Genomic DNA, 72,089 nt, shown 5'->3' on the forward strand with positions numbered 1-72,089 from the left:
GCGTCCTCCTCTTCTCTTCTACAGGGCCGCACCTGCGGGTTCCCACCGCAGGTGCGAAACACTAGAATACCAAAAAAAAACCAGCAATGCATAAGTCCAAATTTCCTTCCGATGGGCATCCGAAACGCCCCCGAGGCCCCCGGGGACCTCAACCAAACATACCAACAAGTCATATCACCCCATGCGAACTTAGCCAAACCTTCGAATCACTCAAAACAACATCAAAACACCAATTACACCCGAATTCAAGCCTAAAGAACTTCTAAACTTTCAAATTCCACAAACGACGCCGAAACCTACCAAACCGCGTCTGATTGGCCTCAAATTTTGCACACAAGTCATTTTCAACATTATGGACCTATTCCAACTTTCAGGTTCGGAATCCGACCCCGATATCAAAAAGTCAACACCCGGTCAAACTTCCCAAAATTCGACTTTTGCCATTTTAAGCCTAAATTAGCTACACAGTCCGGACACGCTTTTAAGTCCAAAATCACTCAACGGAGCTAACGGAATCGACGGAACTCTATTTCGGAGTCGTCTTCACACAATTTAGACTACGGTCAAAAATCCTGAGACTTAGCTTCCGTTTTAGGGACTAAGGGTCCCAAAACACTCTGAAACCAAAAATAAGACCTCCCGGCAAGTCACATAAGCAGAAACAGATACGGAAAACATAGTAAATAGGGGTTCGGGGCTAATACACTCAAAACGACCGGCCGAGTAGTTACACCCCTATTGCTAGAGGCCTAGACAGAGGCCGATGGAGGGCTCCAGCTTGTGGTAGAGGACGGGGACATCCCAGAGTTGCCCTAGTTGCGCCGCCAGTGGATCTAGTGGAGGATTCTATTATTGAGGAGTAGGGCGAGGTGCCTGTATCAGAGCCAACCCCAGTGGATTTCATGTCCGCACCAGGATTCCAGGAGGTCATGGGCCGTATGCTGCGGTTCATGGATTCTATGACTCAGGCTGGTTTATTTCCAACAGACCCAGCTACATCTCAGGCGGGAGGGGTAGCGCACACCCCTACCTTTTAGTCTCCAGGGTATGCAACTGTCGTATATCAGACCCCGGGCACACTACCAGTGGGCAGAGCTCAGCCAGTTGCAGTAGCTATACCTGAGCCCAGACCAGCTATGGCCGGTGAGCCGCAAAAGCTATTGGACAGATGGAGGACCAGGCTACATCCTCCTATTTTTGGAGGTGAGCGACATGAGGACCCAATGACTTTATTGATTGGTGCAGGGACAGACTGCACAACATAAGGATATTGGAGTCCCATGGGGTGGACTTTACCACCTTTCAACTGTAGGGAAGGGCTCGTAGATGGTGGCAGTCCTACCTTCTCGGCAGACCAGCAGGTTCTCCTCCCTTGACTTATGACCAGTTCACACATATTTTTCTAGATAGATATATTCCACCCTCTCAGAGGGAAGACTGGCGGTTTCAGTTTGAGAAGCTCTGGTAGGGTTAGATGTCCGTGACCGACTATGAGGCAAGATTCTCTGAGTTGTCTCGCCATGCACTTATGATACTTCCTACCGATGCAGAGAGAGTGTGAAGGTTTGTTTCAGGGTTGCACTCTGGTATCCAAGCCACCATGGCCCGGGAGGTTAAGATGAGGACTTCTTACGAGCTAGTTGTGGAGATAGCTCGGAGGATCGAGGGTGTTTGTCAGTGGAGCCAAGAGCAGATGCTGCGGGACAAGCGGTTTCATTATTCCGGAGGGTTCAGTGGTGCCCCATCTGGGGGCAGAGGTCAGTTTGGGAGAGGTCATCCTAGAAGGCCCGCATATCCAGCACCGCCGCCTCCTTGGGGTGCTCCAGTGTGACCCTATTCAGTGCCATGCCAGAGAGTTCCTACTGCCCACAAGCTATTCAGAGTTCCTCCAGTGGGTATTCAGGCCATCAGGGTCAGATTTTAGGTCAGCAGTCCACCGTTTTGAGGGGTTGTTACGAGTGCGGGGATCCTGACCACATAAAAGGGTTTTTTCCTAGACTTCGGGGCAAGGTAGTACAACATAGTCATCAACCTATGGTTATAGCACCAGCTACCGCACCAGCCTTTCGGCCGCTCAGAGGCGGATGACATGTGGGTAGGGGTCGTCCTAGAGGTAGAGGCCAAGCAGGTGGTGCTCCAGCTAGGTTTTATTCTTTTCCGGCTAGACCAGATGTAGTAGCCGCAGATACCGTGATCACATGTATTATTCTATCTACAGTAGGGATGCTTCGATACTATTTGATCCAAGGTCTACATATTCATATGTTTCATCTCTTTTTGCTCATTTCCTGGGTGTTCCTTGTGAGTCCTCGGGTGCTCCTATTTATGTGTCCACTCTAGTGGGCGATTCTCTTATTGTCTATCGGATCTACCAGTCCTGTGTTGTTACTTTCTCTTGTTATAAGACCAGAGTGGATTTTTTGTTGTTTGATATAACCGACTTTGAGGTCATCCTAGGCATGGATTGGTTGTCTCCATATCAAGCCATCCTTGATTTCCATGCCAAGACTGTTACCTTGACGATGCCGGAGTTGCCTAGATTGGAGTGGAAGGGTTCGTCTGTCAGTGCATCTAGTCGGGTTATCTCTTTTCTGAAGGCTTGGCACATGGACGAGAAGGGTTGTTTGGCTTATCTAGCTTATGTTCGGGATACTACCGCAGAGACTTTAGCGATTGATTCAGTGCCCATAGTTCGGGAGTTCTCCAATGTGTTTTCATCTGATCTTCCAGGCATGCCGCTAGACCGTGATATTGATTTCTGTATTGATTTGGCTCCAGGTACCCAGCCCATCTCTATTTCTCTGTACCGCAGGGCTCCGAAGGAGTTTAAGGAGCTGAAAGAAGAACTTGAGGAGTTTCTAGCAAAGGGGTTCGTCAGACCGAGTGTGTCGCCTTGGGGTGCACCGATGTTATTTGTGAAGAACAAAGATGGGACTATGAGGATGTCCATTGATTACCGCCACTTGAACAAATTTATCATTAAGAACAAGTACCCGTTGCCGCGTATTGATGATTTATTTGACCAGTTGCAGGGTGTTGGGGTGTTCTCTAAGATTGACTTGAGATTGGGGTACCATTAGTTGAAGATTCGTGATTCGTATGTTCCGACGACAGTTTTCAGGACTAGATATGGACATTATGAGTTTCTAGTGATGTCCTTCGGTTTGACTAATGCCCCAACGACGTATATGGATATGATGAATCGAGTGTTCAGGCCATATATAGATTCATTTGTCATTGTCTTCATTTTTGACATTTTGATCTACTCGCAGAGCATGGGGGAGCACGAGCAGCATTTGAGAGTGGTGCTTCAGACCTTACAGGAACTGAAGCTATATGATAAGTTCTCTAAGTGTGAGTTTTGGTTAGATTCTGTGGCATTCTTGGGGCATATTGTATCAGGCGAGGGTATTAAGGTAGATCCCAAGAAGATCGAGACAGTTCAGAGTTGGCCTCGTCCTACCACAGCGATCGAGATCAGGAGCTTCTTGGGGTTAGTAGGTTTTTATAGTCGATTTGTGGAGGGCTTCTCATCTATTGAAGCACCTTTGACTAGATTGACCTAGAAGTGTGCTCCGTTCCGATGGTCCAACGATTGTGAGGCGAGCTTTTAGATGCTCAAGACTGCCTTGACTTCAGCACCGATGTTAGTGTTGCCTTCCGGTTCAGGGATGTATATTGTGTATTGCGACGCTTCACGCATTGAACTGGGTTGTGTATTGATGCAGGATGGGCGAGTTATTGTATTTACTTCACGTCAGCTAAAGCTCCACAAGAAGAATTACCCAGTGCATAATTTGGAGTTGGCCGCGATAATTCATTCTCTGAAGATTTGGAGGCATTATCTTTATGGGGTGTCGTGTGAGGATTACACCAATCATCGTAGTTTGCAGCATTTGTGTAAGAAGAGGGATGTCAATTTGAGGCAGAGTAGGTGGCTTGAGTTACTAATATATTATGATATAACCATCATTTATCATCCGGGCAAGGCGAATGTGGTTGCGGATGCCTTGAGTAGAAAGGCGGAGAGTATGGGTAGTTTGGCATTCATTTCAGCAGAGGAGAGGCCATTAGCTTTGGACATTTAGTCCTTGGCTAAAAGACTTGTGAGGTTGGATATTTCAGAGTCCATTCGAGCAGATCAAGGCTCGCCAGTATGACGATCCGCACTTATTGGTTCTCAGAGAGATGGTACTACAGGGTGGTGCTAAGGAGGTTACTATCGGTGAGGATGGTGTTCTGCCACTCCAGGGTCATCTATGTGTCCTTAATGTTGATGGATTGAGGGACAAGATTCTAAAGGAGGCACACAGTTCTCGGTATTCTATTCATCCAGGTGCTACGAAGATGTATCGCGGCTTGAGGTAGCATTATTGGTGGTGGCGGATGAATAAGGGCATAGTCGAGTATGTAGCGAGGTGCCTAAATTACCAGCAGGTTAAGTATGAGCACTAGAGGCCAGGTGGCCTATTCCAGCAGATGGTTATACCTAAGTGGAAATGGGAGCACATCACTATGGACTTCGTAGTTGGGTTGCTGTGGACCTTGAGGAAGTTTGATGCAGTTTGGGTCATTGTTGACAGGCTGACTAAGTCGGCACACTTCATTCCAGTCGTGACCATGTATTCTTCAGAGAGATTGGCTCAGATTTATATTCAGGAGATTGTTCGGTTGCATGATGTTCCTGTTTCCATCATATCAGATAGAGGCCCACAATTTGCTTAGCATTTTCGGAGGGTAGTTTAGAATGAGTTGGGGACCCGGGTAGACCTCAGCACAACCTTTCATCCGCAGACCGACGGGCAGTTGGAGCGGACGGTTCAGATCTTGGAGGATATGCTCAGAGCATGTGTGATTGACTTCGAAGGGCAATGGGATCGATTCTTGCCTTTGGCCGAGTTTTCTTATAACAACAGTTATCAGTATAACATCGAGATGGCTACATTTGAGGATTTATATGGTCGGCGATGTTGTTCGCCCATCGGATGGTTTGAGCCCGGTGAGGCTAAGTTATATGGTACTGATTTGGTGAAGAATGCCTTAGAAAAGGTAAAGTTGATTGAAGAGCGACTTTGCACAGCACAGTCCAGACAGAAGAGTTACGCGGAACAGAAGGCGCGTGATTTATCATTTATGGTGGGCGAGAAGGTTCTCTTGAAAGTCTCGCCGATGATGGGGATCATGAGGTTCGGGAAGAAGGTCAAGTTGAGCCCAAGGTTTATAGGTCCATTTGAGGTGTTGAGACGAGTTGGGGAGGTTGCTTATGAGCTTGCTTTGCCTCCTAGTCTATCGGAAGTTCATCCAGTCTTCCACGTGTCTATGCTCCGGAAGTATCATGCCGATAGTTCGCATGTGTTAGACTACAACACGATTCAGCTAGATGAGAGTATCATTTATGAGAAGGAGCCAATTTCCATTGTTGACACGCAGGTGCCCCAGTTGAGGTCCAAGAATATTTCTGTGGTAAAGGTTCAGTGGAGGGCAACCAGTCGAGGAGGTGACTTGGGAGATCGGGAAGGACATGCGGAGAAGATATCCACACTTATTCGGCACTCCAGGTGGAGAATATAAAGACCCGACCGATCGTTTTGCTTTCTAGATCCCCTGTAACGACCAATCGGTCATTTTACTTTCTAGATCCCCGTTCCCCTAAATACGACTCCCCGTATGTGCTTTTATTGTTTTATGACCTCCGGGGGCGGTTAGTTCGGAATTTGGAAGGGTTCGAGTTGAAATAGGAACACTTGGTTCCTTAGTTTGGCTTTAAAGGCTAAGTTTGACTTTGGTCAACATTTTTAGTAAACGACCTTGGAATCGGGATTTGACGGTTCCAATAGGTTTGTATGATGATTTTTGACTTAGGCGTATGTTCGGATCGGATTTTGGATGACCCGGGAGCGTTTCGGTGCTTAATGGTGAAAGTTGGCTTATTGAAGGTTTAAAAAGTTCTTTAAATTTGGTTTGGAGTAGGCTTGGTGTTATCGAGGTCCGTTTGGGATTCTGAGTCCGGGAATAGTTCCGTATGGTATTTTTGCACGCAAAAATTTGTGTCATTCCGAGTAGTTAAGGTATGATTCGGCGCGTTCAGAGCAAGTTGGAAGAACTTGAAGTTCATAAGTTGATTCGATTTGATTTGGGGTGCAATTCTTAGTTTTGGTGTTGTTTTCCGCATTCCGGGGGTTCGAGCAAGTTTGTCTCGTGTTTACAAACTTGTTGGTATATTTGGACGAGGCATCGGGGGCCTCGGGTGCAATCTGGATGATGCACAGATTGATTTAGAGCTCAAAAGGGCTGCTGGTGCACCAGTTCTAGTGTGCCCGCACCTGCAAGCTTTTGGCCGCAGGTGTGACCCCGCAGATGTGAGCTCTTAGCCGTAGAAGTGACTTTGGGCAATTGGCTAGTGGTCCTCAGAAGCGGAGAAACCCCCGCAGATGCTCTTTACCATCCGCAGAAGCGAAGCCAGCCAGCCAGCCTAGGCATTTCCGTAGAAGCCGATCTTGTTCCGTAGAAGCTGTTCCATAGATGCGGTCCTATGACAGCACATGCGGAAGTCCTAGAGGTAGAAGGCTTCATTTAATACGGGACTTAAGCCATTTCTAACATATTGCTCTCACTTTTTGGGCGATTTTGGAGCTTCTTGAGACGTGTTTTTCACCTAGAAATTTGGAGGTAAGTAATTTCTATCAAATGTGAGGTAAATACATAGATCATGGGTAGATTTTAACATGTAAATTTGTGAAAATTATGGGTTTAGATGAAAAACCTAGCTTTTGATAAAAATGGAATTTAACCACGAAAATAATTATGGAATGGGATGAAAATTATATATTTGAGTTCGTAAGGTTATGGGTACCGATTTTCTTCGAAAATTTCCGAAATCCGGGCACGTGGGCTCGGGGTGAAATTTAGGAATCTTCCAATTGGGATTGGGTAATTACTCTAATAGTTAAATTATGAACTTTTGAACATGTATTGACTAGATTAGTTTCGAGTCGTTTGGCACCGAGTTGAGGCTTTAGAACGAATTTGAGGATCGGAAGTGAGCTTGAGAACGGGGTAAGTCTCTTGCCTAACCTTGTAAGAGGAAACTCATCCCCTTAGGTGTATTTTGTTGTGAATTACTTATGTGGGGAGCTACGTATGCACTAGGTGACGAGAGCCCGTGCGTAGCTATATTCCATGGGATGTGGGTAGTCTTAGATTTACTTCATGTTTTGTTTGCACTGTTATGTTGATTATGCATAGTAATTGTTTTGAATAGAGCTGAGATTAAGGATTTTTAGATTTAAAGTCTCTAGTTTGGATTTCTTATGTTTGCGAAGAATTGGAGAATTTTGTAATAACTCTGATAAATCTATGTTCACTCGCGTCACAAGTATTTCCGAGAGCGAGATAAACTTTCTCTACTCTCATAGGAGCGGGCCGTTTGCCTCGGCAGGTTAATAGATGAATCTATGGTTCTTGCCGTTCGACCCTCGGCAGTGCACACAATATATTTCTGGGTCGGGCCATGCGACCTCGACATAAATCGTGCGTGATAATACTCGGAGCCTAATTATACTTGATATTAATTTATGGCTTGAGCGGTTATAATTATTTAAATTACAGAAATTGACTTTGAATTTATTATTAGTGAAAGAATTATTATTCACTGCTTGTTACTGAGTTGTATTAATTATTTACATAATCAATGCTTATTTATAATTCTTGCATTTTATTGTTAGCCCATAGTAAGTGTCGATGTCGACCCCTTGTCACTACTTCTTCAAGTTTAGACTAGATACTTACTGGGTACATATTGTTTATGTACTCACACTACACTTCTACACTAACCGTGTAGGTCCTTAGGCAAGTGCATCTGGTGGTTATCCTGGCGCGCACTCCAGATACTCGAAGTCTTAGCAGTGAGCTGCTTCTCGAGCCCGTTCTGCAGCACCCGAAGTCTTTCTTTTGTATTTACTTTCTGTCTACTTTATTTCAGACAGTAGCTTAGTGTTTTGTATATTCTACAAGTAGCTCATACACTTGTGACACCAGGTCTTGGAATTTTGCTAGTAGACACTTGATAATTTTGAGTATTTATTTCACCTCACCTGATCTTATAATTGGTTACACTTTATGTTATTAAATTTTCTCATCTCTCGTTATTTAATAATTAAAAATCAACTATTTCAAAAATGTTAAAAGAAGAGTTACATAGCTAGTCTATCGTTGGCTTGCCTGGCGGTGACGTCGGGCGCCATCACGGCCTATAGGGAAATTGGGTCGTGACAACATGGTATTAGAGCACTAGGTTCACGTTGGTCTCACAAGTTATTAGCAGGCCTAATAGAGTCTTGCAGATCGGTGCGGATACGTCCGTACTTATCTTCGAGAGGCTATAGGTTGTTAGGAAACTACTTTTTTCTTCATCTCCTATTGTGCAGTTGATGCTGTGCTAAGTATCATTCTTTTATTCTCTTAAAAATGGTGAGAATGCGCATGACAGATGTATCCGATCATGGAGGAGCTGCTCCCCTTGTTGCTAGAGGCCGAGGGAGGGCTCCAGCTCGTGGTAGAGGATGAGGGCGTTCTAGAGTTGTTCCAGTCATGCCACCAGTGGATCCAACAGAGGATCCTATTATTGAGGAGCAGGGCGAGGTGCCTGCAGCAGAGCTAGCCCCGGTGGATTTCATGTCCGCACTGGGATTCCAAAAGGTCATGAGCCGTATGATGCGATTCATGGATTTTATAACTCAGGCTGGTTTATTTCCAGCAGACCCAGCCATATCTCAGGTGGGAGGGGGAGCACATACCCCTATCGCTCAGGCTCCAGGGCATGAAACTGCCGTATATCGGGTGCACTACCCGTGGATGAAGCTCAGCGGGTTGTAGCAGCTATACCTGAGCCTAGAACAATTGCGGCCGGCGATCCGCATAAGCTATTTGACAGATGGACCAGGCTTCATCCTCCTGTCTTTGAAGGAGAGCGACATGAGGAACCCCAGGACTTTATTGATCGGTGCAGGGACAAACTGCATAACATGAGGATATTGGAGTCCCACGGGGTGGACTTTATCACCTTTCAGCTGGATGGCAGGGCCCGTAGATGGTGGCAGTCTTATCTTCTCGGCAGACCAACATGTTCTCCTCCCATGACCTGGGATCAGTTCACACGCTTCTTCTTGGATGGATATATTCCACACTCTGAGAGATAAGAGTTGCGATTTTAGTTCGAGCAGCTCCAACAGGGTCTTATGTCGGTGACCGACTATGAGGCAAGATTCTCTGAGTTATCTCGCCATGCACTTATGATACTTCCGACTGATGTAGAGAAAGTGCGGAGGTTTGTTGCAAGTTTGCACTCTGGTAGCCAGGCTACTATGGCCCGAGAGGTTGAGATGGGGACTTCTTACGAGCTAGTTATAGAAATAGCTCGAAGGATTGAGGGTGTTCGTCAGTGGAGTCAAGAGCAGGCGATGAGAGATAAGCGGTTTCGATATTCTTGAGAGCTTAGTGGTGCCCCAGCTGGGGGCAGGGGTCATTTCATGAGGGTTCAGTCCAGCAGGCCCATATATCTAGCACCGCCACCTCCTCGTGGTGCAATAGTGCACCCCTATTTCAGCGCTATTCCAGAGAGTTCCTAGCGACCACCAGCTATTCAGGGTTCCTCCAGTGGGTATTCAGGCCATCAGGGTAAGACTTTCAGTCAACACTCCGCCATTCCAAGGGATTGTTATGAGTGCGGGGATCCTGCCCACATGAAGAGGTTTTGTCCCAGACATCGGGGCAAGGCGGTACAGCAGGGTCATCAGCCTATGATTTCAGCACCAACTGCCGCACCAGCCGTCCGGCTGCCCAGAGACGGAGAGCAGGTGGGTAAGTACCTTTCTAGAGGCTGAGGCCAGCCAGGTGGAGGCCAGTCAGGTGGCGCTCCAGCTAGGTACTATGCTTTTTCGGCCAGACCAGATGTAGTAGCCTCAGATGCCGGGATCACAAGTATTATTTCTATCTGTGGTAGGGATGCTTCGGTACTATTTGATCCAGGGTCTACATATTCATATGTTTCATCTCTGTTTGCTCATTTCTTGGGTGGTTCTGGTGAGTCCTTAGGTATTCCTATTTATGTGTCCACACCGGTAGGCAATTCTATTATTGTGGATCAGATCTATCGGTCCTACATTATTACATTCTGTGGTTATGAGGCCAGAGCGGATCTTCTATTGCTCGATATGACCGATTTTGAGGTCATCCCGGGCATGGACTGGTTTTCTCCATATCACGCCATCCTTAATTGCCATGCCAAGACTGTTACATTTGCAATGCCAGAGTTGCCTAGATTGGGGTGGAAGGGTTCGTTTGTCAGCGCATCTAGCTAGGTTATTTCTTTTCTAAAGGCTTGACACATGGTCAAGAAGGGTTGTTTGGCTTATCTAGATTATGTTCGGGATACTACTACAGAGACTCCGGCGATTGAATCAGTGCCCGTGGTCCGGGAGTTATCCGATGTGTTTCCTTTTGATCTTCTAAGCATGCCACCAGACCGTGATATTGATTTCTGTATTGGTTTAGTTCCAGGCACCCATCCTATCTCTATTACACCGTACCGCATGGCTCCGAGAGAGTTAAAGGAATTAAAGGAACAACTCGAGGAGTTGCTAACAAAGAGGTTTGTTAGACCAAATGTGTCGCCTTGGGGTGCAACAGTGTTATTTTTGAAGAAGAAAGATGGGACTATGCGGATGTGCATTGATTACCGCTAGTTGAACAAAGTTACCATTAAGAACAAGTACTCATTGCCGCGTATTGATGATTTATTTTACCAGTTGCAGGGTGCTAGGGTGTTCTCCAAGATCAACTTGAGATCAGGGTACCATCAGTTGAAGATTCGGGATTCGGATGTTCCGAATACGGCTTTCCAGACTAGATATGGCCATTATGAGTTTCTAGCGATGTCCTTCGATTTGACCAACGCCCCGACAACATTTATGGATTTGATGAACCGGGTGTTCAGGCCATATATTGATTTGTTTGTCATTGTCTTCATTGATGACATTTTGATCTACTCATGTAGCATGGAGTAGCACGGGCAACATTTGAGAGTGGTGCTTCAGACCTTGCGGGAAAAGAATCTATATGCTAAGTTCTCCAAGTGTGAGTTTTGGTTAGATTCTGTGGCATTCTTAAGACATGATGTATCAGGAAAGGGTATTAAGGTAGATCCTAAGAAGATCGAGGCAGTTAAGAGTTGGCCTCGCCCTACTACAGCGACTGAAATCAGGAGCTTTTTGGGATTAGCAGACTATTATCGCTGGTTTGTGGAGGGCTTCTCATCTATTGCAACACCTTTGACTAGATTGACCCAGAAGGGTGCTCCGTTCTGATGGTCCAATGATTGCGAGGCGAGCTTTCATAAGCTCAAGACCGCATTAACTTCAACACAAGTATTAGTGTTGCCTTCCGGTTCAGGGATGTATACTGTGTATTGCGATGCCCCATGCATTGGTTTGGGTTGTGTATCAATGTAGGAGGGGCGAGTTATTTCCTATGCCCCATGTCAGCTGAATCACCACGAGAAGAATTACCTTGTACATGATTTGGAGTTGGCCACGATTGTTCATGCTCTCAAAATCTGGAGGCATTATCTTTGTGGGGTGTCCTGTGAGGTTTACACCAATCATCACAGCTTGCAACATTTGTTCAAGCAGAGGGATCTCAATTTGAGGAAGCACAGATGGCTTGAGTTACTAAAGGATTATGATATTATCATCCTATATCATCCGGGCAAGGAGAATGTAGTTGCGGATGCCTTGAGCAGAAGGCAGAGAGTATGGTAGTTTGGCATTTATTTCAGTAGAGGAGAGGCCACTAGCTTTGGACATTTAGTCCTTGGCTAACAGACTTGTGAGGTTGGATATTTCAGAGCCCAGCAGAGTTCTTGCATGTGTTGTTGCCCAGTCTTCACTATTCGAGCAGATCAAGGCTCGCTAGTTTGATGATCCGCACTTGTTAGTTCTCAGAGAGACGGTATTGCAGGGTGGTTCCAAGGTGGTTACTATCGGTAAGGATGGTGTTCTGTGACTCCAGGGTCGCCTATGTGTTCCTAATGTTGATGGCATGAGGGAGAAGATCCTAGAGGAGGCACACAGTTCTCAGTATTCTATTCATCTAGGTGCTACGAAGATGTATCGCGATCTGAGGCAACATTATTGGTGGCGGCGAATGAAGAAGGACATAGTTGCGTATGTAGCGAGGTGCCTAAATTGCCAGCAGGTTAAGTATGAGCATCAGAGGCCAGGTGGCCTTCTTCAGCAGATGACTATACCTGAGTGAAAATGGGAGCGCATTACTATGGATTTCGTAATTGGGTTGCCGCGGACCTTGTGGAAGTTTGATGCAGTTTGGGTCATTGTCGACAGGTTGACCAAGTCAGCACACTTCATTCCGATTGTGACCATGTATTTTTCAAAGAGGTTGGCCCAGATTTATATTCAGGAGATTGTTCGGTTGCATGGGGTGCCTGTTTCCAGCATATAAGATAGAGGCCCTCAGTTTACTTCGCATTTCTGAAGGGTAGTACAGAGTGAGTTGGGGACTGATGGTAGGATATATTCTTGTGTTTTAGTCACTTATTGCACTCTAATTTGCTACACTTTAATTGAGTTGGAGCTTTAATCGCTAGGTTTTTGCAATAATTGTGTGTTTTATGCTTTGTAGGAGTGATTCCGATCTATGTAGATGTTGTGGAATGAATTCATGCTATTTTGGAGCTTTAAAAATTGAGTAAAAGCCCAAGGATTAAGTTGGGATCGTGTTCGGGGATCAACGGATGATAGTGCACTTTAAGAACGCAACGAAGAATCGAGTAGGGATACTACGCATTGTCCAGTAAAATGAACATAACCTTTAGCTCAGAAATCCATTTGGGCTCCACAGTATATCATTGAAAATCTATTTAAAAGGGATACAACTTTCATGTTTTACACTTTCCCCAATTCCCAACTGATACAACCCAGGTGCGCGACCAAGTGCGTGATCGCGCACTGGGCACACACTTGGGGTAGAACGGTGTGCAAAATGTGTGAACAAGTCCCCAAGTGCGGGATTGCGCATGTCCTATCCGGGAAGAGTCCTATTTCACTAATAAAAAGGTAGTTTCGTTCGTTTTTGTTTTGGGGGCGGATTACCCGGAAACACCATTTTGAAGGACTTTTGACATACCTTAGACCTAAGGAAGCTAAGGAGAAGAGGGATAAGCAAGAGCACAAGGATTCCATCCTTCCTTCCACACTCAAGATTCGGGTTTGGATTGTATTTATGTTTTCCTATATTTTTGTTTCATTTGTGAAGAACTTCTCCATGTCTATGGAGTAGAACCTTTTGGGTTTTGATGGATTTGGTGTATTGATGGTTGCTTGTGGATTATAACTCTATTTTTAGGTATTTGAATCGATTTTGGAAGATTTAATTATTGCATCTAGTTCACTTGTTCTTGTAATCGAGAGAGGTAAAACTTGTGATATATTTGCACTATATTGTTGGTTGAGTTCATAGATTCTTCTAAGTAATCGAAAGATGCTAGTTGAATACTTGATTAAACCTAGTTAGGAGGATAATCTAAAGAGGTTCTCCTAAAGACCAATCCATTACGAATTCTTGCATATCTTCACCGAGCTTGAATTGGTTCATATTGTGAGGTTGAGACTTAATCGAGAGAGAAGTTGCTACTAGACAATTGTGCTGATAATTAAGTGAATTCGAGAGACTCACTTGAACATTAGAAGTGAATTATCTAGAGTTAGATCCCGGACAATTATCTTGCACCTATCCTATCAACCCATATTTTCTTCCATTGATAACTTCCATGCTTACCTTTGTTGCGATTGGCATTAGTCAATAATTTTAGATTCTTAGTTAATTTTAATTCTTAATTGTATAAATCTCAATTATTGATTCTCATGGATAGCAGCCGAGCTACTAACTGCGATAATACTGTTTAACTCCCATCCCAGTGGACACGATATTATACTATACTATCTTTGACTAGCGAGCACAATTTAAGTGTGTGTTTTGCGCTCGTCAAATTTTGGCATCGTTGCCGGGGATTGGCAATCAATAGTGTTGGAAATAGTTTGTAGTGCTAATTCAAGAATTTATTTTTATTTTTACTTTTATTTTTGTTCTTCACGGGTTTCTCCTCCGTGTGCAAGCAACATGTTAAGTCTCTGGTGTATGACATGATCTCCTTGTAGAGAAGTAATACCCTACAAACCGGTATTGGAAAAACACCTGCGGTAACTGAGGAAGGAGAAAGAGTTTATCGTAAGGTTCTTGGGGCAACCTTCAACCCAAGAACACATGGCTAATAACGATGACAATGAGGTAGAAGCACCAGCAAGGATAGATGCTGAGGCAGCCCATAGAGCTGCTGAGGAAACTGTCGAAGACAATAGGGGTCGAAGATTCAATTGAAATCGACCCTTGATTGAAGACCAGTTTAAGAATGCGCTACCAAGGCCTGGTCGAGCATTGGGTGACTATGCCAGACCAGTATACAATCAAGGATTGTCAAGTGTTAGACCACCTCCAATTGTAGCCAATAATTTTGAGTTGAAGCAAGTTTTGCTTCAAACCATTCAAAGCAACTGCGTTTTCAGAGGGAAGATTAACGAAGATCCAAACACACATCTGATGGACTTTGAGGATATTATGAACACTTTTCAATATAATGGGGTGTCACAAGATGCGGTGTATTTAAGGGCATTCCCCTTTTCACTTAAAGATGATGCGAAGCAGTAGCTTCGAAGCTTGCCAAATGGATCAATTAGAACATGTGAGGAAATGACCATATAATTTCTTGATAAATATTTCTCCTCAGCCAAGGCGGGCAAGTTTAGAAGAGAAATCCATAACTTCTGCCAGAAAGAGAATGAAACTGTTTTTGAAGCATGGGAGAGGCTTAAGGAGATAGTAAGAAGGTGTCAACATAGCGGAATTGAACTCTAGATGCAACTCCACGATTTTTGGTATGGATTGACACCGGCCTCGCGTAGAACTTTGAGCTATACTATTGGAGGACGTTTTATGAAGAAGACTCCAAAGGAGATAGTTATAACTCTTGATGAATTATCCGAAGATGCTAATCAGTGTCCCTCTGAGAGTATGGAAAGAAGAAAATCAACTGATGTTCACCAAGTTCATGCTATTACATCTGCGCAAGTACAACTTGATGCTATGGCTAAAGAAATACGGAAGCTAACTGTAGCTTCGATGCAAAATGTACACCATGCAACTTGAAATATATGTGGAAGAGGACACCCCACCCATGAGTGTCAAGCCTCAAATGAGGAAGTGAATGTTGTAGGAAACTATAATGCAATGGGTCAGAGGCACCCCGGCTTTTCATGGAGTTCCCCTGGGGGTAATGAAAATGCATGGCAACAAAACAACCCTAGATTCCAAGAACAAGGAGCTACAGGTTTCCAAAATCAGCAGAGGCAGCAGTATCACTCTCCACAGTCGAATCAATCCACCATGGAAGATCTTATGAAGACCTTCTTTATCAAGATAGATGAGAGGCTTGATGCCCATGATGCAACTATCAAATAATTGAGTACATCTTTTCGAAGACTAGAAAAACAAGTTGGGCACTTAGCTACTCTAATGTCGGAGAGAGCCCCAGGAACACTTCCCGCTGATACTGAGAGAAATCCAAAGGAAATAGTGATGGCTATAACTCTGAGAAGTGGGAAAGTGTTGAAAGATCCCACCCCGATCCAATATGAGGTGAACTTTGAAAAAGAAAGTGGGAAGCAGTTGTAGGGTGATGTTGATAAAAAGAATAAAGGCCCGATGAAAACTGAGAAAAAAAGGAAGAAAAATCAAGAAGGGCGAAACATGATGAGCATATGTTTGCGCTGCCTATTCCCCAAAAGCTGAGTCGAGAAAAGCTGGACAAGAAGTTTGAGAGATTTCTTGATGTGCTAAAACATGTTAATGTAAACCTACCATTCATAGAAGTGCTCTCACAAATGCCGGCTTATGCCAAGTTCTTGAAGAAGATTCTGACAAAGAAGAGAAAAATAGAAGAGACCTCGGTGGTCAAGATCACAGAGCATTGTAGTGCAATATTGCAAAACAAACTCCCACAAAAGTGTAGAGATCCAGGGAGTTTTACCATACATTTCTCTTTAGGCACTAATAATTTTGATAAGTCTATATGTGATTCTGGTGCCTCAATTAATTCAATGCCTCTATCTATTTACAGGAAACTGGAGAAGGAGATCGGAAAGATAAGGTCTGCCCCAATATCTTGCAGCTGGCAGGCCAAACGACTCTAATACCCGAGGGAATAGTTGAAGATGTCTTAGTTTGTGTAGATACGTTTGCATTTCCTGTGGATTTCATAGTGGTTAATATGTAAGAGAACAAGGAGGTTCCCCATTCCTAGAAACTGGTAGAGCAATATTAGATATACATGAGAGAAAACTCATGCTTAGAGTGGGCGAGGAGACTGTGATTTTTGAGATGGATGTAGAAACGGGGGGTAAAAGGGAGAAGCTAGCTGCTAGTGTTGTATGGAAAGTGAAGGGCGAGAAAGAGAAGACTGCGGCAAGCGAAAATGATAAGTGTGGGGTGTATCCAAAGAAGGCCGATAAGAAGTTGTCTGCATGGATGTGTATATTAGTTCGGGAGCAAGAGATGGAGCCCAACTTCGATTCAAACCCCGACTAGATGTTCAGGGAAGTTGTCTTTACCTCTTTCTTTTTATTTGTGGGTCATAGGGACATCACACAATTTAAAGTGTAGGGTAGGGATATATATATATATATATATATATATATATATATATATATATATATATATATATATATATATATGTATAGAATGTATAAATGTTTATGTGTGTTTTTGTAATTCATTTGATTGAAAATTTTAAATTTGTTTTGATTTTTCCCGATGATGGATGTCATTCGACAGGTTTCTTGAGGGATTAAGTCGAAGAAAAAAATAATAATAATATATATATATATATATATATATATATATATATATATATATATATATATATTATTTTCTTTAGGTAGTATAATAATTCCCCCTTGGTTTTTCTTTGTGCCGCGGTTCTTTTCCAAGGGTTTTGTTTGAAACGGGTGTAGTTAGTTTTTTTTAGGAGTAGGAGATCTTGTGTTGTGATTTAAATGAAAGCAATATCTCTTGACTTTATTATGCCTTGGGAATAGTAAGTGCTTTAGTTGTGACGCTTATGCTCAGTTTTTTGACTCTTGTATAAGTACCTTAATTTGTATGATCTTAACTTTGCTTAACTACTTTGATTAGAGTGTCTTGATGAGTCCGACCCTGAGTGAGTTATGTGCCATGTGTGTGTGAGGCTTTGTGTATTCTGTGCAGTGCAATTGATCTCTAGAACTTTCCCCGTGTGTTTGCAAGACAAAATAGTAGATTTGTTCAGTCTTGGAAGTGATATAGGCATTTCTTTGTTGAGCCAGCTATATATGTTACCCACTAAATGGTTATGTATCGTAGTTAAACTCGTTGAGCCTGTAATCCCGTTTCTTTGGTAACCACATTACAAGCCTTACCCTTTTTTTTGAATTGACCATCTATTTGAACCAATTACCTCTCGTGAGCACTTGAAATTAGTATGAACTTTGTAAAAGTTGAAGTGTGGGGTGGTTGGTTTGGCTTTTGAGTGGAACTATTGAAATAAGGAGAAAGGTGCACTGTTGTGAAAAAGTATGAGCCACTTGAATCGAAAAAGAAAATGAAGAAAAAAAAGTAGTTTATATTTATTGATAGTGGTAACTCTTAATGTATTTGTGTTTAAAGAAGTTGGGAGTCGACATATACATATGTGAAGGTGGAGTTATGGTTTGACATAAGTGTGGGGTTTAAAGGTTAAGTATATGTATTAAAAGTGCTTAGGGAGGTGTAGTTACTCTTATATCTAAATGTATCCTACCCGTCCCGCAGCCTACATTACAACCAATTAAAGTCCTACTTGATCCTTGACTGAATGAGCTTGATTAGTTGAGTAATACACTATGGGCAAGCCTATGGTTCATCTTTTGTGGCATATGAATGTTTTTCCGAGAGTGAGTGAATTTTTTCTATATTGAGTTCCTAGTTGTTCTTGATGTCTATTATGTGTGAAACTACTCTCGATTGTTGTGTTAGGGCACTTGATTCATGAAGGAAAGGTAATATCATGAACCTCTATGTTAGAGTAAGTGAGTAAGTTGTGAATAATGCATGATACTTGTGAGTCAATTCTTGAGGTGAAAATGTTACAGTATTGTGCTTAGTCTATTTTAAATATTCTTGGTGTAATGAGTTAGGGGAGTTGTTTAAAAAGGTCGTGTCTATAAAGTGTGGTTTGATTGCTCGAGGACGAGCAATGGTTTAAGTGTTGGATGTTGATGGTAGGTTATAATCTTGTATTTTAGTCGCTTATTGCACTCTAATTTACTGCACTTTAATTGAGTTGGAGCTTTAATCGCTAGTGTTTTGCACTAATTGTGTGTTTTATGCCTTGTAGGAGTGATTCCGATCTATGTAGATGTTTTGGAATGAATTCATGCTATTTTGGAGCTTTGAAGTCTGAGTAAAAGCCCAAGGATTAAGTTGGGATTGTGTTCGGGGATCAACGGATGATAGTGCACTTTAAGAACGCAACGAAGAATCGAGCAGGCATACTGTGCATTGTCCAATAAAATGCACCTAACCTTTAGCTCAGAAATCATTTTGGGCTCCACAATACATCGTTGGAAAGCTATTTAAAAGAGCTGCAACTTTCATGTTTTAAACTTTCCCAAATTCTCAACTGATACAACCAGGTGCACGACCAAGTGCGCGGTCGCGCACTGGGCGCGCACTTGGGGAAGAACGGTGTGCAAAATGCGCGACCAAGTCCCCAGGTGCGCGACCGCGCATGTCCTATCCAGGAAGAGTCCTATTTCGCTAGACCTAAGGAAGCTAAGGAGAAGAGGGAGAACCAAGAGCACAAGGATTTCATCCTTCTTACCTCACTCAAGATCCGGGTTTGGATTGTATTTATGTTTTCCAATATTTTTGTTTCATTTGTGAAGAACTTCTCCATGTCTATGGAGTAGAACCTTTTGGGTTTTGATGGATTTGGTGTATTGATGGTTGTTTGTGGATTATAGCTCTATTTTTATGTGTTTGAATCATTTTTGGAAGATTTAATTGTTTCATCTATGTTCACTTGTTCTTGTAATCGAGAGAGGCATAACTTGTGATATATTTGCACTATATTGTTGGTTGAGTTCATAGATTCTTCTAAGTAATCGAAAGATGCTAGTTGAATCCTGATTAAACCTAGTTAGGAGGATAATCGAAAGAGGTTCTCCTAAAGACCAATCCATTATGAATTCTTGCATATCTTTATCGAGCTTGAATTGGTTCATATTGTGAGGTTGAGACTTAATTGAGAGATGAGTTTCTACTAAACAATTGTGCTGATAATTAAATGAATGTGAAATACTCATTTGAACATTAGAAGTGAATTATCTAGAGTTAGATCCCGAACAATTATCTTACACCTATCTTATCAACCCATATTTTCTCCCATTGATAACTTCCCTGCTTACCTTTGTTGCGATTGTCATTAGTCAATAGTTTTATATTCTTAGTTAATTTCAATTCTTAATTATATAAATCTCAATTGATGATTCTCCTGGATAGCAATCAAGCTACAAACTGTGATAATATTGTTTAACTCCAATCTCTGTGGACCAAAATTTGACGATTACAAAACACACACTTAAATTGTGCTCGCTAGTCAAATATAGTATAGTATAATATCGTGTCCGCAGGAATTTGATTTAAACAGTATTATTGTAGTTTGTAGCTAGATTGATATTCAGAAGGATCAACAATTGAGGTTTATATAATTAATAATCTAAAATCTACAGCTATTGACTAATGACAATCACAACAAAGGTAAGAAAGGGAGTTATCAATGGGAGAAAATATGGGTTGATAGGATAGGTGCAAGATAATTGTTCGGGATCTAACTCTAGACAATTCACTTCTAGTGTTCAAGTGAGTCTCTCGAATTCACTTAATTATCAATATAAATGTTTAGTAGAAACTCCTCTCTCGATTAAGTCTCTACCTTACAATATGAACTAATTGAAGCCCGGTGAAGATATGCAAGAATTCGTAATGGATTGGTCTTTAGGAGCACCTCTTTCGATTATCCTCCTAACTAGGTTTAATCAAGGATTTAACTAGCCTCTTTCGATTACTTAGAAGAATCTATGAACTCAACCAACAATATAGTGCAAATATATCACAAGTTATGCCTCTTTTGATTACAAGAACAAGTGAACATAGATGCAAAAATTAAATCTTCCAAAAACAATTCAAATACATAAAAATAGAGTTATAATCCACAAACAACCATCAATACACCAAATCCATCAAAACCCAAAAGGTTCTACTCCATAGACATGGAGAAGTTCTTAACAAATGAAATAAAAGTAGAGGAAAACATAAATACAATCCAAACCCAGATCTTGAGTGAGGAAGGAGTGATGAAATCCTTGTGCTTGTATTTTTCAAACTCCTCCTTAGCCTCCTTGGCCTTCCTAGGTCAAAATATGTCCTAAAGTGCTGTTATAATGGTGTTTTGGGGTATTTAATCCGCCCTCAAAACCAAAATGGACGAAACTACCCTTTTCTTAGCAAAATAGGACTCTTCCCGAACAGGACATGCGTGGGTGCGCACTTGGAGACCTGCTCGCGCACTTGGATCCGAGTAGAGCTCAGCACAACCTTTCATCCGCAGACCGACGAGCAGTCGGAGTGGATAATTCAGATCTTGAAGATATGCTTAGAGCATCTGTGATTGACTTGGGAGGGTAGGGGAATCGATTCTTGCCTTTGGTCGAGTTTTCTTACAACAACAGTTATCAGTACAACATCGAGATGGCTCCATTTGAGGCTTTATATGGTCGGCGATGTCGTTCGCCCATCGGATGGTTTGAGCCCGGCGAGGCTAAGTTATACGGTACTGATTTAGTGAAGGATGCCTTGGAAAAGGTAAAGTTGATTTAGGAGCGGCTTCGTACAGCACAATCTAGGCAGAAGAGTTACCGAATCAGAAGGCATGTGATTTATCATTTATGGTGGGCGAGAATGTTCTCTTGAAAGTCTCGCCGATGAAGGGAATCATGAGGTTCGGGAAGAAGGGCAAGTTTAGCCCAAGGTTTATAGGTCCATTTGAGGTGTTGAGACGAGTTGGAGAGGTTGCTTATGAGCTTGCTTTGCCTCCCAGTCTATCAGGAGTTCATTCGGTTTTCCACGTGTCTATGCTCCGGAAGTATCATGCCGACAGGTCACATGTGTTAGACTTCAGAACGGTTCAGTAAGATGAGAGCCTGGGTTGTGAGCAGAAGCCAATCGCCATTGTTGACAGACAGGTTTGCCAGTTGAGGTCCAAGAAGATTTCGGCGGTAAACGTTCAATGGAGGGACCAACCAGTCAAGGAGGTGACTTGGGATGCCGAGGAGGACATGCAGAGCAGATATCCACACCTATTCAGCACTCCAGGTATGATGAACGTTTGTTTAAGAGGAAGAGAATGTAACGATCCAACCGGTTGTTTTGATTTCTAGATCCCCGCTCCCCTAAATAAACTCTCCATATGTGCTTTTACTGTTTTATGACTTGCGGTGACGGTTAGTTCGGGATTTGGAAGGGTTCGGGTTGCAATCGGAACACTTGGTTCCTTAGTTTGGCTTTAAAAGGCTAAGTTTGACTTTGGTAAATATTTTCAAGAAACGACCTCGGAACTCGGATTTTGACTGTTCCAATAGGTTCGTATGATGATTTTGGACTTGGGCGTGTGTTCGGATCGGGTTTTGGATGAGCCGAGAGCATTTCGGAGCTTAATGTTGAAAGTTATCTTATTAAAGGTTTAAAAAGTTTATTAAATTTGGTTTGGATTAGGCTTTGGTTTTATCGAGATCCGTTTGGGATTTTGAGCTTGGTAATAGTTTTGTATGGTGAAGCGGGATCCCGTCCGCAGAAGCGAAGCCAGCTGTAACACCCCAAAAAAATTTCTAAGTGTTTTAAGACCATTAAGAAGATTGGCGGGTGTTAATTATATCAACTCGGGTATGAACAAGACTGGTAATTTGAATAATATCAATTGATCATGATAATATATGTATGAGGTGCATTAAAAATGGTTTAGGGTCAAAGAAGAGCCCTAAGACTAAGTCAAGTTGAAAATTATATAATGGGATAAAGTTTCAAGTGAGTTTGCACAAGATCTAACTTCAAACGAGAATAACTCTCATGATATGAAGAGGTATATGGTGTATAACCTATCAAATTAAAGCTCTTTATGTCTAGTTTCCAACGCATCAAACCGTTCGTTATCTGGAGATTTCTACAAGGAGTTATGTCCTTTTTACTAAAGGGTGACAGAACAGCTACGCGAGTTTTGCGTAGCATACACACCATTGCATAGGCAAAATCAGCATGGAAGTGAAGGGGAGGATTAAACTGCGTAGCCAATCTGCGTAGGCTACGCAGCCAGCCTACGCAGCTCATTTTTTATAAAACAGGGGAGGTTCAGGGAGAGAGAAAAAGATAACATTTTTGGCTAAGTTTTGGGTTCTAGAGAGATGGTGGAGCATCCTCAACCCAAATACACATCAAAGGTGAGTTTTATGATATTTTTATAATAGATTAAGACTAGTTAATGGTAGTATTAACATATACATGGATTGAAATTCATAGGAATTTCTCTAATCTTTAAGAATCATTCAAAAGGGTTCAAGTTAGGGTTTGAGCTACAAGAGGTAAATTCTCCACCCTACACTTAAATACAACTATGGATTAAGTATTTGGAATGTATTGTGAAGTAGAAAGTACCAATTGGTTGAGGAATTATGCTAGTCCTTGAAATGAGTATTGTGAGTTAGGGTTCTTGAATGGAGAAGAAGATGAATAGTGAAGTTTTGAATCTTGTTAGGATGGTTGGTGATTCTAGTGCTTCAATAGCTTAATAATGATTAAATATTGAATCATATAACCTAGATTGGGGCTTAAAGGCCAAGGATGAAATCTATTAAGGATAAAAGGGATATGTATGGGTGAATTGGGCTTGTTGAAGACTTTAATTGAAGATTTGAGGGTCGAGTTGATGTCGGAATTTGGTGAAATTTGTATGGTTGGACTCGTAGTTGGATGGGCATTCATATGTTGTAACTTTTGTCGGGTTCCGAGAAGTGGACCCCACAGACGATTTTTGGACGAAATTTCGGATTTTTATGGAAAAATTATATTTTCATATGGAATTAATTCCTACAATTTTTATTGACTGAATCGAATTATTTGTGGCTAGATTCGAGTCGTTTGGAGGCCAATTCACGAGGCAAAGGCATAGCGGAATTAGAAATTACGCAGTTTGAGGTAAGTAACAGTTTTAAATTTGGTCCCGAGGGTATGAAACCCCGGATCATGTGTTATGTGATTGGTTTTGAGGTGACGCACATGCTAGGTGACGGGCGTGTGGGCGTGCACCGTAAAAATTGTGACTTGGTCAAATTCCATGAAACTGTGTAATTGAATTATCTGTTAATATACGTACATTCTCTACGTGTTAGAGAAAATTGAGCTGAAACTCGTATTAAAAATCATGCTTAGACATATGTTGTTATTATTGGTACCCACTAGGGTCATTTCTGTGGTTGAATTATATGTTCAAATTGTAATTTCACACTCAGTCATGTTTATTCATTTCATATCATATCCCAGTACCTGTTGCTATTTATTAAGACATTATATTATCAATTTTGGGCTGATTATCATGATTTCTGAGAACCCGAGAGACTGGCCGAGGGCCTAATTGTGAGGATATTTATGGATCGGGTTGCACGCCGCAGCATGTTTTATTGATTTATGCCATGATTGGCTTGATATAGCGCTTGGGCTGAAGGAGCCCCTCTGGAGTCTGTACACACCCCCAGTGAGCGCAAGCGAGTGCCGAGTGCAAGTACCGAGTGATGAGTGACTGTGAGGAAAGAGTGACTGTGAGGTTGGAGTGAATGGGAAGACTGAGTGACTGTTACTCTGAGAGGATGCATTGATTTCATTATTTGCTGCATTTCAGCTGTCATATATCATTATTTGGAATATTTCGGAAAAATATTATTTTCTGTTTCGGTCAAACTTGTTATGAAATTTTAGTGAAATCTTAAATGTTGAACTTGAGAGCATGCTTACCCTTTTATGTTGGAAAGTACTGTATTTGGACTTAGCTGAGAAGCTCGTCACTACTTTCAGTTCCTTATTTATTATTGTTACTTGCTGAGTTGGTTGTACTCATACTACACCCTGCACTTCGTGTGCAGATCCAGGTGATCCCGGACACAGTGGGTGTTGATTATATCACACAATTGGTTTTCCAAAGATTCAGAGGTAGCTTCTATGTTTCGGCGACCTTGTCTCTCCCTCCCTACTTTTTTGTTTATTGTATTTGGTCTCAGATTATTATAGACCAGTTTTCCCAAACTTGTAATGTATAGATGCTCATGTACTCAGTGACACCAGGTTTTGGGAGTGTATTTATATCAGTATGTGTGGGGTTTTCTCTTAAATTAATTATTATATTTTCCGCATTTAAAAGAAATTGTGGTTTATGGAGGTTGTCGGCTTGCCTAGTATTAAGATAGGCGTCATCATGACAGGTGTGATTTTGGGTCGTGACACCAGCTAGCCTATGCATTTCCGCAGAAGCGGTCTTTATTCCGCAAAAGCGGTGCTGCAGATGCGGCCATGTGACCGCAGATGCGGAAGTCCTGGAGGCAGAAGGCTTCATTTAGTACGGGACTTAAGCCATTTCTAACATATTTCTCTCACTTTTTGGGCGATTTTGGAGCTTCTTGAGAGAGGTTTTCACCTAGCAATTTGGAGGTAAGTAATGTCTATCCAATGTGAGTTAAATACATAGATTATAGGTAGATTTTAACATGTAAATTTGTAAAAATTATGAGTTTAGATAAAAAAACCTAGGTTTTGATAAAAATAAAATTTAACCACGAAAATGATTATGGAATGGGATGAAAATTATATATTTGAGTTCGTAGGGTTATGGGTAACGATTTTCTTTGAAAATTTTCGGAATCCAGGCACGTGGGCCCGGGAGTGAATTTTAGGAATCTTCCAATTTGGGTTGGGTAATTACTCTAATAGTTAAATTATGAACTTTTGAACATGTATTGACTAAATTATATAATATTTGACTAGTTTCGAGTCGTTTGGTACCGAGTTGAGGCTTTAGAACAAATTTGAGGATCAGAAGTGAGCTTGAGAATGAGGTAAGTCTCTTGCCTAACCTTGTAAGAGGGAACTCATCCCTTTAGGTGTATTTTGTTGTGAATTACTTATGTGGGGAGCTACATACGCACTAGGTGACGAGAGCTCGTGCGTATCTATATTCCATGGGATGTCCGTGTAATCTTAGATTTACTTCATGTTTTGTTTGCACTGTTATGTTGTTTATGCATATTAATTGTTTTGAATAGAGCTGAGATTAAGGATTTTAAGATTTAAAGTCTCTAGTTTAGATTTCTTATGTTTGGGAAGAATTGAAGAATTTTATAATAACTCTGATAAATCCATGTTCACTCGTGTCGCAAGTATTTCCGCGAGCAAGATAAATTTCCTCTACTCTCATGAGAGCAGGTCGTTCACCTCGACAGGTTAATAGATGTATCTATGGTTCTTTTCGTTCGACCCTCGGCAGTGCACACAATATATTTATGGATCGGGCCATACGACCTCGGCATAAATCGTGTGTGATAATACTCGATGCCTAATTATACTTGATATTAATTTATGGCTTGAGTAGTTATAGTTATTTAAATGACAGGAATTGACTTCGAATTTATTATTAGTTAAAGAATTATTATTCACTGCTTGTTACTGAGTTATATTAATTATTTACACAATCCATGCTTATTTACAATTTTTGCATTTTATTGTTAGCCCATAGTAAGTGTCGATGTCGACCCCCCGTCACTACTTCTTCGAGGTTAGACTAGATACTTACTGGGTACATGTTATTTATGTACTCACGCTACACTTCTGCACTAACCATACAGGTTCTGAGGCAGGTGCATCTGGTGGTTATCCTGGCGTGCATTCCTGATACTCCGAGACTTAGCGGTGAGCTGCTTTCCGAGCCCGTTCTGCAGCAGCCGATGTCTTTCTTTTGTATTTACTTTCTGTCTACTTTATTTCAGACAATAGCTTAGTATTTTGTAGATTCTATTAGTAGTTCATACAGTTGTGACACCATGTCTTGGAATTTTTCTAGTAGACACTTGATAATTTTGAGTATTTATTTCACCTCATCTGATCTTATAATTGGTTACACTTTATGTTATTAATTTTTCTCATCTCTCACTTATTTAAAAATCAACTATTTCAAAAATGTTAAGAGAAGAGTTACATAGCTAGTCTACAGTTGGCTTGCCTGGCGGCGACGTCGGGCGCCATCACGGCCTATAGGGAAATTGGGTCGTGACATCCCCGTTCCCTTAAATAAGACTCTCGTATGTGCTTTTACTAATTTGTGACTTGCGGGGATGGTTAATACGAGTTTGAAAGGGTTCCGGTTGAAATCGGAATACTTAATTTCTTGCTATTGGCTTAAAAGGGTTAAGTTTGACTCGGGTCAATGCAAAGCACAAAACACACACTTAAATTGTGCTTGCTAGTCAAAGATAGTATAGTATAACTATCGTATCCACAGGGATTGGAGTTAAATAGTATTATTGTAGTTTGTAGCTAGATTGCTATCCAGGAGGATCAACAGTTGAGATTTATATAATTAATAATCTAAAATCTACAACTATTGACTAATGACAATCGCAACAAAGATAAGCAATGGAGTTATCAATGGGAGAAAATAGGGTTTTAACGGAATAAGTGCAAGATAATCATCTAGTATTTAACTCTAGATAATTCACTTATAATGTTCAAGTGAGTCTCTCGAATTTACTTAATTATCAGTACAAATGTTTAGTAGAAACTCCTCTCTCGATTAAATTTCAACCTCACAATATGAACCAATTTAAGCTCTGTGAAGATATGCAAGAATACGTAGTGGATCGGTCTGTAGGAAAACTTCTTTCGATTATTATCCTAACTAGATTTAATCAATGATTCAACTAGCCTCTTTCAATTACTTAGAAGAATCTATGAACTCAACCAATAATATAGTGCAAAGATATCACAAGTTATGCCTCTTTCGATTACAAGAACTAGAGAATATAGATACAATAATTAACTCTTCCAAAACGATTCAAATACATAAAATAGACTTATAATCCACAAACAATCATCAATACACCAAATCCATTAAAACCTAAAAGGATCTACTCCATAGACATGGGGAAGTTCTTCACAAATGAAACTAAAGTATAAGAAAACATAAACTCAGTCCAAATCCGGATCTTGAGTGAGGAAGGAATGTTGAAATCCTTGTGCTTGTGTTCTTACAACTCCTCCTTAGACTCCTTGGCCTCCTTAGGTCGAAAATGTGTCAAGAGTCCCAGAAATGTTGTTTTTCCCGTTTATTTAACTATCCCCCAAATAACCCCGGATGAAAAATGCCCTTTTTAGCGGAAATGGAAAGATACTCTAAGAATTTTGCACTACCGCGCCGCATGCCGCGCCGCACCATGTTGCGCGCTTGTGGCAATTTCCAAACGAATTGCAAAACACTTTCTAGCCATATTTTACACAGCCGCACCTCCCCATGTGGCGCGGCAGTGTAGTTTGCTTAGATTAATTCGTTTCTTTTGAGTTTTGACATCCGGACTTGGTACTCGACCCCCAAACGCAATCCCAGTTTAATCCCTTGGGCTTCTACTCAGACTTCGAAGCTCCAAATAGCTCGAATTTGCTCCGTAACATCTAAATAACCCGGAATCACTCCTACACAGCATAAAACACACAATAAGTGCAAAATACTATTAATTAAAGCTCAACATAAGTACAGTGCAGTAAATTAGAGTGCAATCCCCACACTTAAACCATTGCTTGTCCTCGAGCAATCCAACTACACTTCACATAGACACGACCTTTTTAAACAACTCGCCTAACTCATCACACTAAGAATAATCAAAACAAATTAAGCACAATGTTGTAACATCCTCGCCTCAAGATTTGACTCAAAAGCACCAAGCATTTTTCACAACCCGCTCACTTACTCTAACACAGAGGTCAATGACATTACCTCTCCTTAATGAATCGAGTGCCCTTACACACAATAGAGAGTAGTTCCACACACAATAAAGTTTAAGAACATTTAGGAACTCAAGATAGGAAGAATTCGCTCACTCTCAGAAATAACATTCATGTGCCACAAAAGACGTACCATAAGCTTGCCCGTAATGTAATACTCTACTAATTGAGCTTATTTAGTCAAGGATCAAGTAGGACTTTAATTGGCTGTAATGTAGGCTGCGGGACGAGTAGGATACATTTAGATATAAGAGTAACTACACCTCCCTAAGAACTTTTAATACATATACTTTACCTTTAAACCCCACACTTATGTCAAACTATAACTCCACCTTCATATCATTATATGTCAGCTCCCAACTTCTTTAAGCACAAATACATCAAGAGTTACCACTATCAATGAATATAAACTATTTTTTTCTTCATTTCCTTTTTCGATTCAAGTGGCTCATACTTTTTCACAATAGTGCACCTTTCTCCTTATTTCAATAGTTCCACTCAAAAACCAAACCAACCACCACACACTTCAACTTTTACAAAGTTCATACCAATTTCAAGTGCTCACGAGAGGTAAATAGTTCAAATAGATGGTCAATTCAAATAAAAGGGTAAGGTTTATAATGTGGTTACCAAAGAAACAAGATTACAGGATCAACAGGGTTAACTACGATACATAACAATTTGGTGGGTAAAATATATAGCTGGCTCAACAAAGAAATGCCAATATCACTTTCAAGACTGAACAAATCTACTATTTCTCTTTGGAAATACACGAGGCAAGTTCTAGACATCAAATGCAATGCACAGAATACACAAACCTCAAACACACACATGGCACACAATTCAGTCAGGATCGAACTCATCGAGACACTCTAGTCAAAGCAGTTAAACAAGGTTAAGATCATACAACTTAAAGTGCTTATACAAGAGTCAAAATCTGAGCCTAAGCGTCACAACTAAAGCACCTACTATTCTCAAGGCATAATATAGTCAAGAGATATTGCTTTCATTTCAAATCACAACACAAGGTTTCCTAATCCTAAAAAATAAAAACTAACTACACCCGGTTCAAACAAAACCCTTGGAAAAGAACGGCAACATAAAAAAAATCAAAGGGGGAATTCAGACGCTACAAAAAAAATCTTTTATCTTTTTCTTTCGACTTAATCCCTCAAGAAACCTGTTGAATGACATCTATCATCGGGAAAAGTCAAAAATTTTAAAGTTTTCAATCAAATGAATTAAAAAAAAACACACATACACATAGACATTTATACATTCTATACATATATACATCCTCACCACAGACTTTAAATTGTGTCATGTCCCTATGACACTCAAATAAAAGCAAGAGCTAAGGAAATCTTCCCTGAACATATAGTCGGGGTTTGAGTCGAAGTTGGGCTCCATACCTTGTGCCCGAACTAGTGAGCCCATCCATGCAAATAGCTTCTTCTCGGCCTTCTTGGGGTACACCCTACACTTTTCTTCCTCACTCACTGCAGCCTTCTCTTTCTCGCCCTTCACTTTCTACACAACACTAGCAGCCAGCTTCTCTCTTTTTACCTCCGTTTCTATATCCATCTCAAAAGTCACAGTCTCCTCGCCCACTCTATCATGAGTTTTCTCTCATGTATATCTAATATTGCTCTACCCGTTGCTAGGAATGGTCTTCCTAGGATGAGGGGGACCTCCTTGTTGTCCTCCATATTAACCACTATAAAATCTACAGGAAATACAAACTTATCTACCCGAACTAATACATACTTCAACTATTCCCTCGGATATTAGAGTTGTTTGGTCTGCCAGCTGCAAGGATATTGGTGAAGACCTTATCTTTCCATTCTACTTCTCTAGTTTCCTGTAAATAGATAGAGGCATTAAATTAATTGAGGCACCAGAATCACATAGAGACTTATCGAAATTAGAAGTGCCTAAAGAGCAAGGTATGGTAAAACTCCCTAGATCTCCACACTTTTGTGGGAGTTTGTTTTGCAATATTGCATTGCAATGCTCTGTGAGCTTGACCACTGATGTCTCTTCTATTTTCCTCTTCTTTGTCATGATCTCTTTTAAGAACTTGGCATAAGCCGGCATTTGTGAGAGCACTTCTGTGAATGGTAGGTTTACATGAACCTGTTTAAGCACATCTAGAAATCTCTCAAACTGCTTGTCCAACTTTTCTCTACTTAGCTTTTAGGGAAAAGGAAGGGCAGGCATACGCTTGCTCGCCTCAGGTTCCTCCCTTCTCGAGTTTTCTTCCTTCTTCTTTTCGACACCACTTTTCAGCTGCTCCCCATTTTCTTTTTCATGTCTCATATCTTTGTGGATTGGGGTGAGATCTTTCAACACTTGTCCACTTCTTAAAGTTAAAACATTCACTATTTCTTTAGGATTTCTTTCTGTATCAGCCGAGAGTGTTCCTAAGGCTCTCTCAAACATTAGAGTAGCTAAGTGCCTAACCTATCTTTCCAGGTTTCAAAAAGATGTACACAATTCTTTGATAGTTGCATCATGGGCTTCAAGCCTCTCATCCATCTTGATAATGAAGGTATTCATAAGATCTTCCATGCTGGGTTGATTCAACTTTGGAGGTTGATATTGATGCCTCTGCTAATTTTGAAAACTTGGAGCTCCTTGTTCCTGGAATCTGGGATTGTTTAGTTGCCATGCATTTGCAATACCCCTAGGTGAACTCCATGAAAAATCGGGGTGCCTTTGACCCATTGCATTAAAATTATAGTTTCCTACAGCATTTACTTCCTCAGTTGAGGCTTGACACTCATGAGTAGGGTGTCCTCTTCGACATATATCACAAGCTACATGGTGTACATTTTGCATCGAAGCTACAATTAGCTTTCGTATTTCTTTAGCCATAGCATCAAGCTATACTTGCGCAGATGTAGTAGCATCAACTTGGTGAACACCAGTTGATTTTCTTTTTTCCACACTATCAGAGGGCCACTGATTAGCATCTTCAGATAACTCATCAAGAATTGTAACTATATCCTCTGAATTCTTCTTCATAAAGGGGCCTCCAACTGCATTTCTCAATGTTCTACATGAGGTCGGTGTCAATCCATCCCAAAAATCCTGTATTTGCATCCAGGGTTCAATTCCACTATGTTGACACCTTCTAACTATATCCTTAAACCTCTCCCATGCTTCAAAAATAGTTTCATTCTCTTTTTGGTAGAAGTTATGGACTTCTCTTCTAAACTTTCCCGTCTTAGCTGAGGAGAAATATTTATCAAGAAATTTTTTGGTCATTTTCTCCCATGTTCTAATTGACCCATTTGGAAAGCTTTGAAGCCACTACTTCGCATCATATTTAAGTGAAAAGGAGAATGCCCTTAAATACACTACATCTTGTGACACCCCATTGTATTGAAAGGTGTTACTAATCTCCTCGAAATCCATCAGATGCGTGTTTGGATCTTCTTCATTTTCCTTCTGAAAAATGCAGCTGTTTTGAATGGTTTGAAGCAAACCTTGATTCAACTCAAAATTATTGGTTGCAACTAGAGGTGGTCTAATACTTGACAATCCTTGATTGTAGACTGGTTTGGCATAGTCACCCAATGCTCTACCATGTCTTGGTACCGCATTCTTGAACTGGTCTTCAATCAAGGGTCGATTTAGATTGAATCTTCGACCTTTATTTAGATTGAAGGCTCTATTGGCTGCCTCAGCAGCTATCCTTATAGCTGCCTCTACCTCATTGTCATCGTTATTAGCCATGTGTTCTTGCGTTAAAGTTTTCCCCAAGAACCTTACAATGAACTCTTTCTCCTTCTTAAGTTGTCGAGGTGTTTTTCCAATTCTGGGTTGTAAGGTATTACTTCTTTACAAGAAGATCGTGTCATACACTACGGACTTAACCTGTTGCCCGGCACATGGAGGAGAAACCCGTGAAGAACAAAATATTGAAAAAAATAAAATAAAATAAATTTCTGAATTAGCACTACACACTAGTTCAAACACTATTGATTGCCAATCCCCGGCAACGGCGCCAAAATTTGACGAGCGCAAAACACACACATAAATTGTGCTCGCTAGTCAAAGATAGTATAGTATAATTATCGTATCTATAGAGATTGGATTTAAATAGTATTATCATAGTTTGTAGCTAGATTGCTATCCAGGAAGATCAACAATTGAGATTTATATAATTAATAATCTAAAATCTACAACTATTGACTAATGACAATCGCAACAAAGGTAAGCAATGGAGTTATCAATGGGAGAAAATAGGGTTCTGACGGAATAAGTGCAAGATAATTGTCTGGGATTTAACTCTAGATAATTCATTTCTAATGTTCAAGCGAGTCTCTCGAATTCACTTAATTATCAATACAAATGTTTAGTAAAAACTCCTCTCTCGATTAAGTTTCAACCTCACAATATGAACCAATTTAAGCTCTGTGAAGATATGAAAGAATACGTAGTGGATCGGTCTTTAGGAAAACCTCTTTTGATTATTCTCCTAACTAGATTTAATTAATGATTCAACTAGCCTCTTTCGATTACTTAGAAGAATCTATGAACTCAACCAACAATATAGTGCAAAGATATCACAAGTTATATCTCTTTCGATTACAAGAACAAGCGAATATAGATGCAATAATTAAATCTTCCAAAATGATTCAAATACATAAAAATAGAGTTATAATCTACAAACAATCATCAATACACCAAATCCATCAAAACCCAAAAGGATCTACTCCATAGATATGGGGAAGTTCTTCACAAATGAAACTAAAATATAAGAAAACATAAATTCAATCCAAACCTGGATCTTGAGTGAGGAAGGAATGATGAAATCCTTGTGCTTGTGTTCGTACAACTCCTCCTTAGCCTCCTTGGCCTCCTTAGGTCGAAAATGTGTCAAGAGTCCCATAAATGGTATTTTTCCCATGTATTTAACTATCCACCAAATAACTCCGGACAAAAATACCCTTTTTAGCGGAAATGGGAAGATACTCTAAGAATTTTGTACTACCGCGCCGCATGCCGCGCCGCACCATGCGGCACGCTTGTGGCAATTTCTATAATGAATTGCAAAACACTTTCTAGCCATATTTTACACAGTCGCGCCGCCCCATGCGGCATGGTGGTGCAGTTTGCTTAGAGTAATTCATTTCTTTCTAGTTTTGACATTCGGCCTTGGTACTCGAACCCCGAACGCGATCCCGATTTAATCCCTTGGGCTTCTACTCAGACTTCAAAACTCCAAATAGGTCAAATTTGCTCTGTAACATCTAAATAACTCAAAACCACTCTTAAATGGAATAAAACACACAATAAGAGCAAAATATTATTAATTAAAGCTCAACATATAAGTAAAGTGCAGTAAATTAGAGTGCAATAAGCGACTAAAATACGAGATTATAGCCTACCATCAGTCTAACATATTTAGTAAACGACCTCAAAAACAGGATTTGATGGTCCCAATAGATTTGTATGATGATTTTGTATTTGGGCGTGTGCTCAAATCGGGTTTAGGATGATAAGAAAGTGTTTCGGCGCCTAAAGTTGAAAGTTGGCTCATTGAAGGTTTTAAACTTTTTCAAACTTGGTTTGAATTAGGTTTTGGTGTTATTGAGGTCGATTTTGGTGTTATCGAGGTCCGTTTTGAATTCCGAGCCTAGAAATAGCCCCGTATGGTGATTTAAGACTTGCAGGCAAAATTTGGTGTCATTTCGAGTAGTTTAAGTATGATTTGGCGCGTTCGAAGTAAGTAGGAAGAACTTGAAGTTCATAAGTTGATTCGATTTGGTTTGGAGTGTGATTCTTAATTTTAATGTTGTCTTACGTATTCCGAGGGCTCGAGCGAGTCCATCTTATGTTTACAACTTATTTGTATATTTGGACTAGGCCTCGAGGACCTCGGGTTCTAGTCGGACGATGCGCAAATCGAGTTTAGGCTTGAAAGAGCTACTGGTGCACCAGATCTGGTGTGCCCGCACCTGCGACCTATTTGGCCACAGGTCCAAGCTCGCAGGTGCGAGCTCTTGGCAGCAGAAGCGGTTTGGGGCGAGTGCTTGGTGGCCCACAGAAGCGGAGGAACTTCCACAAAAGCGGCCTCGCTTCTGCGATGGAAAGGCCGCAGGTGTGAGAAGAGGCTGGCCAGGCCTGGACCGCAAGTGCGCTACACTTTCCGCAGAAGCGGGTCTGCAGAAGTGGGAGCCCGTCCGTAGAAGCGCAGTTAGCCGTCCTGGGCTAGGACCGCGCATGCGATGGATTTTTCGCAGGTGCAGCACCGCAAATGCGGCCTATGATCCGCAGAAGCGAAAACGCTGGAGGCAGTGAGGTCCATTTAATATGGGACTTAGGCCATTTTGGTTCATTTATTTCACTTCTTTGGCAATTTTTGGAGCTTCTTAGAGAGGAATTTCCACCTACCTATTGAAGGTAAGTAATTCCTACCCAATGTAAGTTAAATACATAGATTATGAGTAGATTGTAACATGAAAAATAGTAAAAATTATGGGTTTGGTTGAAAAACCTAGGTTTTGATAAAAATAGAATCTAACCACGAAAATGGTTATGGAATTGGGTAAAAATTATATATTTGAGTTCGTGATGTTATGGGTAATAATTATCTTCGAAAAATTTTGGAACTCGGGCACGTGGACCTGATGGTGAATTTTAGGAATCTTCCAATTTAGGTTGGGTAATTACTCTAATAGTTAAATTATGAACTTTTGAACATGTATTGACTAATTTATATAACATTTGACTAGTTTCGGATTGTTCGGCACCAGTTGAGGCTTTAGAAAGAATTTGTGGGCCAGAAGTGAGCTTGATAACGAGGTAAGTCTCTTGCCTAACTTTGTAAGAGGGAACCCATCCCCTTAGGTGTATTTTGTTGTGAGTTATTTGTGTGGGAAGCTACTTACGCACTAGGTGACGAGAGTCCGTGCGTAGCTATATTTCATGAGATGCCCGGGTAGTCTTAGATTTACATCATGCTTTAATTGTACTGCCATATTTGTTATGTATATTAATTATCTTGAATAGGACTAAGACTAGAGACGTTAAAGTTGAAAAACTTCCAATTTATAATTCTTATTTTGGGGAAGAATTGATGAATATTTGATATCTCTGAGAAATCCATGTCCTCTCGCATCGCAAGTACTTCCGCGAGCGAGGTAAACTTCTCTATTCTCATGGGAGCGGGCCGTTCGCCTCAGCAATATAATAGATGCATCTATGGTTCGTGTCGTTCGACCCTCGGCAGTGCACCAAGTATATATATTGTTGGATCAGGCCGTACGACTTCGGCATAAGTTGTGCGTAATAATACTCGGAGCCTAATTACACTTGATATTACTTTATAGCTCGAGAGGTTATAGATTTATTAAATGACAGTATTTGATTTGGGGTTAAAGATGTTGGTTAGAGATTTTGAAATTTATTATCAGTTAATGGGTCATTTACTTACTGTTTGACATTGTATTATTGTTATTGTTTCCATGGCTTATACATGTTTAGAATTCCTGCAATTTAGTGTTGGCCCATAGTAAGTGTCGATGTCGACCCCTCGTTACTACTTCTTCATGGTTAGACTGGATACTCACTGGGTACATGTTATTTATGTACTCACGCTACACTTCTGCACTAATCGTGCAGGATCTGAGGCAGATGCATCTAGCGGTTATCCCGGCGCGCACCCCTGATATATCGAGACCGAGTGGTAAGTTGTTTTCCAAGTCCATTCTGCAACACCCACAGTCTCTCTTGTGCATTTATTTTCTGTCTACTCTATTCCAGACCGTAGTATAGTATTTTATATATTCTACTAGTAGCTCATACACTTGTGACACCAGGTCTTGGAAAATACGCTAGTAGACATTCAATGGTTTTGAGTATTTATTTCACCACACTTGTTCTTATATAATTGTTTATGCTTTATTTTATTTAATCTTTCACCTCTCACTTGCTTAATAAATAAAAATCAACTATATTGAAATTGTTAAAAAGAATAAACACATGGCTAGTTCACCGTTGGCTTGTCTAGCGGCGACGTTGGGCGCCATCACGATCTATAAGAGAAATCGGGTCATGACAATTATTTCCTTCTTGATTATGTAAAAAGACACTTATTTTGGACCAAATAAAAAGGTAAAATGATCACTTATTGTGGACCTAAGGGAGTAATGTTAAGAGGTCCAAAAGTTGCCTCATTAATTCACTAATTATACCTTAAATGACCTTTGTGACAGATTTATATCATGACTTTAACTTTTCGGAAGCGGCTTTCTGAGTTTTATTTGCCAATATTCGATGCCCCTCGCTTTGTTAAAGATACCATTTTTTATCAATATTAATGTTTATTACTAATAATATATTGTATTCACAAATGCATTACTTCAAGGTAGGGAGTTTGTACTTTTACATGAAAGAAAGTCGCGGCCAATCAAAACTTTCCCATAAATTCACGTTGGCGATGTTGGATAAATTCTATGGTGTGAAAACTAGTCAGTGCAATTGGGAGTAGTAATGGTTAATGTGTATGCAAACACGTGGACTTGTAAAATGTGAATTTTTTTGTGTTTGTCATTGTGGTGAATTTTGCTACCCCCGACATATTTTATGAAAATATTTAACTTGTATGTAAATTCAAACAAAGGACAAGAGAATTTGAGTTTTTTTTCCTTTTTTTTTTTGGGGGGGGGGGGGGGGTGGGCGTTTAATGTGATGAGTTATCAGTGATATTATAACTTTAAATTTTTCCTCCGGCACTACATGGATTCTCATATATATATATATATATATATATATATATATATATATATATATATATATATAAAGGAGGGAATTGACAAGATGATGTGGCATCTCTTATATTGTAGGAATCCTATTTATCTTTTTTTCTCATTTTTTTGACTTTTTCCTTTCATTTTAACCATTTATCTTAATTTAAAAAATTTATATTCATAACTCACACCTCTTCATTCATCGTGACTTTTCAAGTTCATAACCCACAATTATTTAATTTGTTATAAATTGTATCTTGGGTTGTGACTTTTGGAATCCGTTATCCCTATTTGTTTAATGTGTTATAAATTGCATCTTTTCTTCCCTTTTTACTCACTCACCATCAACTCTTCATCACACTTCAGTTTTATTTTTGTTGATGAAAAAATAAGTTCTCCTCCTCCGTTACTATTTTTTGGGTATTTTTTACTCTCCTCTCCGATTTTCATTTTATGCTGCTTGAGTTTTCTTTATTGAGTTGCTTTGTGCGTGTGAAAAACATTAGAGTAAATAGAAATTTACAATTATAATGACTCGGCCTGTCACGACCCAAAATCCCACCACAGACGTTATGATAGCACTTAGTCTCTAAGACTAGGTGAGCCGATTACAATTACATTTCGAGCTATTTTTTTAAAACATATAATTTAATACAAGTGTCGAAACGAAAAGCGAAAATAAATATAAAAACATCCTAAGACTGGTAATACTGAGTCACGAACTCTAACTGAGTACATGTGTCAAACCTCCTTTTTCCCGAAGGGATAGGGGAGTTTTTTCAATTAAAGTGACATTAATCGATATGGGATTATTTATTTATTCAGAGTCGCCACTTGGAATAATTATGGTGTCCCAAATCACAGGTTTATTTTAAAATCTCAAATCGAGGAAATTGACTCTATTTATAATCAGCGAACACAGAAGACTGGGTAAGGAATTCTGTTAACCCGGGAGAAGGTATGAGGCACTCCCGAGTTCCGTGGTTTTAGCACGGTCGCTCAACAATTAATACTTGGCTTAATTATCCGATTTATTACATGTTTTAAGATTTATGTGCATTTTTACCTTCTAACCGCTTTTAATTTATTAGCCGCATTTAGTATTTATGGAGTTATTTTGAACAGGTTACGATGTCGTACACTTGTCGTTTTGGTACACATTGAAAACCGCGCCACGTGAAACGCATCTGCGATTTACAACATGTTTATTATTATTATTTGAAGTTGTGGTCAAGTCGCGTGAAACGTGCACTTGAGTTGGGATTTACGTATCATGACTATGCCACGTGAACCGTACCCATAGTCACAATGATTTATTAATTGCGCCTAAAGCAACTAGCACGTGTTAATAATTTATTTTTCCTTACGAGTTTGAGATCTTTGTAAGGTCAAGAGCTATGAAAATCATTTGTGGAAAAAGGGTCAGCTTTTCCTCTTACTAAATTGGGCCTGACAGAAACTATTTTGGCCCAGATAAATTAAAATTGATCGTAGTACAATTGGTCCTTTAAAATCAACTAAAAAGTAGGCCCAGTTACTAGTTCACTAAGCTACTCCATTAGTCCATTGTCCATTAGCCATTTTTAGTAGTACATACTTCATTAAACAAACCCAACTCCCTTTAAATCTAATTAACATTCATATCCCAACTATACAAAATGTGCTGACCAAGACATCTTTGCTTTAACATGTACAAATTATTCTATCTCAAATTTAAACAGAGAATACGTGTCTTCCTACTACTACACATGACTTTAGATTCATATAAATCAAAAATAAATATACATTTAACCCCAAAATGCTCAACAATCAAACCAACTGATAATAAAAATTAAAACACCAACTAATCATGAAAAACAACTAAACACAGAATATTATGATAAAACTTCATGCCAAATAAAATCAACAAAGAACTACAATTCAAAGAAATATGACTGGAGTATGGCAATAAACATTACTGAAATGGAAAAGAAACGAACCTTTGAGGTGAAAAACCTTATTCACTATATTGATAAAAAATAAACCTCCAAGTTTGAATTACACAAGAAAAGTGCCGGCTACAACTCGAAGGAGAACAGGACGTCGAACAGAGTTCGAACAGCCTTGACGGAATCGGATTCGGATGAACGAGAACCTCGCTGAAAATGGACCTCGAACAGGACCTCTTAAACCTCACGCAAACGGGAGAGCGAGGTTGGGACTTGGCTGGATTTTTATGGGTTTCAGGGTGGTTTTTGAGTGGTGAAGCTGCTACTTTTTTCGAAACAAAGCCGAAGAAAGAATGACACGAATAGAAATTCCCTTAGTGTAGAAGAAGCAAAAAATATTTCTCTCAAATCCCTCCACTCTTTTTTTTCTCTTTCTCTCCTTTTGTCTCCTCACATTTCTCTTCTATTTATAGAAAAAACTTTCGAAATTTTTTCAGATTTTTTATTTTATAATATTATTTTATTATTTTTTAATTAAAAAGAATTTTCACTTCCTATTTTTCTTCTTTTTTTTTTAAAAAAAAATAATTCCCCACATTCATTTACTTTTATTTTTTAATTTCTCACTTTTTTACTTTTATTATATTTAAATTCCCACTTTTTTTACTTTTTTTTATTTTTCACTTATTTTACTTTTTTTTTAATTTCCACTTTCTTTTACCTTTTTTTTAAAAAAAAATCAGTCACCTTTACTTTTATTTTTTAATTACAACTTTCTTTTAATTTTAATTTTTTAAATTTCCACATTCTTTTACTTTTATTTTTTAAATTTTCTACTTTCTTTTACTTTTTAAAAAAAATAATTTGCACCTACTTTTACTTTACTTTTTTATTCCATACTTTTAATTTTCCTATTATTTTATTCCCATCCGAAAAATTAAAAAAAATATTTAATTTTTTTGGTTTTTTTTAATTTATGTTTTTAAAATAAAGATAAAAATAAAAATAATACTAATAGTAATAATTGGCCTTTTAAATTAATTTTAATTTTTACCCTATATTAAAAAATGTTACAAAGCTAAAAATATATATATTAAATTTCTAAAAGTATTTACATAGTATAAGGTGATAAAAATTCAAATATAGTAAAAAATTAGGTGCTCAGAGCTGCCCCTCTTTGCTTAGAAACATGAAAAGTTTTCAGACAAAGACTAAGTAAGCCATGTGACTAATTTTTTGACCAAACCATTATTCAAAAGGAAAAGAAATAAAAGATAGGGTGCAACCGAGTCCTGATTTTGGACAGCCTACATATCCCGGGTTATAGAGGAATCATGTCGCGTGTAGTTCAAGGAGAATGGAGAAATGATGAGTTGAGGAGTCGAGTGAGATTCCGCCGAGGCTCCGGTCCGCGGTTCTGCTATTATATCAAAATAAAAAAGAAACTAAACAAGCCTATCAGTTTTGAGTTACAAGATTCCTATCTATGAGTCTTTTGAAACTTGATCTTGAGTCTTGACTGTTCTTCATGCAGACTCTGATCTAAACCTTGATGCTCGCTAGCTATAGGTTCTAGTTCATTGTTCTATAGCTTCTTCTAATCAAAACGGGACTCCAATGCTCGTGGCTTCAGTTATGTCTTGAGCAATCCACATCTTTTCAACTGCTTTTGCATATTGGATTCACTTATTTTTTCTTTTCTTTTATTTTGAATTGAGACTTCTTCTTTTGGTCATCTCGAACCCTATGCCTCGAGGTAAAACCTACTCAGACACTAAAACAAACAACCGAATGAAATTTTTCTTTCCCAGTTTGCCCAAGGAAAATTTCGTGAGTTATTGTAACAAAATTCTAAACTACTTCTTTATTGAAAGCAATAAAAGGTCGGGAGTGGTGTACCCCGAAAAAGTCTTGCTGATTTTGTTTTTGGATGGTGTACCTTTATTGTCAAAAGGATGTCTCAACTAAGGATTGGTGTACCTTATGTTGGGAAAATGTGGCCAGGGAATGGTATACCCTATATTGGCAATAATATCAGGGAGTGGTGTACCCTACATTTAAGATCAAATCAACTAGGGAGTGGAGACCCTATGTTGGAAAAGAGACTAGGGAGTGGAGACCCTATGTCTTAAAAAAAATCAACTAGGGAGTGGATACCCTATGTTGGAAAAGAGACTAGGGAGTGGAAACCCTATGTCTAAAATAAATCAACTAGGGAGTAGAGACCCTATGTCTAAAAGAAAATCAACTAGGGAGTGGAGACCCTATGTTGGAAAGGGCGACTATGGAGTGGAGACCCTATGTCTAAAATAAAATCAACTGGGGAATGGAGAGCCTATGTTGGAAAAAGGCGACTAGGGTGTGGAGACCCTATGTCAAAAATAAAATCAACTAGGGAGTGGAGACCCTATGTTGGAAAAGCGACTAGGGAGTGGAGACCCTATGTTGGAAAAGAGACTAGGGAGTGGAGACCCTATGTCTAAATTAAAATCAACTAGGGAGTGTAGACTCTATGTTGGAAAGGGCGACTAGGGAGTGGAGACTCTATGTCTAAAATAAAATCAACTGGGGAGTGGAGACCCTATGTCTAAATTAAAATCAACTAGGGAGTGTAGACTCTATGTTGGAAAGGGCGACTAGGGAGTGGAGACTCTATGTCTAAAATAAATTCAACTGGGGAGTGGAGACCCTATGTTGGAAAAAGGCGACTAGGGAGTGAAGACCCTATGTCTAAAAAAATCAACTAGGTAGTGGAGACCCTATATTGGAAAAGCGACTAGGGAGTGGAGACCCTATGTCTAAAAAAGAAAAATTCAACTAGGGAGTGGAGACCCTATGTTGGAAAAGGCGAATAGGGAGTGGAGACCCTATATCTAAAATAAAATCAACTAGGGAGTGGAGACCCTGTGTTGGAAAAGAGACTAGGGAGTGGAGACCCTATGTCTAAAATAACATCAACAAGGGAGAGGAGATCCTATGTTGGAAAAGAGACTAGGGAGTGGAGACCATATGTCTAAAATAACATCAACTAGGGAGTGGAGACCCTATGTCTAAAATAAGATCAACTAGGGAGTGTAGACCCTATGTTGGAAAAGAGACTAGAGAGTGGAGACCCTATGTCCAAAATAACATCAACTAGGGAGTGGAGAGTGGAGACCCTATGTTGGAAAAGAGACTAGGGAGTAGAGACCATATGTCTAAAATAACCTCAACTAGGGAGTGGAGACCCTATGTTGGAAAATAGACTTGGGAGTGGAGACCCTATATCCAAAATAACTTCAACTAGGGAGTGGATACCCTATGTTGGAAAAGAGACTAGGGAGTGGAAACCCTATGTCTAAAATAAAATCAACTAGGGAGTGGAGACCCTAAGTTGGAAAGGATACTAGGGAGTGGAGACCCTATGTCTAAAATAACATCAACTAGGGAGTGGAGACCCTATGTTGGAAACATCAACTAATGAGTGGAGACCCTATGTTGGGAAAAAGACTAGGGAGTGGAGACCGTATGTCTGAAATACAATCAACTAGGTAGTGGAGATCCTATGTTGGAAAAGAGACTAGAGAGTAGATACCCTATGTCTAAAATAAAATCAACTAGGGAGTGGAGACCCTATGTCTAAAATAATTTCAACTAGGGAGTGGAGACCCTATGTTGGAAAAGCGACTATGGAGTGGACACCCTATGTCTAAAATAAAATCAACTAGGGAGTGAAGACCCTATGTTGGAAAAGCGACTAGGGAGTGGAGACCCTATGCCTAAAATATCATCAACTAGGGAGTGGAGACCCTATGTTGGAAAAGAGACTAGGGAATGGAGACCCTATGTCTAAAATAACGTCAACTAGGGAGTGGAGACCCTATGTTGGAAAAGAGACTAGGGAGTGGAGACCCCATGTCTAAAATAAAAATCAACTAGAGAGTGGTGACCCTATGATTGGAAAAGGCGACTAGGGAATGGAGACCTTATGTCTAAAATAACCTCAATTAGGGAGTGGAGACCCTATGTTGGAAAATAGACTTGGGAGTAGAGACCCTATGTCTAAAATAACTTCAAGTAGGGAGTGAAGACCCTATGATGGAAAAGAGGTTAGGGAGTGGAGACCCTATGTCTAAGATAAAATAAACTAGGGAGTGGAGACCCTATGTTGGAAAAGAGACTAGGGAGTGGAGACTCTATGTCTAAAATAACATCAACTAGGGAGCGGAGACCCTATGTTGGAAACATCAACTAGGGAGTGGAGACCATATGTTGGGAAAGAGACTAGGGAGTGGAGACCCTATGTCTGAAATAAAATCAACTAAGGAGTAGAGACCCTATGTTGGAAAAGAGACTAGGGAGTAGAGACCCTATTTCTAAAATAAAATCAACAAGGGAGTGGAGACCCTATGCTGGAAAAGAGACTAGGGAGTGGAGACCCTATGTCTAAAATAATTTCAATTAGGGAGTGGAGACCCTATGTTGGAAAAGCGACTAGGGAGTGGACACCCTATGTCTAAATAAAATCAACTAGGGAGTGGAGACCCTATGATGGAAAAATGACTAGGGAGTGGAGACCCTATGTCTAAAATAACGTCAACTAGGGAGTGGAGACCATATGTTGGAAAAGAGACTAGGGAGTGGAGACCCTATGTCTAAAATAAAAATCAACTAGGGAGTGGAGACCCTATGTTGGAAAAGCGACTAGGGAGTGGATACCCTATGTCTAAAATAAAATCAACTAAGGAGTGGAGACCCTATGTTTGAAAAGCGACTAGGGAATGGAGACCATATGTCTAAAATAAAATCAACTAGCGAGTGGAGACCCTATGTTGGAAAAGAGACTAGGGAGTGGAGACCCTATGTCTAAAATAATTTCAACTATGGAGTGGAGACCCTATGTTGGAAAACACAGCTAGGGATTGGAGACCCTATATTACCATGATTTGGAACTTTTCTTTCTTTTTAATTTTTTTTTAAAAAAAATATTTTTTTTGAGAATGAATAAATGCGGGAAAGAATTTGAAGAAGACTTACCTTTTGGAGTTGTTGCTGCAACAGAGATGATTCTAGCTCCCGCGCAGTTTCTGTTTTTTTTTTGTTCTTCTTTTGGAGTTCTACACCTGCTTCTTGCAAGGTTGCTTTTGGATTGCACATGTTTCCTGTTTTTCAAACAAAGAGTAATTGTTAATTTGAAACGGTGGTTGGTTTTGCGGCCTTGAGTGTTTCAACCACTTGATATTGGCTCATCTTCTTTTGATGATGATTTCAACCTGCCACTAGTTGTTTCGTGAATACCACTTGCATTCCTAGCCCCAAAGAGCCTTTGACTTTTCAAACTTTTACAAGACAGTTGGTCGCGTGGGACTTAACATTTTCAACTTGATTTTGCCCTTGTAGGCACTATCAATTTGATTTCCTCTTTCCAAGAGCTTTTGATTTCGAAGCATCAGCCGCCACGGCCAGTCGGGGATGACTTGATGCCCCTGCCGAGGTTGGGTGTATTTTTTGCATATTAACTTGCATCAAACGGGAGCCCTGTAAATCAGTCTTGCCTTCCCTTCTTTCCCTTAGTTTTGGAATAGAGTTAGACCGAAATAGATTCAAAGAAAAATAAAACAATGGAATGAAGAATGAGTTTAAAACAAAAGGTATCCCTTTCGGGGAAAGGAAAAGGACTTATCTGAAGTACATACGGACTTCAATGAATATGACATGTCTTTTGGACTAGATGCCTGATCTGTGTAAATCATCCGACTCTTAGCACTTCATCACAACTTTTGTCTCGAAATCGAGAAACCTTGCCCAGGACTGTGTCGATGCCAATGGCTATGAAGATCTTCTTTTCGATCAGTAGTGCCTTTTGCGGGTTTTCACCAGCTGACCTCTTTTATTTCTCTTCTCACCATCGCCTTATAGTGCCCTTTGCGGGTTTTATTTTCTTCTCATTTCTCATTTCTCATCACCATCTCATTTCTCTTCTCACTAACAAGACACTCTTATTTTTATTTTCTCTACTCGTCATCGCCCTATGGTGCCCGTAAGGGTTTTCACCAATAAGACTCTGTCATTTTCTTTCTCTCATTATGGTTGCATCAGATCCTATGACTGTATCCTCCAATTCTTGAACATTCTCATTTATTGATCGAAAGGACTTTGAAAAGGGTTTGGGTAAAAAGTATTTCGATTGAATTACAACTTTGGAACCCTTCGGGCGAAACCATCGCCGAACCATTGTAACATCTGCCCCAGTTTTCACTTTTCGGGGAATGTGGATTTTTGTTTTGGTGTTACTGAACCCTAGAGAGAGGCTGCATACGTATCCTTTCAGAATCAAGTCAAATGTAGTTCAAGAAACTTTGTTTTTGATTTTTTTTTCATTTTTAATTTTTTAAAAAATAAGAATAACTTCCAGGTTCCAACGAGGGTATTCAAAGAAAGGGAACCGGCTCAAAGGGTTTGCAAAGGTTGGTAGTGTTTGGATAGTGAGAAAGAAAGCCTTCGTCATCCCAATCGGAGTATGTTAAAGATGTGAAAGTAGTCAAACGTAATACCTTTTGACCGTATCGGCATTGACAGTTATCTCGGGATCATTTCCTTTGATGTCTCCCAAATATAGCACTCCCTTCAGCAATACTCTTCTTATAATGTATGGACCTTTCAAATTAGGAGCAAACTTTCATTTGGCTTCTTCATGATGAGGAAGAATGCGTCTCAGAACGAGTTGCCCCACTTCAAATTTTCTGGGCCTCACTTTCTTGTTGTAGATACGGGCCATTCTTTGTTGGTACAACTGCCCGTGGCAAACTGCAGTCAATCATTTTTCATTAATTAGTGTCAATTATTCCAATCGGTTATGGACCCAATCTTTATCCTCAATCTCGACTTCAACAATGATCCGAAGAGAGGGAATCTCAACTTCGTTCCATTTTTCTATTTATTTTCTTACAAGCCTTGTCTTTAAAATATTCTGTTTTTTGATTCATTATTTCGAGGTCTGACAGCGTCTTAGGATCTGGGCATGAAGTCCAAGCATGTCATGTTATTAAAATCTGCATTAACAGAACTGAAAAGAGAATAAGAAAAGTGGCAATATTAAGAAAAGAGACATTCCTGGACAATGAAAATATTGATTTCATTTGATTTTGATTTTTTGATTTTTGATTTTTTTAAATATTTTTTTAAAGATTGAAGGGTTTACATCAGAAAGTAAGACAATAAAAGTAAAACATATGGATTACACCCTGAAATAATCCGAACGCAGAAAAGATAGCAAGACTGGCTACGGAGACTCTCGTCTGACAGGGAAATTTCAGGTTTGGCACCCGTTTTTAGGTTTCTCTTTTGTCGCGGCAATGGCTACTGTGGCTTTCAATGCTGGATCATCAATTCTTCAACTGCCCTTTTCAGGGTCCACCAATCCTCTGTATCATGTCCCAATGCTCCAGAGTGGTATTCACATCTAGCATCAGCTTTGTGCGTGGGGGATTCAGGGTTTGGCCGGTTCGGGGCCACTGGTTACAGCAGACCTAGCCCGATTAGCTTTTGAAACAAACTTGATTATGATTCACCAGTAGAGGTGAACTGATTACTTCTGAAGGGATCTCTTGGGCGAAGATTGTATTGGGGAAAATTTGGCTGGGGATTATACGAAGCTTGGTAAGGATGGGCATTTTTGGGAGGTGGAGCTCGGTTTTCTGTATAATGTTGTGGTCGCGTGTACTGTCGCGCATTCATCACCGCATAGGGAGGCGGTGCCACGGCATAAGCAACATCTTGATGGGGATAATAGTGTTGTGGGACCTTAGAAAGCATATATGATTGGTTGAATGACCTGTGGGCCCCCTTCGAGCTCGAAGCCATCATGGCTCCCTCTTCCCTCCTTCTTCTGTTCATCAAACCCCTTGAACTATTTTGAACGGCCTGTGATGTGGCCTTAAAGGCAGCATGACTCAAGATTCGGCCCATTTTTAAACCACTTTCGACCATCTCCCCAATTTTGATAGCCTCAGCGAATGGATTACTCATATCGGACATCATGTTCTGGATGCAGTCCACCTCTTGGGCCTGTAAGAAGACCGTAATCATTTCTGCTTCGTCCATTGGAGGCTTTACCCTGGCAGCTTACTCACGCCATTTGACAGAATATTCACAGAAACTTTTCGCGGTTTTCTTTTCAAACTAGACAAATAGTTCTCTTTTTGGATTTTTCACTCTTGTTTTTCTTTTTTTCGCTCTTTGTTTTGTTTGTTATTTTTTGTCATTCTTTTTTTTTCACTCAATTTATTTAATGGCTATGATTGCCTACATATCATGACACCGTATAAATTAGATCTTGCGTAGTTCTGGAAGATTAGGAATAAAGTAAATAAACTAACTCTTTTTTTTGGATTTTGAATTTTTTTTTTCTTTTTTTCATTTACGAAAGAAAGAAAATATTTTTTGATTTCGATTTCTTTGTTTTGTTTTTTTTCTTTTGAGAATTTTTGAAAAGAAAGAAAATATTTATTTTCTGGATTTTTGTTTTTTGAATTTTTTTGGGAGAAAGACTTCTAAAAAAAAGAAATTATTTTTGGATTTTAATTTGATTTGTTTCTTTTTTCGAATGAAATACTTCTACAAAGAAAGATTTTTTTTGTTTTAAATTTTTCTTTTATTTTGGATTTTCTAAGAAAAGACTTCTAAAGAATGAATTAAAGAAAAATATTTTTGAATTTTGACTCTTTGTTTTTTTCAATTTCCGGAAGACAAACTTCTATAAAAGAACGAAAATATTTTTGGATTTTATGTGTCAAAGAAAGACTTATAAAGAAGGAATTAAAGAAAAATATTTTTGAATTTTTGAAAATTGGGGGCCGGAACCGATGAGGTTTGCCTACGTATCTCACATCCGGTGAGAATCAGACCCGCGTAGTTTGGTATGTTTTGATGCAACAGGAAAATATGACTTATTTTGAAATAACTTTTTCTTTTTCTACTTTTGTTTTTCAAAAATTCGGCAGATTTTCGGGAGATTTTGAATACCGGGATTTTCAGAACCGGGTGATTTTCTCTCCTATCTCACTCTTGATTTTTCTTGATTTTCTTTCCCTATTATAGAAGTCGGTCAACATGCAAGCCGAAACAAATAAATGCACAAGTAGCACGTAAAATGCATCAGGATGGTCTTTTAAATTGGGTACACCTGTCTTAGACGGACTCAACCCCTGTGTTGAGTCCCCAAAGTCAAATGCACGTGATGCAAAAAAATGTTCCTACTAGGGATCCGGCATGAGGCTATGTTATTCTAGATTTGAATCCTGGGGTGTGTTGTTCTAGACCTGGCTTACCCGAGCGGACAACTCGAGCTGAGGGGAGGCAACGTACTGGGAACCAAAAGGACATCCGGCTTTGTAACTGATCCTATCCTCGTTCTAAATTTGGGTATGATAGTAACAAAAAAGACTTCATGCCAGCATGCACTTCCCAGAAGATTTAGAAGACTCAGAGAGAAGAAGGGTTTCGTAACGGTTTTATATACAATTCAAGCAATATCAAAGCGGTAAAAAGCGGCATTTAGCACATTAAGCTCAAACAAGTAATATCAGACAATCACAAGTAGACAAGTATAACAGTCATCTAAGCTCGAATTCTGAACCCTGAACCAGAGAATCTAGGTTCGTTCCCTAGCAGAATCGCCAGAGCTGTCACGCCTCCTTTTTCCCGAGGTGATAGGGGACTTTTTTCAATTAAAGTGACATTAATCGATATAGGATTATTTATTTAATCATAGTTCGCCACTTGGAATAACTATGGTGTCCCAAGTCACAGGTTTATTTTAAAATCCCAAATTGAGGAAATTGACTCTATTTATTGTAATGACCCGACTTGTCATTTTAAGAATTTATACCCCATTCAGCTACATAAGGTCTCGAGCAGCTTCGTAATATGTATTATGACCCGCGTGTATTGTCGAGCTTGGTTTTCGGAAGATTCGGAATTTAATTTAAAGAACAATTCTTATTTTTGAAGCTTAAATGGAAAAAGTTTATCGGAGAGTTGACTTTTGATCAAACAACCCCGGAATAGAATTTTGATGATTCCAATAGCTCCGTATGGTGATTTTAGACTTAGGAGCATGTCCAAAAATATTTTTGAAAGTCCGTAGTGAAATTTTGCTTGAAATGGCGAAAGTTGAATTTTTGGGAAGTTTGATCGGGGAGTTGAGTTTTTTATATCGGAGTCAGAATTCAGTTCTAAGAGTTTTCATAGATCCGTTATGTCATTTATGACATGTGTGTAAAATTTGAGGTCAGTCGGAATTGATTTGATATGTTTCGGTGCAAAATATAGAAGTTGGAAGATTTGAAAACTCATAATTCGATTCGATGCACGATTTAAAATTTCGGCGTTGTTTGGCATGGTTTGAAGCCCCAACTAAGTTTGTATTGTATTTTGGGACATGTTTGTATATTTGGTTAAGATCCCGAGGGACGAGGGTGGATTTCAGAAGGTTAACGGAATGGATTTCGGACAAAAGGAGCTGCTGGAAGTTTTCTTCTGCAGAAGCTATTTTTGGACAGGAACTGGTGCAATCGTAAAGCTGAATTTGGAAGCATATATCTTGAAATCTATAAGGAATCTGAAAATTATCAAAATATTAAAGTTGTATTCCTTTGATTCTAGTTTTCATAAAGTTAAACCATTCATCATTTGGATATTTGTATAGAAAGTTATGGTTGACTGAATGAAGGTTGGTAAAGCCGTTTTGCCAGAAATTTCTGATGCGTGGAGCCGAATTTGGAAGCTTATATCTTGAAATCTATAAGGAATCTGAAAATTATCAAAACAAAAAGTTGTAGCCCTTTGATTTTAGTTTCCAGAATAATAAATCATTCATCATTCGGACATTTGTACAAAACGTTATGATCGATTGACTGAAGCTGGTACTGCAGATTTTGGCTACAGCAGTGTGCATCGCCAGAAATTGCTGCTGCACAGGGCTGATTTTGGGAGCTTATATCTCGCATTCTATAAGAAGTTGGGCGATGAGAAAAAAATAAAAGTTGTAGCCCTTTGTATCTAGTTTGCAGAACTTTAAACCGTTTGGCAGTTGGAGTTGAGTACAAGGAGTTATGGTTGATATACTACAGGCTGTCGAGAAAGAGTTTGATGTTTTCAACATAAGCCTATAATGATCCAAAGGTCTATTTTTAGTTCTAGAGATCGAAATTCGATTTCGAGACTTTCGAGATATTGATAATGAATTATAGGAGTGATTTGGAAAGTTTGGTCTAATTTCACCAAGTCGCGATTGAGTTTTTAGCGATAAATATGAGTTAATTGTTTAACGAGCGAAATTAGTATCGCATTGAGCAAATTAGCTCCTAATTGAGTTTCGATTGAATGAGTAGGTTCGTATTTTTATTTGTAACTCATAGGAACACGAATCGTCAAATTTCGAGTTCGTATGATGGAGTTAAAGCCCTTTTAGTGAAATAAAACTGCTGGTGTAAACAGTCCTGGTGCGCACCTTTAGCGACCAGATGTGACACGTTTAGCGACGGGATTGGACTTTTAGCGACCAGAATAGTGTTTTTTGGGCAGAAACTTAAGGACCAAAAATGGTCATTTCCTTTATTTCATTTTGAATTTTCGGAGCACGGTTCTTGGGCGATTTTGAGGATTTCTTCAAGACTTCAACTTGGGTATGTGTCCTATATCCAAAAGTGATTATATTTCATAAATCATGGTCATATTCATCATTTATTTCGGATTTAAATGGAAGAAATCAATGTTTTTGCAAAACTTTTCAAGAACAAAAATTTTAGATTTGGAGGTCTAGTTGTTATCGGAATTTGATAAAATTGGTATGGGTGGACTCATAATTGAATGGGTTGTCGAATTTTATGAGTTTCGTCAGATTCCGAGACATGGGCCCCACAGGCGATTTTTGAGTTAAATTTTGGATTTTGTTGGAAAATTAGTATTTTCATATGGAATTAATTCCTATAATTAGTATTCACTGAATTGAATTAATTTTGTTAGATTTGAGCTGTCCGAAGGTCAATTCAAGCAAGAAGGCGATTTTGAAATATCGGCCTAACTTCAAAAAGGTAAGTATTAAATTGGAAAGTTGTAACTTATTAAATCCCTTATTTGTCATGCCTCATTACTTATTTGCCGAGGTTGTTTTTATATGATAATTTGGTGTGATTGCCACTTGACTTTTATGTGAACTCTGTGTTTGTTTGAGTTGCCATTTTTATGGAAAACACTTTCATTATTGATTTTTACCTACAGATAATTTAAATAAAAAAATTTAGTTAATAAGATGAATAAATCTATTTATTTCTTGAAGTTGTGATTTAAAAGAGGTGTTGTTCCTTGATGAATTACTTTTCAGTTAACACTGTTGAAAATTAGGAATTAAATTATAAAGGCCGTGAATCATATTGAGGCAAAGTGACAAATTGTGAAATATTATTCGGTTGAGTTGTTCACTGCCGAACATTTTTTTAAGATGTTGTACACATTATGATCGAGTTGTGGGTTCCTTATTGTGGAAAAATAATGTATTGTTTATTTCTGTGGAAAGTTGTAATATTTGAGCACTTGATGTGCAATTTGTGCTATGTTGTAATATTTGAGCACTTGATGTGCAATTTGTGATATGTTGTGATATGTGAGCACTTGAGGTGCAAGTTGTATTATGCTGTGATATTTGGGCACTTAAGGAGCGATTTGTAAAATATTGTGATATTAATACGCATGCAGTGATATAAGGTTAGGGTGTTAAAACGCATGCGGTGAGATAAGGGTGGCTTGAAACGTGTGGCTAGTTCTGAAGATAGTTGGTTTAATTAGAGACTATGTGGTTCGTATGGGATTTCTATTTAGTGAAGGGTACATACTAGCAGTCAAGGCACTGGAGGAAGCGAGTTTAACTGTCACGAGGATGACATGCGCCAAATAAATGGCTTGAGGTGTCTTATGACTAGTGTCGTACGAGCGGTGAAGGTTAGTATTGTGGATCATCGGACTATGTCCTATGGCTTCGCGCCATGTGAAGGAAGTACACTATCAACGATCAGATATCGGGGCATGTGTTATATTAGTTTTGGCCTGAGATGTATTTATGTGGTATTGAAAGGTTCTCCGAAACTTGTATATGATTAAGAGCTGAGATTTGTATGGGATGATGTTGGGACTTGCGGTATTTCCACGTCCTTAATAATTCTACATTTCAGTATCAGCGGGGTCATAGAAATAATTTCAGAATACTTGGAGTGCTCTAGTAAGTTCTTTTAATGCACCACTGATACAAGGTTCCTATAATGGTTATTCCAGTTATCTGGAACAGATCCAGTATGAGCAGCCGAACCTGCAAAAGGGTTGTTATCAGTGTGGTGATACTAGGCACATCATGAGAGATTGTCCCAGACTTGGGAGGGGTGGATTTTATCAGAACACTCAGGCTATGGGCCCCAATGCAGTTACTACCCCACGTGCACTACCAGTTAGAGGTGGAGGACAGGCGGGTAAAGGGCACTCTAGAGGGGGAGGCCCAGCCCATTGATATATTTACTATGGTGTGGCTGAAGCCACTACACCAGATGGTGTCGTTATAGGTATGATCCTGATCTGTTATAAAAGAATATTTTTCCTTAATTTGATTCGGTTCTGAATATTGAGGCGAGTTCTCCTATTATGCTCTACTTATAGGTGAGCTTCGTATTTTTGTGAATCACTTATATGTTATCCCTGATGGGAGATTCGATGAGGTTAGCCCGTGTCTATCATTTTTATTTTGTACACCATTGATGACTATAAGTCCAAAAGTGACTTTCTATTACTCTCTACAGTGGATTTTGATGTGATTTCGAAATAATTGAGTTCAATTTTATGAATTATATGCCTTGCTGGTATGGGGGTTCATTATGTATTGTAAAAATTATTTACGGAATTTATTGAAAAGAAGAAAGAAAGGAAATTGAAAAATTCAGTTGGCACGATGTGCAAAATACTTGTGATTCAGAACTGAGGACGAGATCCTCACATTTTTATATAAATTGATATGTTTAAACCGGGCTACGAGCTGCGGTGGAAGTTATATAAGGACGAGATCCTTGTGAGAAAAATTCTTGTGTTTAAGTTCTCCCTTGTGAAATTAAATTTGTACTATAGTACTAATAGGGAGTCATGCCTGTTAGGCTTATTTGAAAATTCTTATATGAAATTCTCTGTGCATAGTTGTCAAATTCGTGTTGTAATTATTAATTTTTAACCTACGAGGTAGGTGCCCGCCTAGGTGGCGTTAAATGTGACTCGTTAATTCGGGTAAATAATTATGAAGTCTTCATGCCTCGCATCTAGTTATCAGTATTGTGAAGGTTTGCAACGAGATTTTTGTTAACATAAGGTTAAATGACGATTCTGTAATTAACTATTATGACCAGAGATGTGGTTATGGACATACGTATGATGTGTGCGTAGGCACGAGTTTCGACCACCGGTTGAAACTAATATTGTGTGTTGATGTAAGAAATTTGAAATTGATTGGAGTGGAAGGAATTGGCTTTAAAGCTTATAAGTGTGAATAAAAGAAATAATCTCCACAGAGATGATATTGCCGGACCCCTGTTAAATTTACGGTGGCGTAGAATCACCCGTGAGTATGTATAAAATAATGTACTCAGTAATTTAATGTCATCAGAATAATTCTTGGCACGTTCGAGGACGAACGTATCTTTAAGAGGGGGAGAATGTAACGACCCGACATCTCATTTTAAGAATATATGCCCCATTCAGCTACATAAGGTCTCGAGCAGCTTCGTAATATGTATTATGACCCGCGTGTATTGCCGAGTTTGGTTTTCGGAAGATTCGAAATTTAATTTAAAGAACAATTCTCATATTTGAAGCTTAAATGGAAAGAGTTGACCGGAGAGTTGACTTTTGAGCAAACGACCCCGGAATGGAATTTTGATGATTCCAATAGCTCCATATGGTGATTTTGGACTTAGGAGCGTGTCCGAAAAATTTTTTGGAAGTCCGTAGTGAAATTTTGCTTGAAATGGCAAAAGTTGAATTTTTGAGAAGTTTGACCGGGGAGTTAATTTTTTTATATCGGAGTTAGAATTCAATTCTGAAAATTTTCATAGATCCGTTATGTCTTATATGATTTGTGTGCAAAATTTGAGGTCAATCGGAATTGATTTGATATGTTTCAGCGCAAAATATAGAAGTTGGAAGATTTTAAAACTCATAATTCGATGCGATGCGCGATTCGTAATTTCGGCGTTGTTTGGCATGGTTTGAAGCCTCAACTAAGTTTGTATAGTATTTTGGGACATGTTTTTATATTTGGTTAAGGTCCCGAGGGCATCGGGTGGATTTCAGAAGGTTAACAGAATAGAGAGCTGCTGGAATATTTCTGCTGCAGAAGCTGGTTTTGGACAGCAACTGGTGCAATCGTAGAGCTGAATTTGGAAGCTTATATCTCGAAATCTATAAGGAATCTGAATATTATCAAAACATTAAAGTTGTAGTCCTTTGATTCTAGTTTCTAGAAAGTTAAACAACTTATCATTTGGACATTTGTACAGAAAGTTATGGTTGACTTAATGAAGGCTGGTACAGCAGTTTCGCCAGAAATTTCTTATGCGTGGAGCCGACTTTGGAAGCTTATATCTCGAATGATAAGCCATTCATCATTCGGACATTTGCACAAAATGTTATGGTCGATTAACTGAAGCTGGTACTGCAGATTTTGGCTACAACAGTGTGCATCGCCAGAAATTTCTACTGCACAGGGATGACTTTGGGAGCTTATATCTCGCAATCTATAAGGAGCTGGGCGATGAGAAAAACATGAAAGTTGTAGCCCTTTGTATCTAGTTTGCAGAACTTTAAATCGTTTGACAGTTGGAGTTGAGTATAAGAAGTTATGGTTGATACACTACAGGCTCTTGAGGATGAGTTTGATGTTTTCAACATAAGCATATAATGATCCAAAGGTCCATTTTTAGTTCTAAAGATCGCAATTCAATTTCGAGACTTTCGAGATTTTGATAATGAATTATAGGAGTGATCTAGAAAGTTTGGTCTAATTACATCAAGTCGTGATTGAGTTTTTAGCGCGAAACAGGAGTTAATTGTTTAACGAGCGAAATTGGTATCGTATTGAGCAAATGAGCTCCAAATTGAGTTTCTATTGAACACGTAGGTTTGTATTTTTATTTGTGACACATAGGAACAAGAATCGTCGAATTCCGAGTTCGTATGATGGAGTTAGAGCCTTTTTAGTGAAACAAAACTGCTGGTGTAAACAGTCCTGGTGCGCACCATTAGCGACCGGATTTGACACTTTTAGCGACCGGATTGGACTTTTAGCGACCTGAATTGTGTTTTTTGGGCAGAAACTTTAGGACCAAAAATGGTCATTTCCTTCATTTAGTTTTGGATTTTTGGAGCACGGTTCTTGGGCGATTTTGAGGATTTCTTCAAGACTTCAACTTGAGTAAGTGTCCTATATCCAAAAATGATTATATTGCATAAATCCATGGTCATATTCATCATTTATTTCGGATTTAAATGGAAGAAATCAAAATTTTTGCAAAACTTTTCAAGAACGAAAATTTTAGATTTGGAGGTCGAGTTGTTATCGGAATTTGATAAAATTAGTATGGGTGGACTCATAATTGAATGGGTTGTCAAATTTTGTGAGTTTCGTCGGATTCTGAGATGTGGGCCCCACGGGCAATTTTTGAGTTAAATTTCGGATTTTGTTGGAAAATTAGTATTTTCATATGGAATTAATTCCTATAATTTGTATTCACTTAATTGAATTAATTTGGTTAGATTTGAACTGTCCGGAGGTCAATTCAAGCAAGAAGGCGATTTTGGAATATCGGCTTAACTTCAAAAAGGTAAGTATCTTGCCTAACCTTGAGTGGGGGAATTACCCCTTAGGCATTGAGTCCTATATGAAAATTGTGTAATTGAAACCATGTACGTGAGGTGACGAGTACTTACTTGGTTTATATGTGCATATTATATCGGTTAAAATTCGTAGACGCCCTTAAGTATTAATTTGGAAAATTGTAACTTATTAAATTCCTTATTTGTCATGCCTCATTCCTTGTTTACCGAGGCTGTTTTTATATGATAATTTGGTGTGATTGCCACTTGACGTTTATGTGAACTCTATGTTTGTTTGAGTTGCCATTTTTATGAAAAACATTTTCATTATTGATTTTTACCTACAGATAATTTAAATGGAAAACATTAGTTAATAAGATGAATAAATCTATTTATTTCTTGAAGTTGTGATTTAAAAGAGGTGTTTCTCTTGATGAATTACTTTTCAGTTCACGTTGTTGAAAATTAGGAATTACATTATAAAGGTCGTGAATCATATTGAGGCAAAGTGACAAATTGTGAAATATTATTCAGTTGAGTTGTTCACTCCCGAACATTTTGTTAAGATGTTGTACATATTATGATCGAGTCGTGGGCTCCATATTGTGGGAAAATAATGTATTGTTGATTTCTGTGGAAAGTTATAATATTTGAGTACTTGATGTGCAATTTGTGATATGTTGTAATATTTGAGCACTTGATGTGCAATTTGTGATATGTTATAATATTTGAGCACTTGATGTGCAATTTGTGATATGTTGTGATATGTGAGCACTTGAGGTGCAAGTTGTATTATGCTGTGATATTTGGGCACTTGAGGTGCGATTTGTGAAATATTATGATATTGATACACATGCGGTGATATAAGGTCAGGGTGTTGAAACGCATGCGGTGAGATAAGGGTGGCTTGAAACGCGTGGCTAGTAGGGGAACTACTAGAAGTCATGCAGTGTGATAAGGGTGGCTAAAACGCGAGATGCTATTTTGAAAAAAATAATTTATTTATAAAATGAAATGTGAAAGCTCCCACGATGATATAAGGAAATGAGATATCGTAAATTTATTTATGATTTGGGACTACGAGGCGGTACCTCGGGAGAACCCTGTTGATATTTCTTTATTTATGTTCTTATCTTGGGTGATTTTGTTTCATTTAATATGTAAATTCTTGTCTTCTTCCGTGATGTACTAGTTGACTTTATTATTATGTGTTTTGTGCTCCTAGTTGTATTGTGTTAGCTTTGGCTTTTTAGCACGAGACTCTGAAGAAGTATATTTTTGGTTTTTCTTATTGATTTTCGATGATTGAGTTGATTTAAATAAAAGAAATTATTATTATATTTTAAATTAAATAGTTTTACATCCAAGTCAGTAGTTTATCTGATGCTTTAATTTAAGTGCAATGTTATTTTCTTCACCCAAATGACATATAAAATAAATTCATTTCTTTGTTGATTTCTTACTTGATTTAAAAATTGTAAACTCACTTTAGTGGAAATAAATTGATCATGTGGATCTTATATACATTGATATTATTGGCACATGAGTTGTCCGTGCAGTTGTGATAGAAATATGGGCACGATGTGCCGTGAAAATATGGAAGTGGGCTAAGACCCGTATGTTTATGATTTTGAAATGAGGTGTCACAAGGTGACTTTTATTTGAAAGAATTATATTCAAAATATTATTTCAAAGAATTATATTCGGAAGGTATTTATTCGAAAGAATTATATGTGAAAGATTTATATTTGAAGGACATGTTTAATTGGTTATACTTGTGTTCCTTATTCGTCTAAGCAATAATTATGATGTTCTTGTTGCCTTGCTGTTATATCACTGGTTGATTTTGCTGTTATCATTGCTAGTTATTTCCAGTACTATTGTATACTGCTATACTGCACGGGTTATTTGACTAGTGAGTGTCTTGACTGTACCTCGTCACTAATCCACCGAGGTTAGTCTTGATACTTACTGGGTACCGACTGTGGTGTACTCATACTACACTTCTGCACATTTTTATGCAGAGGCAGGTATTAGAGATATCGGACTCGGGCAGAGTTAATGTGTTGATCGCAAGGATTCAAGCAAGATTTGCTTGGTCGTCGCAGTCCCTAGGAGTCTTTCCATTTTATTGTACTGTCAACTCTTATTCGAACAGTATTGTATATTCGATCTTTGAGATCCATTGCATGTATTCAGTTAGAGTTCGTGACTCAGTATTACCAGTCTTGGGTAGGTGTTATAAATATTTCCGTTGTTAGTTTCGACATGTGTATTAAATTATATGTTTAAAAAAAAGGCTTGAATTGTAATTATAATTGGCTTACCTAGTCTTAGAGACTAAGTGCCATCACGACGCTTGGGGTGGGATTTTGGGTCGTGACAAGTTGGTATCAGAGCTCTAGGTTCGGTTCTACGAGTTACTAACGAGTTTAGTAGAGTCTTGTGGATCGGTACGGAGACGTCTGTACATATCTTTGAGAGGCTACAGAGCTAGTAGGAAAATTTCTACTTCTTTCATTCCTTATCGTGTGACATTTATCGAGCTTGAAGCATATATCTTATGTTCTTTTGCATCCACTCGTGTATGAAATTGCGCACTCAGTATCAACTATGCGCCAATGGTTTGTGATACTACAGAGGGGTAATAAGGGAGCCAGGGTTGCTCAACCATTGTTATAACGTGTCATCCAGATCGAGGATGCGAAAGTATTGAGAGATCATTCAGTTGTGCACATGGGGGTGCAACAGGTTCTGACATCTGGTTGATAAGTACGATCTTAAGAAGGTTTAATTAGTTGCCTAATCGTCACAATCGTGGTAGGGTCAAGATGTGGATGTAGTTCTGAAGATAGTTGGTTTAATTAGTTGCCTAATCGTCACAATCGTGCTAGGTCAGGGCCCTACAGGTATATAGATAATAACACAAGATAAATTGAAATACCGCAGTAAAATAAAGACTAAAATTTAACATAAATGAATTCATAGAAGATAACAGCTCAGTACACAGAGATAACAACGGGGAATCTCCCGAGATACCGTCTCATAGTCCCAAACGTAAAAGTGCAGGTGGATCTCCCGAAATACCGTTCCGTAGTCCCAAAGTAAATATGCAGTACAGGGGGATCTCCCGGAATACCGTTCCGTAGTCCCAAAGTAAATATGCAATACAGGGGGATCTCCCAAAATACCGTTTCGTAGTCCCAAAGTAAATATGCAGTACATGGGGGTCTCCCGGAATACCGTTCTGTAGTCCCAAAGTAAATATGCAGCTAACCAATAGAATTCAATAGTCACGGCACGAAATTCTACAGTTCAACCTAAGTACCAATTAAGGAAAAATAGGTAAATTCACTAAACACGCTGCACGTAGTTCAAGTAAACAGTTAAGGCAAGTAGACATGCTATTCTAATATAGCAGTATACTACACATGCTGATGAAACTCAAATAAGAAAGAAATCAAGTTATTACTTAGTAGAAAATCGAGTTTTTACACAATTATCCTATGTACGTACTCGTCACCTCACTTACACGGCGCTCATATATCAAAAACAGTACAATTCCTAAGGGGAGTTCCCCCGCACAAAGTTAGATAAGACACCTACCTCGAACCAAGCTCAATCAATCGGTAACAATGCCTTTTCCATGAATATCCGACTCTTAATGGCCCAAATCTAGCTAAAAATAATTACATATCATAAATACAACTATAATAGACTAATCTAATTAATGAAATCAAGCTTTTAATAAAAAATTTGAAATCCGTCCTAAAAAGTCAACTCGGGTCCACATCTTAGAATCGGGTAAAAGTCACAAAATCCGAACACCCATTCACTCACGAGTCCAACCATATAAGAATCACTCGAATCCGACCTCAAATCGCCTTCCAAAACTCGAAATTATGGCCTATGAGGTTTCTATCATTTTCCCTCAAATTTCCAACTCACATCCCAAATTAGAAGACAAAAATAACGACATATTCATGAAATATAACCCAATCTGAGTTTGAACCACTTACCCCAACAGTTTCCTTGAGGAAGCCTCGAAAAATCGTCTCCCACCGAGCTCTCAAACTCCCAAAATTAAAATAGGTAATTAACTCTCAGATATCCTCTTTTCTGCCCAGCAAACTCGCTTCTGCAAGCCTTCAACCGCACCTGCGGTACCGCACTTGCAGAAATTCCATCGCAGGTGCGAAAATCACTTAAGGGGGTACTAGGTCTGCATCTGCAAACAAGGGCCGCTTCTGCTAGCCCGCATCTGTGCTCCTCTTCCGCTCCTGCGCGTCCGCTTCTGCGTATCGATGGCCGCACCTGCGGTCCTAGCTGAAAAGGCTCAAAACCGCTTCTGCGGCCCAAAGTGCGCAGGTGCGATTACACCAAGTGCAGCAGCTTCAGTAATTCCATAAGTCCAATTTCCATCCGTTAAGCATCCGAAACTCACCCGAGGGCCCCGGGACCTCAACCAAACATACCAACAAATGCTAAAACACCATGCAAACTTAGTCGAGCCCTCAAACCACATCAAACAACAGTAAAATCATGAATCATCCTCCGATTCAAACCTAAAGAACTTAGAATTTTCCAAATTCGACAACCGATGTCGAAACCTATCAAACCACGTCTGATTAACCCCAAATTCTGCACACAAGTCATATTGAACCCTACGTACCTACTCCAACTTCCAGAATCGGAAAGCGACCTCGATATCAAAGTTTCCATTGCCGGTAAAAATCTTCAAAAATTTGACTTTCGCCATTTCAAGCCTAAATGAGCTACAGACCTCCAAAACACAATCCGAACACGCCTCTAAGTCCAAAATCATCCAACTGAGCTAACGGAACCGACGAAACTCCATTCCAGAGTCGTCTTCACACAGTTCTGCCTACGGTCAAAATTCTAAGACTTAAGCTCCCGTTTTAGGGACTAAGTGTCCTAAAATACTCCGAAACCAAAAATAAAACCTCCCGGCAAGTCACATAAGTAGAAAAAGGTACGGGGAAACAGTAAATAGGGGATCGGGGCTATTACTCTCAAAACGACTGGCCTGGTCGTTACATCCTCCCCTTCTTAAAACAATCATTCGTCCTCGAACGAGTATAGAGACATACCTGAAGTGGTGAAAAGATGAGGATAATGGTTGTGCATATCCTGCTCGATCTCCCAAGTTGCCTCCTCGACCGGCTGTTCCCTCCACTAAACCTTCACAGAAGCAATGTTTTTTGACCTTAGCTTTCTGACCTGCCTGTCTAAAATAGCCACTGGCTCCTCAACATAAGATAGATCCTTGTCCAACTGGACTGAGCTGAAATCCAATACGTGAGCCGGATCACCGTGATACTTTCGGAGCATCGAAACATGAAATACCATATGAACTCCTGCTAGGCTGGGAGGTAAGGAAAGCTCATAAGCAACCTCCCCAACATGCCGCAACACCTCAAAAGGACTAATGAATCTTGGGCTCAGCTTGCCCTTCTTTCCGACCCTCATAACGCCCTTCATAGGCGAAACCCAGAGCAAGACCCGCTCTCCAACCATGAATGCAACATCGCAAACCTTTCGGTCCGCGTAACTCTTTTGTCTGGACTGGGCTTTGCGAAGTCTATCCTGAATCACCTTAACATTTTCCAAGGCATCCTGGACCAAGTCTGTACCCAATAATCTGGCCTCGCCCGGCCCGAACCAAGCCACTGGGGACCGACACCGCCTACCTTACAAAGCCTCATACGGTGCCATATGAATGCTGGATTGATAATTGTCATTGTAAGAAAACTCCGCAAGTGGAAAGAACTGGTCCCAAGCACCCCAAAATCTATCACACAAGTGTGGAGCATATCCTCTAGTATCTGAATAGTGTGCTCGGACTGTCCGTCCGTCTGAGGGTGAAATGTTGTGCTCAGCACCACTCTAGTACCCAACTCATGTTGTACGGCTCTCCAGAATTATGATAAAAATTGCGTTCCCCGGTCAGAGATGATAGATACCGGTACGCCATGAGGCCTGATGATCTCGCGGATATAAATTTGAGCCAACTGCTCGGAAGAATAGGTAGTCATCACAGGAATGAAATGAGTTGACTTGGTCAGCTTATCTACAATCACCCAAACTGCATCAAACTTTTGTTGAGTCTGTGGAACCCCAACAACAAAATCCATCGTGACTCGTTCCCACTTCTACTACGGAATCTCTAACTTCTGAAGAAGCCCACCTGGCCGTTGATGCTTATATTTCTCCTGCTGGTAATTTAGACATCGGGCCACATACTCTACTATGTCCTTCTTTATCCTCCTCCACTAGTAATGTTGTCTCAAGTCCTGATACATCTTTGCGGCACCCGGATGAATAGAGTACCGCAAACTGTGAGCCTCCTGGAGAATCAACTCACACAAACCATCTACATTGGGCACACATAGCCTGCCCTGTATCCTTAATGCACCATCATCTCCAATAGTGACCTCCTTAGCATCACCGTGCTGGACCGTGTCCTTAAGGACAAGCAGATGGGGGTCATCATACTAACGCTCCCTAATACAATCATAAAGAGAAGACCGAGAGACCACACAAGCCAATACTCGACTCGGCTAAAAAATATCCAATCTCATAAACTGGCTGGCTAAGGCCTGAACATCCAACGCCAATGGCCTCTCTACTGCTGGTAGATATTCTAAACTCCCCAAACTCTTTGCCCGGTAACTCAAAGCATCGGCCACCGCATTGGCCTTCCCAGGGTGGTACAAAATGGTGATATCATAATCATTAAGCAGCTCCAACCACCTCCTCTGATGCAAATAAAGATCCTTCTTCTTGAACAGATGCTGAAAACTCCGGTGATCGGTGTAAATCTCACAAGGAACACCGTATAAATAATGCCGCCAAATCTTCAAGGCATGAACAATAGCTGCTAACTCAAGGTCATAGACAAGATAGTTCTTTTCATGCACCTTCAGTTGTCTGGACGTGTAGGCAATCACCCTACCATCCTGCATCAACACCGCGCCGAGACCAATCCGCGATGCATCATAATATACAGTATAAGACACCGAACCTGTAGGCAATACCAATACTGGGGCTGTAGTCAAAGTTGTCTTGAGCTTCTGAAAGCTCTCCTCGTATTCCTCTATCCACCTGAACGGAACAATCTTCTGGGTTAGCCTGGTCATAGGAGCTACAGTAGATGAGAAACCCTCTACAAATCGACGGTAATACCCCGCCAAACCAAGAAAACTCCGGATCTCTGTAGCTGAGGAAGATCTGGGCCAACTTTGCACTACTTCAATCTTCTTTGGATCCACCTGGATCCCATCATTTGATACTATATGACCCAAGAAGGCCACTAAGTCTAGCCAAAACTCACACTTTGAAAATTTTGCATATAATTTCTTTTCTCTCAAAGTCTGGAGCACAGTCCTCAGGTGCGGCTCATGATCCTCCCGAGTCCGGGAGTACACCAAAATGTCGTCAATAAATACAATGACGAATGAGTCAAGGTAAGGCCAAAACACACTGTGCATCAAATGCATAAAGGTTGTCGGGGCATTGGTTAGCCCAAAAGACATAACAAGAAACTCATAGTGACCATATCTGGTCCTAAAAGCAGTCTTCAGGATATCTGGCTCCCGAATCTTCAATTGATGATATCCTAAATGTAAGTCAATCTTGGAAAACACTCTGGCACTCTGTAACTGATCAAATAAGTCATCAACACGAGGAAATGGATACATGTTCTTCGCTGTGACTTTGTTCAACTGGAGGTAATCAATGCACATCCGCATAAAACCATCCTTCTTCTTCACAAATAAGACATGAGCACCCCAAGGTGACACACTAGGTCGGATGAAGCCCTTATCAAGCAACTCCTGCAACTGCTCCTTCAACTCAGGAGGAGCCATACGGTACGGAGAAATAGAGATGGGCTGAGTGTCCGACAACAAATCAATGCCAAAATCAATATCTCTGCCGGGCGGCATACCCTGAAGGTCAGCTGGGAACACATCTGGAAAGTCCCTCACTACTGGAACTGACTCAATATAGGGGTATCAATACTGACATCTCTCACATAAGCTAGGTACGCGTCACACCCCTTCTCAACCATTCGTTGAGCTTTAAGAAATGAAATAACTATGCTGGGAGTGTACTCTAAGGTACCTCTCCACTCTAATCGTGGTAAAACTGGCATAGCCAGCGTCACTGTCTTAGCGTGACAATCAACAATAGCATAATGGGGCGACAACCAGTCCATGCCCAAAATAATATCAAAGTCTACCATGCTGAGCAATAATAAATTGGCTCTGGTCTCAAAACCACTAAGAGCAATCAAACATGACTGATACACGCGGTCCACAACAAGAGAATCTCCCATAGGAGTAGACACATAAATAGGGGAACTCAAAGAATCCCGAGATACGCCTAAATATGGGGCAAAATAAGAGGACACATAAGAATATATAGAGCCTGGGTCAAATAATACCGACGCATCTCTATGACAGACCGGGACAATACTTGTAATGATCGAATCAGAAGCAATTGCCTCTGTACGAGCAGGAAGGGCATAATATCGGGCGTGGCCTCCCCCTCTAGGGCGACATGTACCTCCCCGACCTCCACCTCGGGCTGGCTGAGCAGGTGGGGTGGCAGCTGGTTCTGGAATCATAGCCTGAGGACCCGGTGGAGCACGCTGTGGCTGAGAAGTCTATGGAGGTGACCCCTCCTAAATCCGAGGCAATCCCTCACCACATGGAGAGTGTCTCCACACTCAAAATAAGATCTACGAGGGCGTGGCTACTGTGACTGGCTCGGGCCAGGTCTGCTGGACTGGCCACTAAGAACACCCCGTGCAGGAGGCACACTAGATACTTGCGGTGCATAATAAGGCTCCTGAGGCCTAGAAGGGGCTGGAACACCACTGGCGGCTGGAAGAGCTGAATGAATGGGGCGTCTCACATAACCCCTACCATGGCGAGTTGCTGGGACACAAGCTCCAGAATAATAACCAGTCTCTTGAGACCTCTTGGACTCCCTCTCCTCTCTATCCCGGCCAAGCATGCCCTCCAATCTCCTGGAAATACTCACCACCTGCTGATAAGAAATATCCATCTCCAACTCCCTGGCCATACTAATCCGGATGCTAGGGTGGAGACCCTCAATAAACCGTCGAACCCTCTCTCAAACCGTGGCAACCAAGGCCGGTGCATGTCGGGCCAAATCATTGAAGAGAACTGCATACTCTGATACAGTCATAGTACCCCGGCGCAACTGCTCAAACTCTGCGCGCCATGAGTCCCTGAGGCAATGAGGGACATACTCTCTCAAAAACATGTCCTAGAACTGAGTCCATGTAAGTGAAGCTGCCTCAACCGGACTACTCAACTCATAAGCACGCCACCTCTGATAGGCTGCTCCTCTAAGCTGGAATGTACTAAAAGAAACCCCGCTCATCTCTGCTACGCCCATAGTACGGAGAATACGATGACACTCCTCCAGAACACCCCGAGCATCATCTATAGCCAATCCGCTTAAGGTAGGTGGGTGGTACTTCTTGTACCTCTCAAGTCTGAGCTACTCCATCTCAGAAGTTGCTGCCCTAACCTTGGGCTGAGCTAGATCTATCGATTGCATTGGTACAATCTCTAGAACCTGGTCGACCTGAAATCGCTGCTCTGGAGTACTGGTGACGGGAGTCTGTGCTCCTCCCCCGACCTGAGATGTGGCAGGGGAAAGTGGAATCAATCTAGCCTGAGCTAAGGTGCTGAACATGCTCAGAAACTGGGCTAGAGTATCCTGGATGGCTGGTGCAGAAACAGGTACCTCAGGTGTCTGCCCTCCAGCTGGAGCTACTGGGGGATCCTATGTAGCAACTCGTGCGGATGCTCTAGCTGCACCACGTGGACGCCCCGGCCCCGACCTCTCGTGGCTCTAGCAGGGGGCGTGGGTACTTGGTCATCAGATCTGCTTATACGTGTCCTCACCATCTGTGAGAGAATAGAATACAGAAGTTTAGAATTTTTGAAGTCAACAATTTTCGCACGACAAGGAATCAAAGTAGTGAAATTTTCCTAACAGTTCCATAGCCTCCCGTAGATAAGTACAGACGTGTCTGTACCGATCCGCTAGACTCTAATAAATCGACTTATGACTCATGACACCTATGAACCTTGATACCAACTTGTCACGACCCAATTTCTCCTCCGTAAGATGTCATGATGGCACCTAGTGTCTATGACTAGGTAAGCCTAACATTTTACGGAATAAATGAAATGAAAACATAAATTTAACAACTAACTCCTTAATATACTACACAGCATTCCCAAAACCCGGAGCATCGTGAATCACAAACTACAGAAGAAAAATCTAGTGTCTCTATACATCAGAGTCTTATCAAAAGGAAATACAGAAGATAATGGACATGGGGAAGAGTAGAAAGGGGCTTCGAGGTCTGCGGACGCAGTAGATATACCTTGAAGTCTCCAAAGTTGTCCCGGCTCACTGATAGTGCGGCTGATAAAGAGTACCTAGATCTGCACACGAAAAATATGTGCAGAAGAGTAGCATGAGTACACCACAATCGGTACTCAGTAAGTGCCAAGCCTAACCTCGGTTGAATAGTGGCGAGGCTAGGTCAGGGCCCTACTGGTATATAGATAATAACACAAGATAAAATGAAATACCGTAGAAAAATAAAGACTGAAATTTAACAAAAATGAATTCATAGAAGACAACAGCTCAGTACACAGAGATAACAACAGGGAATCTCCCGAGATACCGTCTCGTAGCCCCAAACGTAAAAGTGCAGGGGATCACCCGGAATACCGTTATGTAGTCCCAAAGTAAATATGCAGTACATGGGGATCTCCAGGAATACCGTTCTGTAGTTCTGAAGTAAATATGCAGTACAGGGGGATCTCCCGGAATACCGTTCTGTAGTCCCAAAGTAAATATGCAGTATAGAGGGATCTCCCGGAATATCGTTCCGTAATCCCAAAGTAAATATGCAGTATAGGGGGATCTCCCGGAATACCGTTCCGTAGTCCCAAAGTAAATATGCAGCTAACCAATAGAATTCAATAGTCACGGCACGAAATTCTATAGTTCAACCTAAATACCAGTTAAGGAAAAATAAGTAAATTCACTAAACATGTTGCATGTAGTTCAAGTAAATAGTTAAGGCAAGTAGACATGCTATTCTAATCTAGCAGGATCCTACACATGCTGATGAAACTCAAATAAGAAAGAAATCAGGTTATTACTTAGTAGAAAATCGGGTTTTTACACAATTAACCCGTGTACGTACTCGTCACCTCACGTACACGACGCTCATATATCAAAAACAGTACAAATCCTATGGGGAGTTCCCCCACACAAAGTTAGGCAAGCCACTTACCTCGAACCAAGCTCAATCAATCAGTAATAATGCCTTTTCCACGAATATCTGACTCCGAATGGCCCAAATCTAGCCAAAAACAATTACATATCATAAATACAACTAAAATAGACTAATCTAATTAATGAAATCAAGCTTTTAGTAAAGATTCTAAAATCCGTCCTAAAAGGTTGATCCAGGCCCACATCTCGGAATCGGGTAAAAGTCATAAAATACGAACACCCATTCACTCACGAGTCCAACCATACAAGAATCACTCGAATCCAACCTCAAATCGCCTTCCAAAACTCGAAATTATGGCCTATGAGGTTTCTATCATTTTTCCCCAAATTTCCAACTTAAATCCCAAATTAGAAGATAAAAATAATGATATATTCATGAAATATAACCCAATTTGAGTTTGAACCACTTACCCCAACAATTTCCCTGAGGAAGCCTCGAAATATCGTCTCCCACCGAGCTCTCAAACTCCTAAAATCGAAATGGGAAATTAACTCTCGGAACCCCTCTTTTCTGCCCAGCAAACTCGCTTCTGCGAGCCTTCAACCGCACCTGCGGTACCGCACCTATGGAAATTCCATCGCATGTGCGAAAATCACTTAAGGGGGTATTGGGTCCGCATCTGCAAACAAGGGCCGCTTCTGCTAGCCCGCATATGCGCTCCTCTTCCGCTCATGCGCGTCCGCTTCTGCGTATCGATGGCCGCACCTGTGGTCCCAACTGAACAGGGTCAAAACTGCTTCTGCGGCTCCATAGCCGCTTCTGCGGTGCTGCACCTGTGGCCCAAAGTGCGCAGGTGCGATTACACCAGGTGCAATAGCTTCAACAATTGCATAAGTCCAATTTCCATCCGTTAAGCATCTGAAACTCACCCGAGGCCCCCGGGACCTCAACCAAACATACCAACAAATCCTAAAACACCATGAAAACTTAGTCGAGCCCTCAAACCATATCAAACAATACTAAAATCATGAATCATCCTCCGATTCAAACTTAAAGAACTTAAAATTTTCCAAATTCGACAACCGATGCCGAAACCTATCAAACCACGTCTGACTGACCCCAAATTTTGCACACAAGTCATATTCAACCCTACGGACCTATTTCTGGAATCAGAAACTGAACTCGATATCAAAGTTTCCACTGCCAGTCAAAATCTTCAAAAATTTGAATTTCGCTATTTCAAGCCTAAATGAGCTACAGACCTCCAAAACACAATTCGGGCATGCCTCTAAGGTCCAAAATCATCCAACGGAGCTAATGGAACTGACAAAACTCCATTCTAGAGTCGTCTTTACACAGTTCCGACCACGGTCAAAATCCTAAGACTTAAGCTCTTGTTTTAGGGACTAAGTGTCCCAAAACACTCTGAAACCAAAAATAAAACCTCCCGGCAAGTCACATAAGTAGAAAAAGGTATGGGGGAAATGGTAAATAAGGGATTGGGGTTACTCTCAAAATTACAGGCCGGGCCGTTACATTAGCCCTTGTCTATCATTTTTATTTTGTACACCATTGACGACTATAAGTCCAAAAGTGACTTTCTATTACTCTCTACAATGGGTTTTGATGTGATTTCGGAATAATTGAGTTCAATTTTATGAATTATATGCCCTACTGATATGGGGGTTCATTATGTATTGTGAAAAGTGTTTACGGAATTTATTGAAAAGAAGAAAGAAAGGAAATTGAAAAATTCAGTTGGCACGATGTGCAAAATACTTGTGATTCGGGACTGAGAACGAGATCCTCGCATTTTAATATAAATTGATATGTTTAAACCGGGCTGCGAACTGCGGTGGATGTTATATAAGGACGAGATCCTTGTGAGAAAAATTCTTGTGTTTAAGTTCTCCTTGTGAAATTAAATTTGTACTATAGTACTAATAAGTAGTCATGCATGTTAGGCTTATTTGAAAGTTCTTATATAAAATTCTATGTGCATACTTGCTAAATTCATGTTGTAATTATTGAGTTTTAACCTACGAGGTAGGTGCCCGCCCAGGTGGCGTTAAATGTGACTCGTTAACCCGAGTAAATAATTATGAGGTTTTCATACCTCGCGTGTTGCCGTCAGTGTTGTGAAAATTAGATATGAGATTTTGGTTAAGATAAGATTAACTGAGGATGCTGAAGTTAATTATAAACAGCTATTATGACCAGAGTTGTGGTTATGGACATACGTGATGTACTAGTTGACTTTATTATTATGTATTTTGTGCTCCTAGTTGTATTGTGTTGGCTTTGGATTTTCAACACGAGACTCTGAAGAAGTATATTTCTGGTTTTTCTTACTGATTTTCGATGATTGAGTTGATTTAAATAAAAAAATTATTATTATGTTTTAAATTAAATAGTTTTACATCCAAGTCAGTAGTTTAAATGATGCTTTAATTTAAGTGCAATGTTATTTTCTTCACCCAAATAATTTCTAAAATAAATTTATTTCTTTGTTAATTTCTTACTTGATTTAAAAATAGTAAACTCACTTTAGTGGAAATAAATTGATCATGTGGATCTTATATACATTGATATTATTGGCACATGAGTTGTTCGTGCAGTTGTGATAGAAATATGGGCACGAGGTGGCGTGAAAATATGAAAATGCGATGAGACCCGTATGTTTATGATTTTAAAATGAGGTGTCACATGGTGACTTTTATTTGAAAGAATTATATTCAAAATATTATTTCAAATAATTATATTCGAAAGATATTTATTCGAAAGAATTATATATTAAAGATTTATATTTGAAGGACGTGTTTAATCGGTTGTACTTGTGTTCCTTATTCGTATGGTCAATAATTATGATGTTCTTGTTGCCTTGCTATTATATCACTGGTTGATTTTGTTGTTATCATTGCTAGTTATTTTCCAGTACTATTGTATACTGCTATATTACACAGGTTATTTGACTAGTGAGTGTCTTGACTGTATCTCGGCACTACTCCACCGAGGTTAGTCTTGATACATACTGGGTACCGACTGTGGTGTACTCATACTACACTTCTGCACATTTTTGTGATATGAACTTATCAAACGAGTTCAAACCTTGTGATGTGTTGAAAGTCGTGTACGAGAGGTGACGAGTGTATGCACGAGCTAAATGTGGAAAATTCTGGTTTTAAATTGTGTAGATCTATGTTATACATTAATTAAATTATTTTATCCGGTTATATTCATCATCACTGATTTATTTTTATGTTTTGAAATTTGCCTGACATTTTTCCTGCTAATTGCTTTACCTATTTCATTGAAACTTTATTTCTTTTATTCTGTGCTCATTATTTGAAAGTTGAATTTCTTAATTGAATTATTATTAATATGAAGTATTTGACATTAAAAATATTTGGTATTAAGGCAAGGTGTTAAATTTGTGAAATATTATTTTTGTTGAGTTATTAACTTCCGAATATTTTGTGAGATTATGTATTCATTGTGATTGAGCCGTGAGCTCCTTATTGTGGAAATAATGTTGTTGTTGATTTATTTTGGCAAATTGAAATATTTGGGCACTTGAGATGCAAATTGTAATATATTGTGATATTGATACGCATGCAGTGGTATAAGGTCTGGGTGTTGAAAAGCATGCGGTTGTAACGACCCGGCCGGTCGTTTTGAGAATTTAAGTCTCGTTCGGCAGCATAAGAACCTGAGCAGCTTCGTGTTACATGTATTGACTTGCGTGCGTAGTTGAATTCAATTACCGGATGATTCGGAGTGATTTGGGACACTTAGTCCCTAAAACGGAAGCTTAAGCCTTAGGATTTTGACCGTAGTCGGAACTGTATGAAGACGACTCCGGAATTGAGTTTCGTCAGTTCCATTAGCTCCGTTGGGTGATTTTGGACTTAGGGGCATGTTCGGATTATGTTTTGGAAGTCTGTAGCTCATTTAGGCTTGAAATGGCGAAAGTTGAGTTTTTGGAGATTTTTACCGGCAGTGGACTTTTTGATATCGGGGTCGGAATCCGATTCTGGAAGTTGAAGTAGGTCCGTAATATTGAATATGACTTGTGTGCAAAATTGGGGGTCAATCGGACGCGGTTTGATAGGTTTCGGCATCGGTTATAGAAATTTGAAGTTTCAAGTTTATTAAGCTTGAATTGGAGGGTGATTCATGTTTTTAGCGTTGCTTGATGTAATTTGAGGGCTAGACTAAGTTCGTATAGTGTTATAGGATTGGTTGGTATGTTTGATTGAGGTCCCGGGGGCCTCGGGTGAGTTTTAAATGCTTAACGGATCGAAATTTGGACTTGTATAATTGCTTAAGCTTTCAAGCTTCTGGTGTAATCGCACCTGCGGTGGGGTGGCCGCAGGTGCGGAATCGCACATGCGAGAGGCCAAGTGCAGAAGCGGGATTGAGGAGATGGCCAGGTATCGCAGGTGCGAGGGACGTTCCGCATTTGCGAACCCGCAGATGCATTTGAAGTTCCGCAGATGCAGAGAGTGAGCTAGAGGGGTAGTCCGTAGAAGCGGACATTTGTTCTGAGGCGCGCACTCGCAGGTGTGGCCATTTGATCGCAGAAGCGGACCCAGGTGTGTAAGTCAAGTCCACACCTGCGATGGAAATTTCCGCAGGTGCGGCATTGCAGGTGCAACTATGGGTCCGCAGGTGCGAGATCGCTGGGCAGAAAAGAGGAAATTTTGAGGGTTTGGTCTCATTTTCATTTTGGGACTTTGAGAGCTCGGGTTTGGGAGATAATTTGGAAAATTTTCAGAGGAAGCTTTTGGGTAACGATTCTTAACTCATTTATGGTTATATTCCACTAATATATAGTTGATTTCATCATTTAATTAAGGAATTTGGTTGAGAAATTTGGGAAAAAATGGGAGAAGTTCTTCAACTAAG

At 39.9% G+C, this 72,089-nt stretch overlaps 2 non-coding genes across 2 annotated transcripts; one reads left to right on the forward strand and one right to left on the reverse strand.

Moving 5' to 3' along the window:
- Positions 1-14,868: 14,868 nt before the first annotated feature.
- On the reverse strand, positions 14,869-14,975 carry LOC142172219 (small nucleolar RNA R71). The gene has a single exon (XR_012701594.1). It is a non-coding gene; the product is annotated as a small nucleolar RNA R71 (small nucleolar RNA).
- A 16,430-nt stretch (positions 14,976-31,405) lies between these two features.
- LOC142172182 (small nucleolar RNA R71) lies at positions 31,406-31,512 on the forward strand. The gene has a single exon (XR_012701559.1). It is a non-coding gene; the product is annotated as a small nucleolar RNA R71 (small nucleolar RNA).
- The last annotated feature ends 40,577 nt before the right edge of the window (positions 31,513-72,089 follow it).

This window comes from Nicotiana tabacum, chromosome 17, assembly GCF_000715075.1.
Source record: "Nicotiana tabacum cultivar K326 chromosome 17, ASM71507v2, whole genome shotgun sequence".
In the NCBI taxonomy this organism is placed as follows: domain Eukaryota; kingdom Viridiplantae; phylum Streptophyta; class Magnoliopsida; order Solanales; family Solanaceae; genus Nicotiana; species Nicotiana tabacum.